We start from the raw sequence: 72089 nt of genomic DNA, 5'->3' as shown, positions 1-72089 counted from the left end.
CGGCACCACAAAGAACCTTGGCGTTGTCCGTCGTGCAGCCTTTCAGACCCTCATCCCTTTGTTCATGCCTAGAGCGTGGCGATCCGGTCCGCATGTAGTGTTGTGCGAGAGGAACAAGAGGAGCTTTTGGCAGTTTTCCTTGCGCATGTTTCTTTTGTTTCCTCAATATGACTAGGGCAACCGGAAGCTTCTTGGATTTCATTGTAATGTGCAAGCTGGACTCCTCTATCATTGGCGTCAATCTTCCAATCAGCAAGGTAAATGGGATACAATATAATATATAATACATGACTCTTTCCTCGATTCCTTTTACATTGTCTAATCTGAAGGTCACCATTATTGACCATCACATATTAGGATTGAATCTTTTGTGCTGCTGCATTTGTTCAGATAAGTTTTGACCTATACTTTCAGAAACAGTCCATGGGTCCATATCTTCATGTAAAAGGATTTGAGGAAAGAGTCATGGATTTGTACGATTGAATGTTCTGTCTCTTTCTTAAAGAAACAATATTACCGGTGCTTTGCATAGTTTTGTCTAGGACAGAATCGCACAGGTCCTGGTTTGTGATCGACAAACTCCTCAAATTGTAGTCAACGTTCTCTGATCAAATATCCTCAAGGTTATGCCAATGTTTTGTGATCGTGTGATCGACATGCTATTCGCTAAAAATATGCTAGCATTACCAAGTTATTTAAAGGTACGCATATAGATTAAAAGTTGTGTATCATTTGAGTTCTATTCTCAATGGCTGCTTTGGTTGATTTTTTCATCAAGAATGCACTTTCTTATGCAACTAACCCCTGATGTTAATCTTTGATTACATATCCTAAATTAATTCGCTCTGTCGTTAATTATCTTCATGCACCTCCGTTTCTATTCATACAGATTATAGTGGTCAGCGAAAGTTGGAGTCCCCATTTCCTGCAGGCTGTCCCCCTCATGGCATCTGTAGCACGTAGCAGGCTATTCCTGGTTGCTCCTTTCCTAATCCTCCTACTTAGCGTGATATAATCCTATAACATGATTTTCTTATTATTTTTTGCCATGCCTTCTGTAGTTTTGTTCATAGGACGGCAGATCATATTATTTGTAACCCCCAAGGATGCATGTTTATTGGTTTGTTTTCTGGACTGTGGGTAAATTTTGCAAAATGGTGTCTGAAGCATAAATGATTAAGTAACTTGGAGGGCTGAAGTCCCACAATTTTTTTTTTTGACTTGAAATAGTACGACATCTTATACAAACAAATTAATCGTTACCAAGGTTAAATTCATGTTTAAAAGTTTTGTTCAAATTGTTCGAGCCCATGCCACCTCACCATCATGACTTCGTTTGATCTTATGAAAAATATGAAGAGTCCGTTCGGATTTCAATATATTTTTTTACCAAAGTGTCTTCTTTATTTCAGTATCGTTCAAGACAGCCAAAGGCAATAATTAAACCTGAAGTGCTAACGACATGTTCCCATAAAAATCATAGATTAACTTGCTGAATGGATAATATAATTTCCTCATCATTTTTGACAATTCTAAAGCATATGTAGCATGCATGAAAAAATGCTACTATTCTTAAATATAAACAGCAATTATATAATAAATCATTTGTATATTTGATTTTAGTTTTCGTATAAAATTCCAAAAATCACGTTTCATACTATCAAATCATTTTAGTATATATTACAATCTATTCCGCAGCAACGCGCGGGGCATTATCTAGTTTCTTTATCTAAACAACCCCTAGTTTTTATTTATGCGCTCTTTATTATCTTGCAAACCTAGCCTACAACACCTACAAAGTACTTCTAGTTTCATACTTGTTCTAGGTAAAACGAACGTTAAGCGTGCGTAGAGTTGTATCGGTGGTCGATAGAACTTGAAGGAGTATTTGTTCTATCTTTAGCTCCTCGTTGGGTTCGACACTCTTACTTATCGAAAGATGCTACAATTGATCCCCTATACTTGTGGGTTATCAGCGCGGTCCAAAGATCATCTTTATGTCTATCGTTGACATAAGGAACTTGAGGGTCTTCGTTCTTAGGCTTATTCCATTGGTGGATGTTGATCGGGATCATGTCCCTAACAAGAACCCCGCACTGAGCAAAAAATGCTTCCTTGGTCCGGCTGGGTTCAATCGGTTGGCCATCGTTCGCGATTGCTGTGATCGTGAACCTTTCATCCTGGTGCAACCTTTTCTTCGGTCCTCGTCTCATTACCGGAGTTTGGCTCGATCCCGAGGGCTAGAAAAGAAGAAAGAAGAGTTAATATGTGTACATACCAAAACAAGTAATGCATCAATTAGCTAGTCAGCACAGGCTTAATTAATATATATACCTCACCGGACTTTGCAACAGCAACCTCCTCCGTTTGGTCACCGGGGCCGTCATCACGGTCTCCTTCTTCCACCGGCATTCGGTCACCGGAGACATCATGATCATGTCCTTCCTCCTCCATTGTTCGATCACCGGAGCCTGCTTCACCCTCTCCTTCCAGACCATCGGTGTCGTTGAGATACGGCATGACATCACCTCCATCGAGGATTATGTCCCCAAACAAGTATTTTGTTTCCAAGTCTCTTTGCTCCATAGTTTCTGCAAATATTACAACATGGCAATTAATATACAAACATGAGAGATGGATATATTAGTGGCAAACATAGACCTAGCTAGCTAATCACAACAAGGAATATTAATTAATGGCCTCGAAGCTTCTACAGTTTGGGGTGGCCTCGACGACAACGCTCTTTTAACTTGGTAAATTTGGATGGCCTCGGCAACGCTTCTAGGGTTTGGGGTAGCCTCGACGCTTCTAGGGTTTTGTAGGGCGTGAGGGGGTTGATCGACGTCCCCCCTCATGTTGAAGAGTTACCGGAGTTCTCTCATGAATGCCTGACGTTCGGATCACCTCTCTCATGAATGTCAAACAAGGGATTTAACAAAATGGCGCCATTCTGGATGTGCAGAAAATGGTCCATATGTTTTCTGATCTCATCTACCCTTCTGTATGTCACGTTGTCTAGTGTCAAAGGATTCAAGAAAACCATGGCTTCATCATTAGTCAGAAATAATAGGCGCATAATGGTACGAAGCTCTCCAAAATTGTTTTGAAACGGAGTCCCGGATAGGATAATTAGCTTTTTGGTACGAAATTCAGCAAGAGCCTTCAGAATATCGCTATCTGGAAGGCCTTTGCTAAAATTCGTACAAAAAAGCGAATTATTCTATCCGGAACTCCGTTCCAAAACAACTTTGAAGAGCTTTGTAGCTTCATACGCATGTTACTTCCTGCTAATGATGTAGCAATGAATTTCTTCAATACTTTGACAGACGACGTTACATACAGAAGAATATATATATATATATATATATATATATATATATATATATATATATATATATATATATATATGACAAATTTTATCTACAAGCAGTGGTAGTTACCACCTACTTGTATGGTCTCCACGTGTCCCCAAATGTAGAAGCTGGGCAACCAGGTGCTGGCCTATCGAACGTGGGCAGAACCCTTTAACCCGTGAGCAGCCGCACGCAAATAGGAGGTGGATAATTTTCCTTTTGTTTGGATAAAGCAACCCTGAGTTTTAGGAGGGACGGTACGTCCAACTTCCCAACTAATCACGGTGAAGCTAGCTATGAAAGGGGCGTACGGGTCTCCTTGTTTTTTTCGTGATGTGCGAGACACCAGTAGAAACATCCTAGTAGTATATACTATTGTAAGAGTGTATGGAGTATTTGAATAAGCGTGTACATAGTATATTGTATTTGAAAATAAAGAGTATGGAGTAACGAGTATACGTCGGCAGTGTGGATGTAGTACACTTCAAAGATGAGTATGTGATTCTTAAGAAAGTATGGAGTATATATATTTTAGAAAGAAAATATGTAGTATTGAGTATGGAGTATGTCATTAAAAAGAATCGTATATATGCGCGGCCGACCGGCCAGCCAGAATGATGTACATGTTAGCGTTCATCCTTTAATTTTTGAAAAGATATGTACATTCTTTATTTTAGCCAGAGTATATTTACATATAGTCCTAACTTGTTTATCTGGTATGAATTAGAAGATCTAACACGTACATAATGCATGAAAACGTGATGTCACTGATGCATCATATGGGCGTCTGCCATACATGCATGCATGCTCTTATCCATGGAGTTGGGCGAGTAAATCTGTTGCAGATGTACGTCGTTATAGTCGCCGTGCACCGTACAATATCATCGTCCTTGCCACTGCACTGGAACAGACATCCATTGGTAGTATGCAGTATGGAGTATGTCTTTTTTTTAAATGAGCATGGATTATGGAGTATATATATCCACCGAATTGTTTTGAGCAAGGGAGTGTATATACAGCAAAGTGTATGGAGTATGGAGTATATATACTTCTAACTTGTATGAAAGGTAGTATGGAGTATCTTTTTTTTCAGCGGGAAGGTAGTATGGAGTATCTAAAAAAGTAGTACGTGATATGAAGTATGAAAGTTCATATATACTACTAAAAAAACTATGGAGTATATGCATTGCCATTTATAGTTATATATACTTCTAACTTGTATGAAAGGTAGTATGGAGTATCTTTTTTTTAGCGGGAAGGTAGTATGGAGTATCTAAAAAAGTAGTATGTGATATGAAGTATGAAAGTTCATATATACTACTAAAAAAACTATGGAGTATATGCATTGCCATTTATAGTTTGTGTACGGGAGGGAGTATATATGCGCTTCAAGAATGGAGAAGTGGGATGTTTAGCATAACAGTATATGAATCTCCTAAATAAAAAAATAATGCCCTGTAAAAAAATACTCCACCAAGTAAATCTGAGGAGTCATATGCATGTCCGCCTCAGCCATGCTTGTCCGTATTCTTAATTAGATAGAAGTTTCCCATCACGTACATACATGTGATGCGGCCAAATCGAAGTTATATCCTTCCCATGACATAAGATCCCTACATACGTATCTTCATTTACAGGGAGTGGTAAGTACAAAAAAGTAGTATTATGTATGAAAATTATGTTACGGACGTCAACACGTCCTACTTCATAGATGAATTCATGGATTCCTGAGTGTTTGATTGATGCAAGACTAATAAATGGAGGAGTATGTTCCAGTCGTCCTTGATGTTGAATCAGACCATGCATGCTCCCTGGCGGCAGGTCGATGCAGACATCATTGTGCATGTGTAGCACTAACAGAGAGTTAAATTAATCGACGTCGTCCCCCGCCGGCGGCCGCGGCTGCAGGTCGGATGATCGCCGGAAAAAGACACCGGTGAAAAGAAACAAGAAGCTCGCTGGTGACCTTTTAAACGGAAAGGAAAGAGTTAGCATGATGTAATGAAAAGCACGGAGCAAGGAAGAATCCCGTATGATGCAAGCATACCTGAATCATGCCGGCGAGACTCACGACGACGACTATCCGCCATCTTCAGCCGGTGAGGGATTTGTTCGCCCAGGCAGAACGGTAGATAGAGAAAATATTTGTTTGTTGTTGGTAACAAGAATATACTGACAAACTATTTTTTACGTGCATGAAACTATTTGGTTCGTTACTAGATGGATAAGGACGTACGAGCTGATAGAATTGCAATCAAATTTTTGGATAAGCTCCCGATCAGAACGTCCTGGATAAGCACCAAATAAACTAATCGAAATAATTAATAACAAGACCAAACGGGTCGGGTGGAACCTCATCTAACCCATTACAATTCTGTAGGCGATCTAGAGTTCTGTAGCACGGTCAATCTAATCACATGAGATCAACGGTGGATTTTTAGGTGGTAACTACCACTAGGTGGTATATATATAGCCGGTCTGTTCCGCTAATATTAGCAGAATAACTATTCTGATAACACTTCCGCACTGCACGCTCAACGCAAGTGCACGTTATTGTTTGAACCAAGTGTGCTGCAATACTCAGGCAAGTGAACTTCTCGTCGCAAAAAACTGCACGCTCTGTTTTTCGATACCTTTTTTGCTCTAGCTTTTTAACCGTTTATCGGAACGAGACATGTAATATACCGTTGAAAAGTTATGAATTAGGCGATACTTTGCCATGTTGAACACTTTTCGAGATTCCTCACGGTTTAAGAGCAGTTTTGAAAATGGTGCGACGTACGACGTGTGGCAGCGAGCGTTTTTCGTGTTTTTCCTAAATCGCTCGTCGGAATGGAGCAAGTGATACACCGTTGAAAAGATATCGTCGAGGCGCATCTTTTTCATATCTATTATTTTCTCTAATTCATTATGTTTTAAGAGCAGATTCAAATTTACTAAACCGCGGAACTCTGTTTTTCAAAAAAAAAATCAAATTTTTGTTACTGTTTTCGCCCTAGTTTTTGAACTGTTTGTCTAAACGAGGCGTGTGATACACTGTTGGGAAGCTATGGATGAGGCGTAACTTTCATATGTTGAAATGTTTTTGAGATTCCTTACGGTTTTAAGTCAATTTTGAAAATCGTGCGGCGAATGACGAGTGACAGCGGCCGTTTTTGCATAAAAAAATTCAAACCGCTCGGCGGAATGATGCAAATGATACATCGTTGGAAAGATATCGACGAGGCGCAACTTTTTCATGTAGAAGAGACTCTTTAATTCCTTACTGTTTAAGAGCAGTTTTAAAATTACTAAAATGTGGATACTTTGTTTTTTGCGACACCAAAACCGACGTGTGTACTGCATCAGATAGAAGAACGCATTGCTTCGGTCAGAAAACCGCACTGCATCAGACAGTCAAGCAAACTTCATGAGTTGTCTTATTGGGCATAAATTTTCTCAGATGAGCTTTTTTGTGAGTTTTTGTTGTCATTTTTTATGAACGATAAAAGAATGCACTACTTCGGACGGAAAGCCGCAATGCATCAGACAGTCAAGCAAACTTCATGTTTTGTTTTGTCGGGCGTAAATTTTCTCGGATGATCTTTTTGTCAGTTTTTTTTGTCAGTTTTTTATGAACGATAGAAGAATGCACTACTTCGGGCAGAAAACCACACTGTATCAGACAGTCAAGCGAACTTCATGATTTGTTTTTTCGGGCGTAAATTTTCTCATATGAACTTTTTGTGAGATTTTGTTATCATTGTTTTATGAACAAGAATGGACCGCAGAGACGAGGGCAAATGAACCGCGACATGTATCAAAGTGAACCTCATTGCTATCTTGTTGTTTCATTTTAAAAAATCGCACTTTCATGTTGGGCACAAGTGAAGACCATCACTCTCAAAAGCGAACCACATCCGAAGACCAAACGCACTACAGTTGTTGATTTTAGTCGACTGAATTTTGAAACACGCGAAACAAATTGCACTTCATTTCATACAGAGGGGTAATGAGTTGCTACACACATTTCTAGTGAACTACTTCTTTTGTCCTCGGAGACAACGGTACTGCAGATGGAATGAAGTGTACCACATGGTCAAATTCATTGGACCGCATGGTGAAGACTAGAGAACTCCATTTTTACAGTTAGTGAAAGTAAACCCCGCGACAGAAACTAGTGAAGTAAATCTAAAAGGAAATTAACTTCTGTGTGATGGTTTTTTATTGTCGTTACAAAGGAAACCACAGGAGCGCACTGCACGCATACACACACCGCATTGCAAGCATACACATAAGTGAAACCACCATGTGTGACAATACAAATTGTTTTCTCAAAAAACATGACCGATGGGATGGACTACACTTTTTAAATAGCAAGCAAACCACAAGCATCGTTACAAATAAACTGCATTTTTTACATAGCGAGCAAACCACAAAAAACTGGGAATTTTGCACAATATCCTGCGCAAACAGAAGCGAACAGCCTGCGATCACCGTCCTATAGAGCAGAGCATGCTGGATGAGCTGAAAAAGATGCAAAGATTTCATCCATAGACTAGCCTCGCCACACACTTCTTATCCTTCCACCACCGTATGTGCCTTTTCCCTTTTATTTCTTCTTTGTGCGCACAAACAAGCTACAGCAGCAATATTCGACGGTAAAATCAGAGGAGAAAAAAGCTAAACAGTAGATACTTCATGGGACAATAGTAGTTGCTTCAAAAGTCTGCAGCGGTGAGGAATCAATTCAGAGAGGAAAAAACTAACACTTGGTCACAGGATGGAGGCAAACCTGCAGTCGGGAGCAGAAGCTATGATGTTTAGAGATAGCAGCTAGCGGCGGAGCAAGCGGAGGCCACGAGCAATGGATCAAACGACCTCCTTGGGACACCGCCACCTGCTGCTATGCTCCCGTAGCTACTGCCGCTCGCGGGACTGAGATGGATTCAGTGTGTGCAGGCGGCCGAATCGTTCAGAGCTGCATGCCCGCTCGCTCTGAGCTGCAAGACACACACACCGCACGACGCCACCCACGAAATCAAACTGCATCGGGAGCCTCGACTGTCTTCAGGCCAGCTCACAGGAGGGAAGGGGATGCAGGAGATCTCGTCGGAGATCTCACCTGAGGAACTCACTGCCCGTGGTCCGGTGGTCGGGGGACGGCCGAATCCGTGGACGGAGAGCCACCGGAGTCGTCGGCCACCACGCAGCTGAGGGGGAGGGGCGAGTGGCCAGGGGTTGGGCGGCGCTGGCTGGGGGAGTTGGTATCTAGGAGGACGGAGATGGCTCACGGTAGCCCTGGTGGCGTGGGGATCCGGCTCCCCCGCTGGCCGGCGGCGAAGCGAAGTGGTAGGAGGTAGTGGTAGGGGCCGTGATTGGAGAAGGTGGAGGGGGGCCCGCGAGCAAGGGCGACAGCAGCACGATGCAGTGGAGGTGGTGGGGCAGTGCCCGGCGGCGGGGTTGGGGGAGGTGTGACCGGAGTAGGTGGTCGGGGTGACGAATAGAAGGTGCGATGATGCCGACCAGGAGGTAGAGGAGTCGGGGCGGCGCCGGCCGGGAGCAGAAGGAGGCGAGGAAGCCGGGATTCGTTTCGGGTAGGACGCAGCGCGCAGAGAAGGTGGGGAGGGTGGGGCGACTGCTCGGGTGGTGCGCATCTCGCCGGAGAAGGTGGGCCGCGCTGGGCCGGCTTGGATCAGGGTAGGTGGCGTGCGGGAGGTGGGGTGGGGATTGGTTGATTTTGTTCGTTTCGGGTATTAGCAGAACAAGAGGAGGTGTTAGCAGAATAAGGTCTAGGTGTTATTAGAATAGACCCACCCTGTATATATATATACACAATCTTCTTCTTGTAGACGTTGTTGGGCCTCCAAGTGCAGAGGTTTGTAGAACAGTAGCAAATTTCCCTTAAGTGGATGACCTAAGGTTTATCAATTCATGGGAGGCGTAGGATGAAGATGGTCTCTCTCAAACAACCCTGCAATCAAATAAAAAGAGTCTCTTGTGTCCCCAACACACCCAATATAATGGTAAATTGTATAGATGCACTAGTTCGGCGAAGAGATGGTGATACAAGTGTAATATGGATGGTAGATAAAGGTTTTTGTAATCTGAAAATATAAAAACAACAAGATAACTAATGATAAAAGTGAGCGAAAACGGTATTGCAATGCTAGGAAACAAGGCCTAGGGTTCATACTTTCACTAGTGCAAGTTCTCTCAACAATAATAACATAATTAGATCATATAATTATCCCTCAACATGCAACAAAGAGTCACTCCAAAGTTACTAATAGCGGAGAACAAACGAAGAGATTATTGTAGGGTACGAAACCACCTTATAGTTATCCTTTCTGATCGATATATTCAAGAATCCGCAGTAAAATAACACGAAGCTATTTTTTCCGTTCAATCTATCATAGAGTTCGTACTAGAATAACACCTTAAGACACAAATCAACCAAAACCCTAATGTCACCTAGATACTCCAATGTCACCTCAAGTATCCGTGGGTATGATTATATGATATGCATCACACAATCTCGGATTCATCTATTCAACCAACACAAAGAACTTCAAAGAGTTCCCCAAAAGTTTCTACCGGAGAGTTAAGACGAAAACATGTGCCAACCCCTATGCATAAGTTCACGAGGTCACATAACTCGCAAGTTGATTACCAAAACATACATCAAGTGGATCACATGATATCCCATTGTCATCACAGATAAGCACGTGCAAGACATACATCAAGTGTTCTCAAATCCTTAAAGACTCAGTCTGATAAGTTAACTTCAAAGGAAAACTCAATCCATTACAAGAGAGTAGAGGGGGGAGAAACATCATAAGATCCAACTATAATAGCAAAGCTCGCGATACATCAAGGTCGTGCCGAATCAAGAACACGAGAGAGAGAGAGAGAGAGAGAGAGAGAGAGAGAGAGATCAAACACATAGCTACTGGTACATACCCTCATCCCTGAGGGTGAACTACTCCCTCCTCGTCATGGAGAGCGCTGGGATGATGAAGATGGCCACCGGAGAGGGATTCCCCCCTCCGGCAGGGTGCTGGAACGGGTCTAGATTGGTTTTCGGTGGCTACGGAGGCTTTTGGCGGTGGAACTCCCGATCTAGGTTTCTTTCTCAAAGTTTTGGGTTATATAAGAGGTGTTGGAATCAGGAACAAGGCAGGGGGGTCTCCGGGCTGTCCACGAGGTAGGGAGGCGCGCCCCCACCCTCGTGAGCAGCCCGGGACTCTTCTGGCCCAACTCTTTTACTCCGTGTCCTTCTTCTGGTCCAAAAATAAGTTCCGTGAAGTTTCAGTTCAACTTGACTCCGTTTGGTTTTCCTTTTCTGTGATACTCAAAAACAAGGAAAAAACAAAAACTGGCACTGGGCTCTAGGTGAATAGGTTAGTCCCAAAAATCATATAAAATAGCATATAAATGCATATAAAACATCCAAGGTTGATAATATAATAGCATGGAAGAATAAAAAATTATAGATATGTTGGAGACGTATCACTTGTGCACATCCATAATGGGGGCATTCTTGATAAATCTCCACCCTCGACCCCTCAGCGACCCTTGACCCTCGACCCCTCAGCGACCCTGGACCCTCTACCCCCTAGTTCCAGACCCTCGACCGCTCGGCGATCCTCGACACCCTCCTTCTTCTTCTACCTCTTCTTATTTCTCATCTCCTCTTCTTCTCCTTCTTCCTCTTCTTATTTTCCCTTTTCCTCTACTTCTTTTTCTTCTTCTTCCTTCTTCCTTCTTCCTCTTTTCTTATTTTTCCTTAATTTCCTTTTTCCTCTCCACTAACCTAAAATGCAGTAACAACAACTAACCTAAATCAACTAACTCAACATATGAATTTATAAAGTGCACTTGATATGTTTTGAGGACTCCTCCCTGCCCCCAACACGAGAACATTTTAACTTAGTAAAATTCTATGAACAAAAAAATCATTGTCGATCAAACTTAATATGAGTTTTAACATAGAACATTCATCGAGCAAGATCATCATGAACAAAAATATCACACTAATTTCTATGAAAAAAAAATCTCTTCCATCTCATATCATCTATCTATCTATCTATTCTTTTAAAAGATAGCACATTTCTGTAACATCCCAAAATTCTAAATTTTGGAATATTATAATAAGTAAATAGATTTGATTGATTGTTTGTTTGTTGTGTGAATTATTGACTGAAAGTGAGTGAAATTAGAAACTTTTTGAAAGTTAAATGAGAGGGAATAAAAGGACTTTCCCAAACTTTCATTTTTGCATTTGTAATCTCCGTGAATTCAAATTCATTTCATCATAAAACCCTAGAGAGAAGATGACATGACTTCTTTCATTTAATTAAATGAAAAAGGGTTTTGAAAAGATTTGAATTTTATTTGGAAATATTTTCCAATTCAGAAACTTTAAGCAACTCTATGATTTTCATGAGAGAAGATAAAATGACTTCGTCAAAACATATGAAATATGAGTTGGAAGTTTTAAAAGAGTTAAATTCAAAATCCCATTGGAATTATTTTCAATTTGAGATTATTTGGGGTTTTATTCAAATTATTTTTCACCAAAAATAAAAATATATGGAAATTAGGGTAAAATGATTCCCTACATCAGAAAATTGGAGAGAAATAATTTTGAAATCATTTTAGTATTTTTAAAATGATTTTTATTGGATTTAATTAGAGCTATAGCACTGTTTGATTTATTTGAATTTTTGGGGATTTTACTTACGCTAGAAAAATGTTCATGTTGTAGGAAATCTTTTTCTGAAAACTTTGATATATTATATGCCTAGGTTCTATTTTATTTTATTTTTATTTTTTTCATTGTTTAAAATAAACTCCTAGACCACCGAACTGGGTCGGCCCAGCAAATCGCCAGGCCACAGCCCAGCCAGCCCGACGCCGTACCCCGGTTGTCCCTGATACGTCTCCAACGTATCTATAATTTTTGATAGCTCCATGCTATATTATCTACTGTTTTGGGCATTATTGGGCTTTATTATCCACTTTTATATTACTTTCGGGACTAACCTATTAACCGGAGGCCCAGCCCAGATTTGTTGTTTTATGCCTATTTCAGTGTTTTGAAGAGAAGGAATATCAGACGGAGTCGAAACGGAACAAAATCAACTAGAGAAGTTATTTTTGGAACGAAAGCCACCCGATGGACTTGGACCCCACGTCAAGGAAGGAAGGAGGAGCTCACGAGGGTAGGGGCACGCCCCCCTACCTCGTGGGGCCCTTGTGGCTCCCCTGACGTGCTTCTTCTGCCTATATAACTCCATATATCCTAAAACTTTCAGAATAGAGAATAGATCGGGAGTTCCGCCGCCAGAAGCCTCCGTGGCCACCGAAAACCAATCTAGACCCATTCCGGCACCCTGCCAAAGGGGGAAATCCCTCTCCGGTGGCCATCTTCATCATCCCGGCGCTCTCCATGACGAGGAGGGAGTAGTTCTCCCTCGGGGCTGAGGGTATGTACCAGTAGCTATGTGTTTGATCTCTCTCTCTCTCTCTCTCTCGTGTTCTTGAGGTGATACAATCTTGATGTATTGCGAGCTTTGCTATTATAGTTGGATCTTATGTTTCTCCTCCCCCTCTTCTCTCTTGTAATGAATTGAGTTTCCCCTTTGAAGTAATCTTATCGGATTGAGTCTTTAAAGACTTGAGAACACTTGATGTATGTCTTGCCGTGAATATCTGTGGTGACAATGGGATATCACGTGCCACTTGATGTATGTTTTGGTGACCAACTTGCGGGTTTCGTGACATTGGGAACCTATGCATAGGGGTTGGCACACGTTTTCGTCGTGATTCTCCGGTAGAACTTTGGGGCACTCTTTGAGGTCCTTTGTGTTGGTTGAATAGATGAATCTGAGATTGTGTGATGCATATCGTATAATCATGCCCACAGATACTTGAGGTGACATTGGAGTATCTAGGTGACATTAGGGTTTTGGTTGATTTGTGTCTTAAGGTATTATTCTAGTACGAACTCTAGGGCTGTTTGTGACACCTATAGGAATAGCCCAACGGATTGATTGGAAAGAATAACTTTGAGGTGGTTTCGTACCCTACCATAATCTCTTCGTTCTTTCTCCGCTATTAGTGACTTTGGAGTGACTCTTTGTTGGATGTTGAGGGATAGTTAAGTGATCCAATTATGTTAGTATTGTTGAGGGAACTTACACTAGCGAGAGTATGAACCCTAGGCCTTATTTCCATGCATTGCAATACCGTTTACGCTCACTTTTACCATTAGTTACCTTGTTGTTTTTATATTTTCAGATTACAAAAACTATTATCTACCATCCATATACCACTTGTATCACCATCCCTTCGTCGAACTAGTGCACCTATACAATTTACCATTGTATTGGGTGTGCTGGGGACACAAGAGACTCTTTGTTATTTGGTTGCAGGGTTGCTTGAGAGAGACCATCTTCATCGTACGCCTCCTACGGATTGATAAACCTTAGGTCATCCACTTGAGGGAAATTTGCTACTGTCCTACAAACCTCTGCACTTGGAGGCCCAACAACGTCTACAAGAAGAAGGTTGTGTAGTAGACATCAGTCCTCGACCTCCAGCGGGGAGTCCGGCTCCCGCCCCACACCGCCGGCGCCGCCGTCTCCGCCCCGGTCCCCTCTACCGCCTCAACCTCACCCCTCCTCCAAGTCTCGCTTCCATCCCCCCATATAAATACCAGACCCCGGTCCCGTTCCCCTGGATCCCGCCGCCGCCCTTTTCTCCCTCAAGCCGCGCCGCCCCGCATCTCGCCGCCTGCGCCGCCGCCGCACTTCGCCCGCGCCACCTGCGCCACCGTCCTGCGCTCCGCCTCGCCGGAGCTCGCCGATCCGCCGCTGCCGCCGGAAACCGCCGCCGCCGGTTTATTTCTCGAACCGATACAAAACCGTTAACTCGTCCGGTTTTTAATTATAGGTTGGTTTTTACTTATTAGATCGGTTTTATTTTCTATGTTAATTTAATTAGTAAACGTTCGTTATGTTAGCTTGTGCAGTGAACGAGTTCGTCCTTTAGTTCTACTTAGCGAACGTTCGTTCGATAGGATTTTTCTTTTTCTTTTTAATTTCGGCCAGGAACCTATCTGTAGTGTTTTTTTACAGATTAGTCCCTAGTCTTAAAACGATCACTACTTTTTGCCCGTTAGTCGGAATTAGATGAAACCAACGCCCACTTCTTCGTTATGATCTCCTCTAACCAGTAAAACAACTTAAACATATTTTTGAAAGTTTTAAAATTTGAATTCAAACAGTTTTGTATTAGAACTTCGTTTGGTCGTAACTTGAGTTTTATAACTCCGATTTAGTTGATTCTTTTTGCAAATTAAAGCTCTTGACCTAAACTTTTTGATAAGGCCAAATACACATAATTTTGGTTTTGTTAGAAATTGTTTTATGTTGCAAGAGTTATTTGCTTGGTTTGAAGTTTTCCGAATTGTTTTCTTCGTTCTTTCTGATTTTTGGAGTGATTGCTATTGCTTGCTCATGATAGATTGACCGAAGTGTGACGAGTAGAATTATTAGAAGTTATGAGTGTGAATCATCTTCATCAATAGTACAAGGCAAGTTCACACTGTGATCATACTTTTCATACCCAGTTTTTATGCATTAGTTTCAACCCTCGAACATTGCATGAGTAGGACTTGTTACCATGTGGGTATTGGGAAGTAGTTGATGAGGTAGGAACCTATTGTCCTTTATATCAAACCCCTGGGAGTTACTTCCACGTTATGCTTATACTGCTATGCTATGCTCGTAGACGTGGTTTGGTTTGAGTGATTCATGACAGATTTGAGAGGTATTATTAATGGTTAACTTAAGGTGGCTACTTTAATACACATCTGGGTGGATTGGTTGGGGCACCCTGGAGCACCCAGTGGTTTGCCCGGGCACCTGGAGAACCCAGTGCTTGCTCAAGGGGATCCCGAAGGACCCGTGTGATCACCCTATGGATTGCCACCCAGGCTCAAAGGGATCATAAGATTATTCATGCTAGAAACTTTCGTGTGCAGCCACAAGCTATTATGGGCTCTAGCATAGTTGAGTATGTTGCATAACCTCTTTCAGTGGTAGGCTAGCAGATGTAGGGGAAAGTAGGTGTAACTGTCTACCCAGAGTAAAGAGTTAATGTTTCAGAAAGACTGTGTCTCGGTCATCCGTTTCTCAAACACCATGTAGTGCGAGAAAACCAACGGAGGAGATTGAGTCTTGTAGGGAAAAGTAGGTGTAACTGTCTACCCAGAGTAAAGAGTTAATGTTTCAGAAAGACTGTGTCTCGGTCATCCGTTTCTCAAACACCATGTAGTGCGAGAAAACCAACGGAGGAGATCGAGTCTTGTAGGGAAAAGTGCGCAAACCTCTGCAGAGTGTACAAACTAATCATGATTAGCCGTGTCCCCGATTATGGACATCTTGAGTATCTGGTTCTTGAATTATTGGTTTGATCTCATCACTCTATTTAATTAATTAATCTGATTGGGTTAATGATTATTCTAATTGGGATTGAGTTGGAGGAACCTTCTCAATAATTTCAACAAACTTTGTAGTTAAATAAAATATATTCCTTTGTTGTAGGGAAAAATTGGCTTTTCGCAAAAACATGATAACCATAGAGCTTTTCCACCAGCCAAATATGCATGTAGTGATAGTTATTGTTCATCAGTATCCTATGGTGTGAATTTGCCAGTACATTCAATGTACTGACCCTTTGTGGCTGCAACGTCTCATGTTGCAGGATTATCTTACGACAAGTAAGTGATACGTTAGGGTTACGATTTCTACACTCAACTTTGCCGTTGGTGTTGATGGGAATCCACAACCTTGTTGTTACTTCCGCTATTTGGATTGAGGTAATAGTATTTACGTTACTTTATATATGTGATTTACCTCTGTTATAAATCCTGAGTACTGTGTGTGTCAACATACCGATCCAGGGATGACACTTAAGCACAGAGACTTAACCGTCTAAGGTCGGGTCGATACAAGATGGTATCAGAGCACATGTTGACTGTAGGACGTGACCCCTAGAAACTGGCAAGCCCATAGGAAAAGATTTTTCTCTACAACTTCATTTTCAAAAAGATCTTTTACCTCTCTTCTCTTTTGAGATTATTCAAATATTCCCTTTTAGTGAGACTATACCCCTTTGCCCTTTTGACCACGCGAAGATTCAGCTGATGAGACCACTCCGAGAAGGACAAGATATCGGACAACTAAGATCATTTCGGAATGAAGAGGATTTCATCGTGCATTATAATGGAAACTACAATGGTTGGAGACTCTGAAGACTAGGAGAATTTGAAGGCTCTGAAGAATTTCTACATTGGTATGACATAGGAAGGCTACCCTTATGTAACTTGTCAGACTATGGAAGCTGTCAAAACCCGCGATCAAGGTGTATCTGAGAAAGATCGGAACATAGAGCATTATAACTCAAATATTTTGCCAAGAAACCCCTAAGGCAGGAGATATCAACTATGGAATGATAGCTCACGGAAATTACAAGAGCAGAAACACGGCTATCGATGATGTTATCGCCCTCTTATGCTATTGTCACCGTGCTGAGTTAAGCATGCATTTCATCGGAAGGATTGGATGACAAAAGGGCTAATGGAGCATCTATCAGCAAAAGATGAAGTTTTAACCTTAGCTGGTGTATCACCGGGATCTGGAGTATTACATCAAGAATTTTAAGATGGAGCTCCAGGAAGCCGTATTAGACAACGAAGCATTTCGTGAAGAACTCATGACCCAGAAGCTGAAAGTAGCCAAGCTGAAGGAGCAAAACATCGAGATACCGGAGATTCGTCAGGAACTGAAGGACAGTAGGACCATGGTTCATGACAAGGAAGTTGAAACCCAGAGCTTTGGAACGCAACTCCAGAAATATTAAAGGACGTCACGAGAAACTTCGCGTCAACAGAGTTGATCTAGCAAAAGAACTTGAGAAGGACAAGCACGATCGGAAGAAGCCATCAGAGACATGAACAAGACTTGAAGAGTTTGGTGACTTTGAAGAATTTTTTACCTTTAGAAGACCAAACCCCTGTTATACACTTCCGTTAGATGCGACGATTGTGAGCTGTCATTTTGTTTGATATTTTTTTCCCGACAGCCACAAAAATAAAATTTGTCTTTTCAAAACTATTGTTTGTATTGTGTGCATCCCTCTCCATCTCTCTCATCTCACCCCAAAACACATGGACCCAGTAGAGGATGAATGGAGATGAACTCATATTTTCTGGACCGATGACTCAATTGGAGACAGACCGATGGATTTAGTGTTGGAAATATGCCCTAGAGGCAATAATAAATTGGTTATTATTATATTTCCTTGTTCATGATAATCGTTTATTATCCATGCTAGAATTGTATTGATAGGAAACTCAGATACATGTGTGGATACATAGACAACACCATGTCCCTAGTAAGCCTCTAGTTGACTAGCTCATTGACCAATAGATGGTTATGGTTTCCTGACCATGGACATTGGATGTCGTTGATAACGGGATCACATCATTAGGAGAATGATGTGATGGACAAGACCCAATCCTAAGCCTAGCACAAAGATCGTGTAGTTCGTATGCTAAAGCTTTTCTAATGTCAAGTATCATTTCCTTAGACCATGAGATTGTGCAACTCCCGGATACCGTAGGAGTGCTTTGGGTGTGCCAAACGTCACAACGTAACTGGGTGGCTATAAAGGTACACTACAGGTATCTCCAAAAGTGTCTGTTGGGTTGGCACGAATCGAGACTGGGATTTGTCACTCCGTGTAAATGGAGAGGTATCTCTGGGCCCACTCGGTAGGACATCATCATAATGTGCACAATGTGATCAAGGAGTTGATCACGGGATGATGTGTTATGGAACGAGTAAAGAGACTTGCCGGTAACAAGATTGAACAAGGTATCGGGATACTGATGATCGAATCTCGGGCAAGTATCGTACCGATAGACAAGGGGAATTGTATACGGGATTGACTGAATCCTTGACATCGTGGTTCATCCAATGAGATCATCGTGGATCATGTGGGAGCCAACATGGGTATCCAGATCCCGCTGTTGGTTATTGACCGGAGAGTTGTCTCGGCCATGTCTGCATGACTCCCGAATGCGTAGGGTCTACACACTTAAGGTTCGATGACACTAGGGTTATAGGGAAAGTATGTACGTGGTTACCGAATGTTGTTCGGAATCCCAGATGAGATCTCAGATGTCACGAGGAGTTCCAAAATGGTCCGGAGGTAAGGATTGATATATAGGAAGTATAGTTTTGGCCACCGGAAGTGTTCCGGGCATCACTGGTAGTGTACCGGGACCACCGGAGGGGTCCGGGGGTCCACCAGGAGGGGCCACAAGCCCCGGAGGCTTGCGTGGGCCATAAGTGGGAAGGAACCAGCCCCTATGTGGGCTAGGGCGCCTCCCACCAAGGGCCCAAGGCGTCCTCAAGAGGAGAGGGCGCAAACCCTAGGCGCAGATGGGCCCTAAGGCCCACCCTAGGTGTGCCCCCCCTCTCTCTCCCCCTTGGCCGCCTCCCAGATGGGATCTGGGGGCTGCCGCCACCCCTAGGGAGGGAACCCTAGGTGGGGGCGCAGCCCCTCCCCTCCCCCTATATATACTTGAGGTATGGGGCTGCCCAACACACGTGATTTGCTCTCCCTGTTGGCGCAGCCCTACCTCTCTCCCTCCTCATCTCTCGTAGTGCTTGGCGAAGCCCTGCTGGAGTCCCGCGCTCCTCCACCACCACCACGCCGTCGTGCTGCTGCTGGATGGAGTCTTCCCCAACCTCTCCTTCTCCCCTTGCTGGATCAAGGCGTAGGAGACGTCACCGGGCTGTACGTGTGTTGAACACGGAGGTGCCGTCCGTTCGGCACTAGGATCATCGGTGATTTGGATCACGACGATTACGACTCCATCAACCCCGTTCACTTGAACGCTTCCGCTTAGCGATCTACAAGGGTATGTAGATGCACTCTCCTTCCCCTCGTTGCTAGATTACTCCATAGATTGATCTTGGTGATGCGTAGAAAATTTTGAATTTCTGCTACGTTCCCCAACAGTGGCATCATGAGCTAGGTCTATGCGTAGTTTCTATGCACGAGTAGAACACAAAGCAGTTGTGGGCGTCGATTTTGTCAATTTACTTGCCGTTACTAGTCTTATCTTGATTCGGCGGCATCGTGGGATGAAGCGGCCCGGACCGACCTTACACGTACTCTTACGTGAGACTGGTTCCACCGACTGACATGCACTAGTTGCATAAGGTGGCTAGCGGGTGTCTGTCTCTCCCACTTTAGTCGGATCGGATTCGATGAAAAGGGTCCTTATGAAGGGTAAATAGAAATTGGCATATCACGTTGTGGTTTTCGCGTAGGTAAGAAACGTTCTTGCTAGAAACCTATAGCAGCCACGTAAAAACTTGCAACAACAATTAGAGGACGTCTAACTTGTTTTTGCAGCATATGCCTTGTGATGTGATATGGCCAAAAGGATGTGATGAATGATATATGTGATGTATGAGATTGATCATGTTCTTGTAATAGGAATCACGACTTGCATGTCGATGAGTATGACAACCGGCAGGAGCCATAGGAGTTGTCTTAATTTATTTATGACCTGCGTGTCAACATAAACGTCATGTAATTACTTTACTTTATTGCTAAAGCGTTAGCCATAGTAGTAGAAGTAATAGATGACGAGACAACTTCAAGAAGACACGATGATGGAGATCATGGTGTCATGCCGGTGACAACGATGATCATGGAGCCCCGAAGATGGAGATCAAAGGAGCAAAATGATATTGGCCATATCATGTCACTATTTGATTGCATGTGATGTTTATCATGTTTTACATCTTATTTGCTTAGAACGACGGTAGCTTAAATAAGATGATCCCTCACTAAAATTTCAAGAAAGGTGTTCCCCCTAACTGTGCACCGTTGCGAAGGTTCGTTGTTTCGAAGCACCACGTGATGATCGGGTGTGATAGATTCTAACGTTCGAATACAACGGGTGTAAGCCAGATTTACACAGCAAAAACACTTAGGTTGACTTGACGAGCCTAGCATGTACAGACATGGCCTCGAAACACAGAAGACCGAAAGGTTGAGCATGAGTCGTATAGAAGATACGATCAACATGAAGATGTTCACCGATGTTGACTAGTCCGTCTCACGTGATGATCGGACACGGCCTAGTTGACTCGGATCATGTTTCACTTAGATGACTAGAGGGATGTCTATCTGAGTGGGAGTTCATTAAATGAACTCAATTATCATGAACATAGTCTAAATTGTCTTTGCAAATATGTTGTAGAGAAATAGCTCACGTTGTAGCTCCCTGTTTCAATACTTTCCTAGAGAAAGATTAAGTTGAAAGATATTGTAAGCAATGATGCGGACTAGGTCCGTAGTCCGAGGAGTGTCCTCACTGCTACACAGAAGGCTTACGTCTTTGATGCACCGCTCGATGTGCAAACCCCTACAACGTCGTCTGTGGATGTTGTGAACACCTGACAGACACATCCTGATGACTACTTGATAGTTTAGTGCACCATACTTTACGGCTTAGAATCGGGATTCCAATGACGTTTTGAACGCCATAGAACATATGAGATGTTCCAAGAGCTGAAATTGGGATTTCAGGCTCATGCCCGTGTTGAGAGGTGTGAGACCTCTGACAAGTTCTTTTGCCAACAAGATGGAGGAGAATAGCTCAGCTAGTGAGCATGTGCTCAGAATGTCTGGGTGCTACAATCACTTAAATCAAGTGGGAGTTAAACTTCCAGATAAGATAGTGATTGATAGAGTTCTCTAGCCACTATCACTAAGCTACTAGATCTTCGTGATGAACTATGACATGCAAGGGATGGAGTTGATCCCGGAGCTGTTCGCGGTGCTTAAGACCGCAAAAGGTAGAAATCAAGAAGGAGCATCAAGTGTTGATGGTTTAACAAGACCACTGGTTTCAAGAAGGGCAAGGGCTAGAAGGGAAACTTCATGGATGGCAAACCAGTTGCCGCTCCAGTGAAGGAACCCAAGGTTGAACCCAAACCCGAGACTGAGTGCTTCTATTGTAAGGGGAACAGTCACTGGTAGCGGAATTACCCCAAATGCATGGTAGATAAGAAGGCTGGTAACTTCAACAAAGTATATACGTGTTATTAATGTGTACCTCACTAGTACTCCTGGTAGCACCTGGGTATTGGATACCGGTTCAGTTGCTATTATTGGTGACTTGAAGCAAAAGCTACGGACTAAACGGAGACTGGCTAAGGGCGAGGTGACGATGTGTGTTGGAAGTGTTTCCAAAGTTGATGAGATCACCATCGCACGCTCCATCTGCCTTCAGGATTAGTATTGAACCTAGATAAATGTTATCAGGTGTCTACGTTGAGCATGAATATGATTAGATCATGTTCATTGCAATACGGTCATTCATTTAAGTTAGAGAATAATGGTTATTCTGTTTACATGAATGATACCTTTCATGGTCATGCACCCTATGTGAATGGTTCATTGAATCTCGGTCGTGGTAATACACATGTTCACACCAAAAGATGTAGAGTTAATAATGATAGTACCACTTTCTCGTGGCACTGCCGCTTAGGTCATATTGGCGTAAGATGCATGAAGAAACTCCATATCGATGGATGTTTGGAGTCACTTGATTTTGAATCACTTGACACATGCGAGCCATGCCTCATGGGCAGGATGACTAAGACCCCGTTTTCAGGTACAATGAAACGGGCAAGTGACTTGTTGGAAATCATGCATGCTGATGCGTGTGATCCAATGAGAATTGAAGCGTGCGGTGGATATCGCTATTTTCTCATCTTCACTGACGATTTGGGTAGATATAGGTATATCTACTTAATGAAGCACAAGTCTGAAACGTTTGAAAAGTTCAAGCGATTTCAGAGTGAAGTTAAGAATCATCATAACAATAAGATCATGTTCCTACGATCTGATCAAAAGGGGATTTTCTGAGTTATGAGTTTGGCAATCACTTAAGACATTGTGGAATTGTTTCACAGTTGAAGCCACCTAGAACACCACAAGGTAATGGTGTGTCCGGACGTCGTAATCGAACCCTATGAGATATGGTGCGATCTATGATGTCTCTTACCAATCTACCGTTTTCATTTTGAGGTTATGCGTTAGAGACAGCTGCATTCACTTTAGATAGGACACCATCTAAGTCCGTTGAGACGACATCATATGAACATTGGTTTGGCAAGAAACCAAAGTTGTCGTTTCTTAATGTTTGGGGCTGCGATGCTTAGGGCTTCAGCCGGAGAAGCTCGAACCCAAAGCGGACAAACACATCTTCATAGGATACCCAAAGGTGACAGTTGGGTATACCTTCTATCTCAGATCCGAGGGCAAATTGTTTGTCGCTAAGAACGGGTCCTTTCTCGAGAAGGAGTTTCTCTCGAAAGAATTGAGTGGGAGGAAGATAGAACTTGATGAGGTTGTCGAACCTTTACTTCAACCAGAGAGTGATGCAACACAGAAAGATGTTTTCTGTGGCGCCTACGTCTGTTGAATAGGAAGTTAATGATAGTGATCATGAAGCTTCGGATCAAGTTGCTATCGAACCTCGTAGGTCGACAAGGATATGTACTACTCCTAAGTGGTACGGTAATCCTGTCTTAGATATCATGTTGTTAGACAACAATGAACCTACGAGCTATGGAGAAGCGATGGTGGGCCCGTATTCCGACAAATGGTTAGAAGCCATGAAATCTGAGATAGGATCCATATATCAGAACAAAGTATGGACTTTGGTGGACTTGCCCGATGATCGGCAAGCCATTGAGATAAATGGATCTTTAAGAAGAAGACGGACGTGGGCGGTAATGTTACCGTCTATGAAGCTCGACTTGTGGGAAAGAGTCTTTTCACAAGTTCAAGGAGTTGACTACGATGAGAATTTCTCACCCGTAGCGATGCTTAAGTCCGTCGGAATCATGATAGCATTAGCTGTATTTTTCGATTATGAAATCTTACAGATGGATGTCAAAACAAGTTTTCTTACCAGTTTTCGTAAGAAAAGTTGTATGTGATACAATAAAAGGTTTTGTCGATCCTAAGGATGCTAAAAGGTATGCTGGCTCCAGCAATCCTTCTATGGACTAGAGCAAGCATCTCGGAATCGGAATATATGTTTTGATGGAGTGATCAAAGCTTTTAGGTTTATACAATGTTTGCTAGAAACTTGTATTTACAAGAAAGTGAGTGGGAGCACTACAACATTTCTGATAAGTATATGTGGATGACATATTGTTGATCTGAAATAATGTAGAATTTCTGGAAAGCATAAACGGTTGTTTGAAGAGTGATTTTCAAAGGAAGACCTGGATAAAGCTGCTTACATATTGGGCATCAAGATCTATAGAAATAGATCAAGACGCCTGATGATACTTTCAAAGAACACACACCTTGACATGTTTTTGAAGGAGTTCAAAATAGATCAGTCAAAGAAGGGGTTCTTACCTGAGTTGTAAGGTGTGAAGTTGAGTAAGACTCAAAGCTTGACCACGGCAGAAGAAAGAGGAAGGACGAAGGTCGTCCCCTATGCTCTTGTCATAGGCTCTATACGGTATGCCATGCTGAGTACCGCACCTGATGTGTGCCTTGCCACATGTCTGGCAAGAGGGTACAAAGGTGATCTAGGAGTAGATCACCAGATAGCGGTCAAAATTATCCTTAGAGGAATAAGGAATGTTTCTCGGTTATGGAGGTGATAAAGAGTTCGACGTAAAGAGTTACGTCGATGCAAGCTTAACACCTATCCGGATAGCTCTGAGTAGAGATACCAGATACATATAATGGAGCAACAATTTGGAATAGCTCCAAGTGGAACGTGGTAGCAGCATCTACGATATAAAGTTTTGCGAAATACATAGGGATCTGAATATGGCAAGACCCGTTGACTACAACCTCTCTCACAGGCATAACATAATCAAACCCAGAACTCATTGAGTGTTAATCACATAGTGATGTGAACTAGATTATTGAGTCTAGTAAACTCTTGGATGTTGGTCACATGGCGATGTGACCTGTGAGTGTTAATCACATGGCGATGTGAACTAGATTATTGACTCTAGTGCAAGTGGGAGACTGTTGGAAATATGCCCTAGAAGCAATAATAAATTGGTTATTATTATATTTCCTTGTTCATGATAATCGTTTATTATCCATGCTAGAATTGTATTGATAGGAAACTCAGATACATGTGTGGATACATAGACAACACCATGTCCCTAATAAGCCTCTAGTTGACTAGTTCGTTGATCAATAGATGGTTACGGTTTCCTGACCATGGACATTGGATGTCGTTGATAACGGGATCACATCAATAGGAGAATGATGTGATGGACAAGACCCAATCCTAAGCCTAGCACAAAGATCGTGTAGTTCGTATGCTAAAGCTTTTCTGATGTCAAGTGTCATTTCCTTAGACCATGAGATTGTGCAACTCCCGGATACCGTAGGAGTGCTTTGGGTGTGCCAAACGTCACAACGTAACTGGGTGGCTATAAAGGTACACTACAGGTATCTCCAAAAGTGTCTGTTGGGTTGGCACGAATTGAGACTGGGATTTGTCACTCCGTGTAAACGGAGAGGTATCTCTGGGCCCACTCAATAGAACATCATCATAATGTGCACAATTTGATCAAGGAGTTGATCATGGGATGATGTGTTACGGAACGAGTAAAGAGACTTGCCGGTAACGAGATTGAACAAGGTATCGGGATACCGATGATCGAATCTCGGGCAAGTATCGTACCGATAGACAAAGGGAATTGTATACGGGATTGACTGAATCCTTGACATCGTGGTTCATCCGATGAGATCATCGTGGATCATGTGGGAGCCAACATGGGTATCCAGATCCCGCTGTTGGTTATTGACCGGAGAGTTGTCTCGGCCATGTCTGCATGACTCCCGAACCCGTAGGGTCTACACACTTAAGGTTCGATGACGCTAGGGTTATAGGGAAAGTATGTACGCAGTTACCGAATGTTGTTCGGAGTCCCATATGAGATCCCGGACGTCACGAGGAGTTCCGGAATGGTCCAGAGGTAAATATTGATATATAGGAAGTATGGTTTTGGCCACCGGAAGTGTTCCGGGCATCACCGGTAGTGTACCGGGACCACCAGAGGGGTCCGGGGGTCCACCAGGAGGGGCCACCAGCCCCGGAGGCTTGCGTGGGCCATAAGTGGGAAGGAACCAGCCCCTATGTGGGCTAGGGCGCCTCCCACCAAGGGCCCAAGGCGTCCTCAAGAGGAGAGGGGGAAACCCTAGGCGCAGATGGGCCCTAAGGCCCACCCTAGGTGCGCCCCCCTCTCTCTCCCCCTTGGCCGCCTCCCAGATGGGATCTGGGGGTTGCCGCCACCCCTAGTGAGGGAACCCTAGGTGGGGGCGCAGCCCCTCCCCTCCCCCTATATATACTTGAGGTATGGGGCTGCCCAACACACATGATTTGCTCTCCCTGTTGGCGCAGCCCTACCTCTCTCCCTCCTCATCTCTCGTAGTGCTTGGCGAAGCCCTGCTGGAGTCCCGCGCTCCTCCACCACCACCACGTCGTCGTGCTGCTGCTGGATGGAGTCTTCCCCAACCTCTCCTTCTCCCCTTGCTGGATCAAGGCGTAGGAGACGTCACCGGGCTGTACGTGTGTTGAACGCGGAGGTGCCGTCCGTTCGGCACTAGGATCATCGGTGATTTGGATCACAACGAGTACGACTCCATCAACCCCGTTCACTTGAACGCTTCCGCTTAGCGATCTACAAGGGTATGTAGATGCACTCTCCTTCCCCTCGTTGCTAGATTACTCCATAGATTGATCTTGGTGATGCGTAGAAAATTTTAAATTTCTGCTACGTTCCCCAACATTTAGAACATGGAAGATCATATGAAGAATAACACTATAGCCGGAAAGGATATGGCCCAGCATGCTCTTTAGTGCTTTGAAAAAGGTGCTGCTACTTGGTGGAGGATGTACCAAACCATCAATGGATGGCAAGGAGTAACCACTTGGAAAGAATTTAAGTTGACTTTGCCAAAGTCTCGGTTTGTGTCCCAGAAATTGAAGCCTGATGTAAGTGATATGTAGAAACCTTGTGCATGCAAGCTCTGTGGAGAAATAGGACACAACCATAGAGAACACAAGGGATGAATGCCCTAATTGTGAAGGAAGTCACCCAGCTGAAGAATGCCCAACTAGGCAGGTAACTTGTTTCTTGTGTGAAGGGATGATGACCCACAAGTATAGGGGATCTATCATAGTCCTTTCGATAAGTAAGAGTGTCGAACCCAATGAGGAGCAGAAGGAAATGATAAGCGGTTTTCAGCAAGGTATTCTCTGCAAGTACTGAAATAAGTGGTACCAGATAGTTTTGCGATAGGATGAATTGTAACGAGCAACGAGTAACAAAAGTAAATAAAGTGCAGCAAGGTGGCCCAATCCTTTTGTAGCAAAGGACAAGCCGGAACAACCTCTTGGAGAAAGCAATAGCAACAAACTAAACGATCATCGTGCTAAGCTAACGGATGGGTCAAGTCAATCACATCATTCTCTAATGATGTGATCCCGTTAATCAAATGAAAACCCATGTCTATGGTTAGGAAACATAACCATCATTGATTCAACGAGCTAGTCAAGTAGAGGCAAACTAGTGACACTCTATTTGTCTATGTATTGACACATGTACTAATTTCCGGTTAATACAATTCTAGCATGAATAATAAACATTTAGCATGATATAAGGAAATATAAATAACAACTTTATTATTGCCTCTAGGGCATATTTCCTTCAGTCTCCCACTTGCACTAGAGTCAATAATCTAGATTACATTGTAATGATTCTAACACCCATGAAGTATTGGTGCTGATCATGTTTTGCTCGTGAGAGAGGCTTAGTCAACGGGTCTGCAACATTCAGATACATAAGTATCTTGCAAATCTCTATGTCTCCCTCCTTGACTTGATCGTGGATGGAATTGAAGCATCTCTTGATGTGCTTGGTTCTCTTGTGAAATCTGGATTCCTTTGCCAAGGCAATTGCACCAGTATTGTCACAAAAGATTTTCATTGGACCCGATGCACTAGGTATGACACCTTGATCAGATATGAACTCCTTCATCCAGACTCCTTCATTTGCTGCTTCCGAAGCAACTATGTATTCCTTTGTCATCATTATGTTACTTACCCGAGATTCGATCGTCGATATCTCAATACCTAGTTCAATGTCGTTACCGGCAAGTCTCATTACTCGTTTTGTAATGCATCATCATGTAACTAACTCATTAGTCACATTGCTTGCAAGGCTTATAGTGATGTCCATTACCGAGAGGGCCCAGAGATACCTCTCCAATACTCGGAGGGAAAAATCCTAATCTTGATCTATGCCAACTCAACAAACATCATCGGAGACACCTGTAGAGCATCTTTATAATCACCCAGTTACGTTGTGACGTTTGATAGCACACAAGGTGTTCCTCCGGTATTCGGGAGTTGCATAATCTCATAGTCTGAGGAACATGTATAAGTCATGAAGAAAGCAGTAGCAATGAAACTGTAACGATCATCGTGCTAAGCTAACGGATGGGTCAAGTCATTCACATCATTCTCTAATGATGTGATCCCGCTTATCAAATGACAACTCTTTGTCCATGGCTAGGAAACTTAACCATCTTTGATTAACGAGCTAGTCAAGTAGAGGCATACTAGTGACACTCTGTTTGTTTATGTATTCACACATATACTAAGTTTCCGGTTAATACAATTCTAGCATGAATAATAAACATTTATCATGATATAAGAAAATATAAATAACAACTTTATTATTGCCTCTAGGGCATATTTCCTTCAGAAATACCATCGGCTTGTCCTTAGCATACATAAGGATTGGGCCACTTGCCGCACTTTATTACTTTTCTTACTATTCATCTTGTCACAAATTATCTTGCTATCAAATTATCGTTACAACATTTACAGTGAAACCTTGCTAAAAGAACTTGTAAATTCCTTCTCCTTCTGGTTGGGTTCGACACTCTTATTTATTGAAAGGACTACGGTCGATTCCCTATACTTGTGGGCCATCACTTCCCGATTGCAAATAGAGGAGGACGGCAAGGTGGTGGACCCGGCGACAACAATAATAGATCTTCCTCTTCGCCAGGTTCATCCAATTTCTGCCAAATCTTCCTTAAGTATGGAAATCACACGGCACGGGACTGCTGGATTTGCTTTGTTGAAGAGTATCAACAAGAAGAAAAGGTTGTTGGTGTGGTGCCACTGATCATGTCATTGGCGAACTAGAAAAGCTCACCTTCAGAGAAAAATACCCTGGATAGGAGCAAGTGCACATAGCCAATGGTACAAGTATGGATATAGGTCATGTTGGTCATTCCAGTATTCGTACCACTCATCGTAATTTAACGTTGAAAAATATTCTTCATGCTCTAGTACATCGAAAAGTCTCCTACCTGTCCATTGATTTACTCGTGACAATCGAGTCTTTATTGAAGTTCACACATGGTTCTTTTTTATCAAGGATCGGGTAACGAAGAGAGTAATTCCTCAAGGTCAATGTAGAGGTGGTCTTTATTCCCATGTTCCAGAGTATTGGATGTCAAATGTCCCCTTGCCCAAATTTCCTAAAAACATTATGTGAATTCAGAAGCATACGCATTCATGATTTACATTGCATATTTGGTTTTGAAGCAATCATGACCAACTCTTGAACTCAAATTTATTTAACAATAATTTGGAGGCCATGAAAGTTTCACAAAAATGTTTTTGAAAGATTGCATAAGGGTAGGAAAGGAATTTTCCTAGGATTAATATTTGCCCTATTTTGTTTGTGTGAACCAGGGTTTGGAAATAGTTTAAACCCTGGATAAAATAAATAAAACAGAAAACGGATTATAAAATAAAATACTTTGCAAATAGGGACATTAGTATTTGACACAAATAGTTTGTCAAAATCCACAAAGAAAAAGTCCAAGCTATCAGAAATATTCCAGAATGAATTTAGGAGAAGTTTTCCTTTTCAGGAAAAAACAAATTCAAATTCAAATTAAGTAAGAGAGAGCAAAGAATAAATAGAATAAAGCAAAAGAAAAAAGTGAAAGGCCCAGCCAGCCAAGCCAACCGAGGCCCCGCTAGCTAGTCAAGCCCAACCCCCCGCACGCGCCTCTCTCTCTCTCTCACTGCCAGGTGGGTCCTGTTGGAAATATGCCTTAGAGGCAATAGTAAAGTTGGCATTATCATATTTTTCTTGTTCTTGATAAATGTTTACTCTCCATGCTATAATTGTATTAACTGGGAACGCAAATACAAGTGTGGATAAATCAACAAATACTGTGTCCCTAGTGAGTCTCTACTAGACTAGCTCGTTGATTAAAGATGGTTAAGGTTTCGTAAACAAAGACTTCTAGTTGTCATTTAATAACGGGATCATATCATTGCGAGAATGATGTGATGGATAGACCCAATCATAACCTTAGCATCTGATCATGTCACTTAGTTTAATTGCTACAATTGTCTTAATGTGAAGTATCTGTTCCTTGGACCATGAGATCGTGTCACTCCCTAATACTGGAATAATGCTTTGTGGGTATCAAACGTCACCTCGTAACTAGGTGATCATAAAGGTGCTCTTCAGGTATTTCGAAAATTATTTGTTGGGTTGCATGGATAGAGACTGGAATTTGTCACTCCATGTGACGGAGAGATATCTCTGGGCCTCTCGGTAATACGACATCCTAAGTAGCTTGGAAGCATGTGACTAATGTGCTTAGTCACGGGGATATTGTATTGCGGAACGAGTAAAGAGAATTTGCCGGTAACGAGACTGAACTATGTATAGCGAGACCGACGATCGAATCTCGGCAAGTAAAATATCATGAGACAAAGGGAATTGTATACGGGATTATCTGAATCCTTGACATCGTGGTTCAGACCAATAAAGATCTGCGTTGAATATGTGGGAGTAATTATGGCATCTAGATCCTGCTATTGATTATTGATCGGAGACGTGTCTCGGTCATTTCTACATGTCCTCGAACCCGTAGGGTCACGCATTTAACGCTCGGTAACGGTAGACTAGTATTGGGATATTCATAATGATGAGTCCAAAGGTAGTACTCTCTTCGTTTTTATTTACTCTGCATATTAGAGTTGACAGAAGTCAAACTTTATAAAGTTTGACCAAATTTATAGAAAAGAATATAAATGTTTAGCATAACAAATCTATATGATGTGGAAGTACATTCAACAACAAATCTAATGGTATTGATTTGTTATTGTATATGTTAATATTTTTGTTTATAAACTTTTTCAAAGTTTGTAAAGCTTGACTTTGATCAAAACTAATATGCAGAATAAATAAAAGCGGAGGAAGTAGTTCGGAGTCTCGGATTTCTTTGCGACTAGTTAGTTTTTATGTTTCCTGGAGCACTGGTACCTTTGCTGTCATTCGCGCCCTGACAAGCCGAATCTCCTGTTTTACCCTGATTTATTATGTAAAGAAATGCTATGCATTTTGCATACTCTTGGAGAACGAATTGCTTTTTTTGGGTCCCAAACTTTATTAAAATTGAACAATATTCAACGGGATACAAAGATGGTCATGAGGGAAAACAAATTGCTGGGTGTGCATGTACGCATGAGGGAAAACAAATCGTAACTGAGATCGTTTTACACTGACTGACACTTACATGTGATTATGTAGATTATCCGCCCACATCATGCATGTACGCATGTAGTTTTATTCAGCTACTCAGCCGTGAAGACTCGATTTTCCATGCATGTCTCAGTCGAGATCCGACCAGGTGACGGGCAACTCGCCTATGCCGACGTCGACGCCGAGGGCCTTCCACACGGCGGCCGACGTGCTGATCTCGTGCTCGCCGCAGCCCTGCTCGATGTCGCACTCCTCCACGACCATGGCCTCCACGGCGACCCCGCGCGTGGTCACGATGCGGATCATCTTGCCGCACCGGATGCCCCCGCCGTACCACGCCGAGGTCAGCGACGCCAGGAGGAGGTCGTTGCTGTGGGACTTGCCGTCGCACGCCGCTGGCCCGCTGTGGAAGTCGGTCAGCGACATCACCGCCGGGGCGTCGTGGACGCGCTCACCGGAGTCCTTGACCTGGACGTGGCGGCCGGCGGCGCACGACACCTGCAGGAGAACAAGGACGCCGAAGATCGCCGCGACCTTGGTGGTGTTCGCCATGGCAATTGAGCTAGCTCCTGCTTAATTGCGTTTGTAAGCTTTGCCCTAGGTGCTTTGTCTCAGTGCTCTTGGTTGGAGGAGCTTATGTAGGATGGTGGCGCAGCCTGCTGACAAAGAGAGGGACGTATTTACTCATGCTGAGTTGCTGACCTCGGGCGTCTCGTCAGAGAACAGCTCGTGGAAGCCTGTCTGCAGACAAAATAAGGAAAGAGATGCTATAATTGCATCGATGAGATCGAGTGTTTTTGGATTTCATGGCGCTACAGCAACATGTGTGCCAGATTTGAACACGGATTGGCGGATTGCTCTGTCTCTGTGTTCGTCCACCGATGGAATGAGAGAGTCACCTTTTTTGTTAAATGGACAGAGAATCAGTCGCCGGTGTTTGCGAGGGGCGAGTCTTTTGTCTCCCCTGCAGCGAGATGAAAGAACCTCTCGCCTCTAGAATATTATACTTCAATTTGAAAAAAAACGATTATGACGCATCTAAAAATTGCTCATGCAGTGTAAAAAAAGTTTGCGTGACTTTTAGAAAATGTTTGGAGCATTCAAAAAATATTGACATTTAAAAAATTGTTCATGCGTACCAAAATATGAATGTGACATTTAAAAAAAATATTAATATGATATAAATAAATGTTTCTGTAATTTAGATAAAATTTAAAAAACAAAACTGTGATATTCAGAAAATATGTTCAAGCGTTTTCAAAGATATATTCCTTGCATTTAAGAAAATATAAATATACAAAAATGTTTGTGTAATTTTAAGAAATGTTCCGTACTATTCAATAAATAATCTTGACAACTTAAAGAAATGGTCGCCCATTTGAAAAATGTGCTCATGACATATTCTTAATTGCTATACGTTGTAAAAAAAATCACTAATTTGATGAAAATGTAGCATTCATAAATATGTTGAACATGTATTTGTAAGTGTTTAACATTTACATTAAAAAATGAAAATATGTATTTGGACAAACGTTCATCACATATTTGAAAAAATGTTCACCGTGCACCAAAAACATGTTACACACGTATACGGAAAATGTACAACGTGTATTGGAAAAATTGGGCATGTATTTTTAGAAAAAATCCAAGGAAACCCCCACATAGAAACAAAGAAGGAAAATCCGCATGGAAGATTTTAAAACCGGTTCGAACCGGCCCCAAGAACCTTGGCAACACTGGTGCGGGTAGCTACAGTGTTTGGCAGGCCGTCAGCGAGTTATGTCTCGCAACAAGCTAGGCAAGGATGCATTTCTTCCGTTGGGCCCCATTGGCGGAGGGCGAAGAATAATGCGCATCTGGTTTTCTCCTGGCCCTGTATTAGTGCAGAGAAGAGATAATTCGCCTGTGATTTAATGATTTGCCGGAGAGATTTGTTCTTTCTCAAAGAGTGATTTCCAATGTATCAATCGAACCCAAGGTGATTTATTACAGCCGAGACTGTTTCCCGTCTGGGCGACGGCCACCCCATGCAAACGCGTCAGGCAACGGGCCCACGGGCGCTCCTGCCCATCCGGGCCCACGTGCCGCCAACGGGCCGATCGCCCGCCCGCACCCACCGGCCCCCTGTCTCAATCTCTCTCTCTCTCTCTACCCTCCTATGGATTCCATCATTTCAGTCCCGATTCTCCAGATTTTTACTGCCCCGCTCCCCCTCTCCCCCCTCCCGGTCTGCCCAAATCGCCTAGGGTTTCGCCCCCTCGATCCCCGCGCGCCACCGCGGCTCCGGCCGACTCCTCCCCGCCGCCGCACCGCGTGCCGATTGCATTCCCCTCCCCGCGGTGCGGCCGCCACCGCGAGGGAGCGAGCGCGGGGATCGGCCGCTCCCTCCCTCCCTCCCCGCCGGCTCCAACTCGATCTCTTACCCGGACCGGACCGCCGGGGGCGCAGCGTCGGCAGTAGGTGAGCAGTCGGTTTCTTCCGTTTTGATGGCAGATTGGGGGTCCCGGTTAGTCTCAGATTCGTTCGCCCCGCGCCGGTGTGCATCGGTCCCGCGATTAGCATCCCCCCCAGTGTGGTCTCTCAGCGGAGGCATCCTTATTGAGTGTAACGAGAGGGAGATTCGAGTGTCTAGTTCCTTTATAGGTAGAGAAAAGGGGCAGGTCTGTGATTTGTGCTTGTAATGTTCAGTTGGGGCCCTGTTACCACACCGGCCCCTGGATAGACTGAACCTGCAGTGGTGAGCATGTGTGTGCCCTGTGATCACGCCGGCTACCCGATGGACTGAAGCTGCAGCGGCGGCCGGTGAGTGTGTGTTTGAGCATGTTTGCGCGTGTCTAGTGTGCGCAGGAGTACTTGCCAGCATGCCTGTGTTAGAGTACGTTGCCGGGGCGAGGGGGTACAAGTTGAAATGTGGAGCATGAATGGCCATTTTTATCCAGTTTATTATCAAGTTTGTAATAAATTAGCACACTGGCAAGTAGCACATTGCCACGTTAGCGAATCGACAGAAGCGCAGTAGCATCGGACAAGGAACGCACCCTAATTAATACCGAATCGCCAATTATATGGTCTGGTCTAACTGGTTTCCTCACCCTGCAAACATTTATGTGTAACAATACCTTTATTTAGACAAAAACAATTGACCCCTCGGGAGAGACAACCCAAATGCATAGCATTTTAAGGTCGAGAAAAAAGCCTGTACCTGCCGCTACATCGCGAGTGTGCACACTAAGTGTGGGGACTTTCTTATCCCTGATTACCAGGGTTCGACCCATGGTCGGTAGCCCCACTCCTGGAGTTCTTACCACCGCGTTAGACAAAAGGTATATGACCAGCTTTATGTAGGAATAATACTTGTCGCTTGCAGGTGTTAATGGATGCACCATTAATTTGTACTCCCTCCGTAAACTAATATAAGAGCGTTTAGATCACTAGTAGTGATCTAAACGCTCTTATATTAGTTTACAGAGGGAGTAGCATTGTTCAATTACTAGTTCAGCACTCGCGTTACATGTGAGTGTGCTCACAGTTTGCACACAATGAGGGCGCATAAATATATTATTTATAGTAGTGAATGTTCCTTCTGTTGTTTAAAGGTCAAAGCGAGTAACAGTGCATAAATTAGTCAGCTGGAATGACTCCTTTAGACTCGCAATAAAGTGTTTTGTTCAAAATACCAAATTTGCAATTCTAACTAAATCGCAATATTGCATTGGATTCATTATTTGTACTGGCTTTCAAAAATACCTTAGCCGCGTGAGTAAAAAAAATTTTAAATGCATTACTCATACATCAGTATGGATTGGTATCACTAAGCTAAGCGGTTATTCACTTATTTCATATTGGACGTCATACTTGTAAGATGTATGTACACCCCTTGCGATGATAATTGTTGTATTAAAGTCATGTACTAATGGTGTATTACAGTTTCTCCATAAATAACATATTACAAGTGTTGATTTCCTATGTTACAGATAAGTCTACTGAGTTGTTATATCATATTGATTCAGTCATATCTAATCTCCTAAATGTTGTTGCCTTATAGGATGATCACACTGTTTGCACAGAGCTGAATCTTTGTGACCATTAGAGTGCTATTTTGGAACAAGAAAACTTCTAAGTGAAGCTGCACAGAGAGAACCTTTAGAGTTGTCTGCTGTTATTGCTTCCATGGTGAGTGGCTGAAAGACTTGATGGAAATGCTTTCTCCTTTTCTGTTTCTAATGGTGTGTATTTTGGAAGGCAACAAATGAGAACCTCCCACCAAATGTCATCAGGCAATTGGCTAAAGAACTGAAGAATCTTGATGAATCACCTCCGGAAGGGATTAAAGTTATTGTTAATGATGATGACTTCAGCACCATTTTTGCTGATATTGAGGGCCCTGGTAAGATCCAGAAATATACTTTGGTTTTCAGCTGCTATTTATTTGTCATCCACATTGCCCGTGCTGCCATGCTGGCCATGCTATTGTACCAGCTTTGCATATAATGGTGTTTTTTTTAGTATTCATGGATTTCTGACATATTGTTTATTTAGAAGTTGAGCATCGATGAATCTTGTTCTTTCTGACAATGCATTTTGTAAAATCTCACGTGTTTGAAGTTTCTTTCTTTTCTCTTTCTTATTGTACTACTTTAACCTCATGTTCTAAAAATCATATCTGGACATGATGCAGCTGGAACTCCATATGAGAATGGAGTATTCCGGATGAAGCTATTGTTGTCTCGTGACTTCCCTCACTCTCCCCCAAAAGGTAGTTATCTTCTGGAACTTCCAGAACTGTCTGTACTTTAGTTATTTCTTTAAATAAAGCCTCTGACTGAAAATCTGCATTCTTCTATACTTCAGCTATTTCTTTAAATGAAACTTCTAACTAAAAGTCTGCATTCTCCTTTTATCTGCAGGGTTCTTCTCGACAAAAATATTCCATCCAAACATAGCAACTAGTGGCGAGATATGTGTGAACACGCTGAAAAAGGATTGGAACCCTAGTCTTGGGTTGAGACATGTTCTGCTGGTAAGCTAAAGCTGCCGCACAATTCGCCATTCTTCTGTTGAGAGCAATGCATGATCTCTTTGTAAGAGATTACTGAATTTAGATTTAGAAGGACTGCATGATAGCTATGGCCTGGGAATAAAGTTCCGTCTGCTCTCTCACAACATGCGGGAGACTAACTATGAGCTCCTTTTGTCATGTGCCACAGGTAGTGAGATGCCTTCTGATCGAACCATTCCCCGAATCTGCCCTTAATGAACAAGCTGGAAAGATGTTGCTTGAAAACTACGAGGAGTATGCACGCCTTGCAAGGTCAACCTTTGACTATGCATTTTTCAACCCTAGTGCGATGCTCGCAGATCTTTTTCTTACGGAGCAATTTTGGCACATGGTCATGAATCTCATGGCTGCCATTTCTGTCAGATCAGATCGCAGGTGATACTGTGGTTTCGCCTAGAGCTCTGACCTAGGCAACTGATGATTTCATATTGCTCCGTATGCAGGCTATACACCGGCATTCATGCACATAAACATAAGAACAAGTCCAAGAGCGGAGCCATTTGCGAGTCAACCACAACTCTAAACGTTGGCCAGAGCAACAACACCGTTCCGAGCAAGAACATACCATCGGCGCCAGCACTAGTATCCACCTCCACCTCGACCAAAGTTCTCGGCATACAGGATCAGAACGCAGCTCCTTCTGATCCTGCTGTAGGGCCATCAACGGCAAACAAGAAGGACGGGCCGCTTGCCACCAAAATCCCAGCCGAGAAGAGGAAGATGGATGCCAGGAAGAAGAGCCTGAAGAGGCTGTAACAGCGCACCCCGCCGGGATAGCGTCGAAGTGTGGCTGTTGTAGTAGTTAGGAGATTCAATCCCCTACCCTTGATAAGCGACGCCAGATTCAGCAGGTGCACAGTGGAACCGAATGAATAAATAAACCCAAGGGACATCTGATGAATCTGGTGGTTGATTGGTAGAAGTATGCCTGTAGTCAGAACTGTAGTGATGTGAGATGAGATGCATGTGAGTTGCACCCCTGTTGGAATAAACTCTAGTGATGTGCAATGACGAACTATTTGGAAGAACAAACTGTCGCCTTTTCCACTGATTCTGCACTAAGTTTTGTCTTGTGATATGTTTAGACTGTTTAGTGACACAGAAGCTCCTTGAAAGCGAGCTTAGTGCTAAAGTGAAAAAGGGGATGATATTCATTCACCCTGAACCAATGGGCAGCCGGCACTAGCGATGGTGTTGTAGGGTGTAGTAGCATCTGATGGAGTGTAACAAACAACAACCTGATAAAGGCGTGCTCTTGAGTGCACACCACCATGATTATCTTTCAGCTACCACGGAATCTTCCCCTTTGTGGATCATGTAGGGCTGCCTTCTAGATTGGAAACCATCATATATATAATCTAAAAAAAATGAAGAAGGAAATTTATCATCAAGTTTCATGGCATGATCCGGTTCCTGTGCCGACCACCTCCCCTCCAATCTTGAGCCAAGCATACATTTTTGTGAAATTCCGCCGTTCACATCAAGCAGGTGAGGGTCAGCCCCCTCTTTTTGTAGCCTCTGCTCAAGCTCCAGCCCCTGTCGGGCTTCTTTTCAAGATATGATGTGGGTTAAAATTGGCGATGGGTAATCATGTGGCAAGCAAGTACGTACGACCGATCATCGACCTTCCGGATGAGACGAGACGGGAGGAGGAGTCGTCACCGCGAATCCCAACTTCCCAGGCTTTACGGGGGTGGAGTTGCGGGTGCCCATCATGACGACGACGGTCCACCCAAACCCAAAGGTGTCGTGCGTGGCCCAAAGAGGATTCGCGGGGGCTTTCGCAGGCAACTGCCTGCGTGCCTGCGGCGAGCACCGGGCTTTTCATCCTCCCGTGTGCCTTTCTTTGGTCCGGCCTCCCCTTTTGGTTTCTCTACGTTTGGTTACTTACTTTGACTGGCCGGTAAAAGAAAGAAGCATCAAGCAGATCCATTTCAAGCGGTGGCGTGGACGGTGGCCGCTGTCGGGCGTGGAGAATTCGTGCTTGGCCGGTGAAGAACAAGTCCGGTGACGCCCTCGCCTTTTGCCCAGGATCGCAAGCCTCGCAGACGCCATCATCGTCGTCGTCGGCGGCGGCGGCACAGTCAGCAGCGGCAGTGATCCCTGCCCTCGACTCGTCTCTGGCTTATCCGAACGTGCAGTGCAGTGCAGATAAGATATGGGATGTCCCGAGCGCTCGTGGAGAGAGTCCAAACGGGCTGTGTGTACCAACCGGGGAAGAAGGAAAAGAGGGGCAAGCGCACACACAATCTCGCACGGACAGCAGATTTTCACCGCTACTGTACATCTACAATAATCTACTACTCCCATGCAGCATGATTGTGCTATTGTATTGCCGTGCAGGACTCGTTCTGCAGTGTTAATACTATAATCGATCTGACGTCGGAGGCAGGGTGGTGAGATTTGGCAAGCTTCGTCATTTCGGCCGATATTAAACAATGGAGCCAAGTAGGGGCCTTGCCGATCGATCAATCTATATTTACCCAAGGGGAGGGGGACAAGTGGCCGAGCACGTACAGTTTTCAGTCACATGGATGAGCTGAGCTCAGACTTGATCCTCCTCTGCCTGTATGGGATCATCTACGCGGCGGCTATGCCCATGCCATGCTCGGATCCAACAACAATGGAGCCGATACATAATAAATCAGCTGTTCCCCCACGAATAAATATACAGGTCCTAAAAGTTCTTTCTATACAATATACAATATATTTGCTGGCTGGCTGTGAGTGGTCGCATTATTTGAAATAGAGCCGCTGCTTTGGCTACCTAGATTGGTGCACAAAGCAACTAGCAAAACACTGCTTTGCTGCTGTGCCACGAGCGAAGCAATACGATCTCTCCATGTTTGAAACCCCAAAATTTTCTTGGATGCCTAGAATTCGTTTGGAAAGTACTGATAAAGTGCCTGCCTTCTAAGTAAGTGCATCCGAGTCAGAGGCGTGGTATGTATGCGCTATGATAGCTTCTAGTGTACCACGTGAGTCAATCTGTGATTGGATGGTTAGAACATCTACAGCCAGCATCTCCACATTGCTTTGTGCCGCTCCCGTCTAGATCAGGGCGGCAGCAGCGGAGGCAGCCCACGGAAGAACGCAAAGCTCCCCGGCTCGCTATCGAGCTGTTGGAGCGCGAGGCATCGGCGAAGGCAATGAGGCACGTCGAGGAGCGGGAACGCTTGCTCAGAAGGCCTGCCGAGGGTCACATGGAGCTCTCCGACGACGGCTCAAAAGCTCCGACATTGACGATGACGACTCTCCGGCGGACGACGCCTACACCAAAGGCCAAAGCAGCACCACCGACCGCAAGGGGAAGGGGGCAGCGAGGAAATGGTGATTTCCTCCGCCCTTCCCTGTTGAATTAAGTATTTTTTATCGTATGTTTAGGGTACTGTCCGATTGAAACTGCATGTTTTGGTTATCCGATGATCGTTTGTGCTACAATTATGCATGTTTTAACTAGATTTCGTGCTAGTTTGTTGATCTACATAGGTTTGTTTTCACGCGTGCATGTGTTGCATGGATATGAGGGGCCGAATTCGAGATACGCAGGTGCGGACGGACCTAAATGAGGAGTGCCCGTTCAGTGCCGGGCGCGTCCGCGGGCGTTTGAGGGGCCGGATATTTCAAGTACGACTGTACTCCCTCCGGTCCTTTTTACTCTGCATATTAGAATTTTCTGAAGTCAAACTTCACAAAGTTTGACCATATTTATATAAAAAAATATCAACATCTGCCATGCTAAAGTTATACAATATGAAACCTTAAGTCATGACACATCTATTGGTATTGATTTCAGATTGTGAATGTTGGTACTTTTTTCTATAAAGTTGGTCATTTACGAGGTTTGACTTCAGTCAAACCTTATATGCGAATTAAAAAGGACCAGATGGAGTAGATGCTCTTAGGAGGACAGTGATATCCTCAGCCCATCAGGATTTAGTTTCTAGACTTGACGCTGGTGCTCGCATTTTTCTTAATCTATTTCAGGCCTTTCGCGCGATGTGCGTTCAGTGAGAGAAGACGCTCCTATCCATTGAGAAAAGACGTTTGTGGCGACTTCGACAATCTCAAAATGGTATGGCGGCTTAAACTCTCAATGCGTGTCCGCGCGTGCTAGTGTGTCACACTTGAACACCTACCACCTAGGGAAATCATGCATCCACAGTACACTCGCACCGGTTTCCTCTTCATTAGTTGTACCTCAGCGGATCCTAACTCCATCCCGCCGGTACCAATCGAAACTAATGACCAAATCTACGATCGCATGGACGGGACAAATGTTGTACGTGCATGCACGTGAGAACTAGTGTTCTTTACGAGCCGCCCGTTCAGACGCACCTAATGCACGCTGGACTAGATCAACCAGCACCCAATCACAGCCTAGAGGGGTTTTTATCAGTCAACACGACTGGAGAGGGAGCGAGAGACAGGGATACGCGTGCTTGGCCGCTTGCTCGCTTGTGGAAAACTTCACTCAAGTTTTCAAGGTTCACACCGTGAGTTGTGATGATGGCGACGGCGTGACATCTCCGTGGGGGCGCCATTGTTTTGATTGCCCAGGATGCTAGCTTTGTTTAAGCCCGGCACTTGGATGGATCATGGATGGAGGCGTGTGATCGATGGGTAGTTTCCATGCTTTGCCCGTGGTTGACCTGAGATCATTCACACTTGGGTGGGAAGGTAAAACTCATGGGCCGTGACGATTGCTACTCCCTCCGATCGGAATTACTTATCGCATAAATGGATATATCTAGATGTATTTTAGTTCTATATACATCCATTTCCGATACAAGTAATTCCGAACGGAGGGAGTAGTTTCTTGTCGAAAATCACCCTCATGCGTCACCCACGGAGAAAACCTCAGCCAAACGTATAATGCCTTTAGCATGCAACCGCGTGACCACCACTTGACATATGAATATGCTAGTGTTGAAGAAACAATGTATGTGTGGCAATGTTAATCAATAGTAACATCGGTTTCACTTGACTAGTTTAAGTTGTTAGTGGTGTAATTCTTTTTTCTTTTTTGCGGGGAGTTAGGGCATCTCCAGCGGCAACCCGCAAATTTCCTCTCGCATCCATCCACAGGCAGAGAAGGGGGGGGGGGACAGTTCGCAGACAAGGATGCGGGAGGCCGTCATCCAAATTGGACGAAATTCGTTCAAGCACGGCCAGATTTCACATCAACATGACGAATTTCATTGCATTTACATCAAATACGTTGTGCTCCTACGGCTCTTGAGGTATAATTAATACACCTAATCTATGATCACCGGTGCTTGTTCCCCGTGTCCGGCCATGAGCCCTGAGGACTGAAGCTTTGCCTTCTTCAGTTCCGCCTAGGCGCTCTCTAGCTCCGCCTCCGGAGCCCCGAAAAGTGAAGTTGTCCGCCTCCACGCCGCCGCGACTAATCAGCCTTCGTTGTTGAGCCCACTAAGCTTGGCGTTGACGGGAGGGGAGAAGCGGTGGCCTTTCTGGGACCCAAGCGCCGGCGACCTACCGTGCACTACTCTTCCTCGCTGCCGGCAGCGCCTGCGAACTTTGTCGGCTTCGTGATCGTGGTGGCGGGGCGCGGTCTCGGCGGAGCCGACCATGTTGTCCTCATCGTCCATCTCGCCAAACACTGCCTCATCCGTCTCGTCACATTCCTTGTAGGCGGACGCCAATTCTGTCGGCTGCTGGCAGTACCGCCAGCGGGCGGAGCGGTAGGAGTCGAGCACCGCCGCTTGCTCTGCCACATCCGCTTCCACCGTGATCGCCCTGCCAGGGGCGAGCTGCTCCTTCGCTTGCTCAGCCACGTCCTCATCCGGCACGATCACCCTGCCGGTCTGCTCCTCCACCTGTAGGTGCTCCTGAAGAAGTTGGTGGTTGTGGGCGGGGTGGGCCTGCGCCTCCCGGAACTGCTCCTCCCGCTCGTCCCGCACCATGTCCATGTAATGGGCACGGTCCTAGCCGATGGTCATGGTGCAATGCACCGGCGAGGGTGGCGCGGAGGAGAAGAGTAGCACCGGCATCGTCGGCCACGTCCTCCATTGGGACGTTGTCGTCCTCCGGCTACAAATGGCAACCATCTCCTTCTTCTGGTCCGGCGTCAGCCCGTCCCAGAGAGCTTTGGCTCAGGAGGAATCCTTGGTGGGAGTGGTGCGGAGAGGGATCGGACACGGACGACTGCGACTATGGCCGGGGCAGTAGTTTACATAGCAATGGTGAGCAGCAGAGGGACGGGCGGGTGGAGCCGGAGTAAACGCCTCGGCAACCGCGTGTTATTACCGTGATCAGAAGTGGGCATGGGTGTTGTCCGGATGCTTGCAAAACCCCCACGTTTGTCTCCGAATTGCAGGAGAAAGTATATCGAGGCCGTGTCCCAGACCGATATAAGACCGTGTTGGATGCGGTCCGAACAAGGCTGTTCGAACATATGCGAGCGGTTTAACGGTCGGAGTTGAAGATGCGAGTAGTATAATTCAATGTTTAAGAAGTCTGTGTTGACACATCCTGACATCCCCTAAGCCATCGTCTGCCATTTCGTGACGGATGCGGTACAATTTGAATATTTGATGCATCCCAAAAGAAAGAAAGGAACAAAGAAAATGAAGTCGGACCGTAGGATCTCGATCCATCCCAAATTCTCAATGGTGAGAATACTTTTAATGTCCCAAAGTCAACTAAACACACATATGCAAGTACTTAAATCTGTCAAATTGCAATTCTAAACGAGAACTAGCTACTGTAGTATACATGCACAAGTCGGTCAACTCGTGCGATTCTAAATTCGAATGACAACTACACATGCAAAACTAAGGTCGGTCAACTTTGCAACTCATAATTCAAGCAACAACTGTGCACACAAATGTGGTACTATGTAGTAGTAGTAGTTACAAATGACCAGGTCAGAGCAACAATACCTACTGCGTACTACTTGGAGCTAACGATCGATGGCACTACAAACCAAGCGGTAGACAACAACGCGAATGGATTCTCACGACGTCGGCGTCGACTTGGACCGTACAACGTAGTTCTAGATACATTCATTTTCGAGATAAGTAATTCCGAACGAAGGGAGTAGCACGTAGGAAGAAATCAAGAAAAAGCAGCGGCCCGTAGGCTGCCAGCACGAACCGGCCACGGGACTACAAGTCTCACTGTACGTAGCCGTCGCGTGCGCATGCATTGACGGGCGCCGACGCCGTCCGTCGCCATTGACGGGACGCATCGTGTCGTGCTCGTGTACGTGCACCCATGAAATGAAAGATTCCACGAGCATGGATTGTCGTGCACACACACATACATTGTTGATTGAGGCACCCAGCTGAAGGGCCGAACCTTTTCACAAAATCACGAGAAGATTGTTACGTGGGCAAACAATGAGTAGAACAATACGCGAGCATGTGGCAATTCCGAGAACATGGGTGCCTGGACACGACACGCACGCTTCTCTCGTGCATGGCTTCCGATCACGATTTTTCTCAAAAGATTATCTGGACAGGGCTGAAAACGCGCCCTGACCAAGCGGTAGACAAGAACGCAAATGGATTCTCACGACGACGTCGCCTTCGCCGTCGCCATTGACGGACGCATCGTGTGGTGGCCGTGTACGTGCACGCCTGAAGATTCCGCGACCACGGGCTGGCGTGCACACCATTTGATTGACAGGAGGCACCCTGCCTGAAGGAACTTGTCAGAAAATCTTGAGAGAGGCCTATGAGCGCAGCAACGGGTGGCGCGGTACGCGAGCAGGCAGCGATCCCCTCTGTGCACGACACTCATTCCTCTCGTGCATGCTCCAGGGATATGGTAAATAAACGAGGCAGAGAAGCGGATGTGTGCCTATCTCGTCAGTGTCACGGCTTTCTCGACAAGAAGAAAAAAATGTGCCCACGGCGGAAGACACGAGTGGAATACAACTTGTGTTCGTGTTACGGTGTTACGGTTTTTTCTTTTTTTTGAGACAAAGTTACGGTGTTACGTGTGGTGACAGATGAAGATTTTTTTTTTTTTTTGAGACAATGGTGACAGATGAAGATGGCGCAGGGAGGGCGGGCAGAAAGGGTCCAAAGTCCAGAGGCCGAAACGGCCCGGCAAAACCAGCTATGCGCCCACAAACCGCCGCAAAAATACAGAGGCACGACAGCTAGGCAGGCAGAGCTCGCACCGCACGCACATGCGCGCATCCTCTGTGCCGCCGCCGCCGCCGTGGACCGCCAGCCCGATCCGCCGGTGGAGTGACCCTGGGCCCGCCCGCCACCTAAAACTCACCCGGCGCCATCCCGTCCGTCCGTCCGGTCCAGTCCAGCGCGCATTTCCTCCTCCTCCTCCTCCTCGCGTCTTCGGTCTTCCACCCGTCACCGCATCATTATTCTGCACGCCCTCCCTCCCTTGTGCTCTCCCTGCTCGCTTGCCACTTGCTGCTGGTCTCGCCTCGCCCGCGTCCACTTCTCCGCCACCCCTCTTCCGGTGTTCCCTACGCGGTCGTGATCTGCGCCGGCCCGGCGGTTCCCATCCGACTCCGATCGTGCTCCAGCCCCGCGCGCGCGTGTGGCGGGGAGCGGGGAAGACGGCGCGCCGGATGGTGTGAATTGTCGGGCGGAGATGACGAGGCGGGCTCCGGCGCGCGCATGCGGCGGGGGCGGCCGAGTACTGCTGGTTCTGCTGCTGGTCGCCGCCGCCGCATTGGCGCCGCGGGGCGCGCGCGCGGTCACCGACGCCTCCGACGGTACGCCCCCTCGCCCTTTCCCTTCTCTCGTTAGCCGTTCCGGTGCGTGCGTGCGTGCCTGCGTGCGGCGAGCGACCGACACGGTTGGGCCGATGCTCCTCGCCGGTGGAAGTGGGAAGCAGGGGATTGATTTTCGGTCCGCCGCCGCCGCTTGCTCCATCTCACGCGAGCCCGTAATCTACGCCGGTTCCGCGGGTTTTTACTCCGCAATTTGACCGTGCGCGGTGAAACTGTGTCGGCTGCGGGCGGCGCTCGCGTACGATGCGAACGTGGTTACTTTTTTTTTCTTTGAGGGAGCACGAACGTGGTGACAGCTAGCGCACCGACGGGGGGCCCCAAAGGACCCTCCGGCTTTCCGGATAGGTCTGTACGTTCGACTGGCTCAACTCCGGTGGTGAATTCCGCAGCGCGGTTCTTCATGAGATTGCCACCAGATTTTTTGTGTCTCGGGTGCGGCAACGCAGAACTGGCGAGCGCGAGGCGATCGACCACGACATGTGTAATTCGGATCGGTTGATGTTTTTACTGGCTTTCCAGCAACCGGGCCGTCCCTGTCGGCAGGGATAACGAGAGCAACTTCTGAGGCCTACAGTAGTAGCGTGGTGTCCTCTGCTCAACTGTGTCCCTCCCATCGTCCTCGACAGCAACGGGATAAAGAGATATGTTGGTCGTGAGCCGGATCGGTCGAAGTTGATAGCATGAACGGCCAGCGAAAGCAATGGTAGATTGGATTTTTCTTTTAAGTGGCACCACAACGCGTGTTTCACTCTTAATCGCGCTAATTGCCGTATCGGTGAATCTGCAAAATAGCAGACAAACGAGGTGCTGGGGTGAGATAACTGTAGGAATCAAAAGTGATCCAAGTAACACGTGTTGATTCTCACAAGCTTTTTTCATTAGTCTGTTTAGTGGTACAAATGTGGGTGGGGAACCCAGTGTGGCTTTTGCAAGTGCATCCCTGTTCTTTTAAAAATCGCTCGCTGCCTTCAGCTCATGTGTGCTGTGATGCAAAAGTTGGCAGCATGGGGATTTGTATGGGTTCCACTTATTAATAATGCTCATGCTCATGGCTTCTTCTTTATATCCTTTTTGTGGTGTGTAGTTATTGCTATGAATGGACTGTACGTTTCGCTCGGATCGCCGAGCCTTCCCGGGTGGATTCCAAACGGCGGAGACCCCTGCGGCGAGGGTTGGCAGGGAGTTACCTGCACCGGCACCGGCATTACCAAAATGTATGTCAGGCTCTTCGTTGGGCTCGCTTTTGTTTCGTACTTTCGTTGATTTGTTTGTTTTGGACTATTTATGAGATTACCATTTTCTAGAAAGATGAATGTCGCAAACCTGGGAGGGCAGCTGAGCAGCTTAGGGAACTTCACTTCAATCACCACCATGTAAGGGCGCTAATGCAGTAAATTTATTCTTTGCTGAAGTTCATCATTATATATATCCTGTTTCGCCATTGTCGCCACAGTAAAAAAAATCACTGATATTTTCTGTATCCAAATAAAGTTTTTTGCTGATTTAATTCTACCTGTTCCCGTAGAGATCTTAGTAACAATAATATTGGTGGAACTATACCAGAAGACCTACCTCTCACACTGCAGAATCTGTACGTGTTTTGATCTCGTCTGCAACTCTTTTAGTCTTTGAGATATAATCCATCTGATGGTACAATCTTTACTCACTGTTGCTGCAGTTTCCTCTCTGCTAATCAGCTCACTGGAAGTATTCCCAGTTCGTTGTCCAAACTTACAGGTTTATCAGCCATGTAAGACTCCTCTTCTTTTTTTTTCTCAACGAGTCTATACTCATGCTAGTTTGTTTTGTCAAGCGCATTTCTTAATATCCTTATTTTTCCCAGGTCACTCAACGTCAACCATCTAGATGGAGAACTGCCAGATGCTTTCGATTCACTTGCTGGACTTATAAATCTGTAAGATGTATCCCTATTTCCTACACTTTTATAGGTGTTGATCAGGATGATGTATTAATTGCTTGCTGATAGCATCCAAGCTTTGTTACAGGGATATTTCTGAGAACAACTTTACTGGTGTGTTACCACCTTCAATGAAAAACCTGTCATCTTTGACTACATTGTGAGTTTACATCTTACCTTTCATGTTCCTATTTTCCCAGGTCATTTCTGTTTCCTTATTTGTTAACTGTTATATGATAGGCGCATACAAGACAATCAACTGTCAGGGACCCTTGACAACTTGCAGGATCTCCCCATCAAAGACCTGTAATCCCTCATTGTCTTCTTCCTTATATCATCCTCTTTCAGTTATCTTAGCAAATTGAATAGAAGGCATTTGATTTAATTCTACCTGTTCCCGTAAAGTTTTTTGCTGATTTAATTCTACCTGTTCCGGTTAAGTTTTTTGCTGATTTAATATTATTATGTGCTTATTAGTCAGTTACTTACCTTTTCTTCGAAAAAGAGGCATGCCCCTGGCCTCTGCATTGATTGACGCTGTTATGACCAGCATATTAGGGGCTTAGCCCAGTGGGTTATGGCCCAAGTATCTTAATCATTATTAGGGGCTTAGCCCAATTATCTTATCGCATTAGGATCGTTTGCTTAGGATAGGAGTCAAGTAAACCTCTTTATATAAGGAGAGGAGATGTATCAATCTAATCAAGCAATAAGAATATTATTATCCCTATTGCCCGGCTCCCGGAGGAGCCGGAACCCTAGCCGCCTCTAACCCTAGCCGCCGCCGCCATCTCCCTCCGACGCGACGGCGCCCAGCCGCCGGCGCGCCCGGTCATCGCCCCGTCCCACTCCATCCTTCCCCTACAAACTCCGGAGCAGGTCCGGTAGGACCCCTGGTTCTACCAGACGCACAGAGCCTTAGATAGTTACTTACAAAACCATCAAGCCATCAGTTGCACAACATTTGTCTTCAGAGGATAAGTCTATAAGATCATGGTGGCTGACACACAAAAACTTATGCCTTTTGAATGTTTTGCACAATATATTAAGGTGTTACTCCCTCTGTACCATAATATATTACGGTACAGAGAGAGTAAAACGCTATTTCATGTCTCTTGATGATACCTTCTGGTAGTAGGAAGCACTTCTGTCATCTGGCTTTCATTTATTTCTGGAGGCAATGGTTTCCCACTGTAGCTGATTTCTTCTTTCGAGAAGCCAATGCATCTTTCCATTTTACTGCAGTTTTTGTTAAATAGGCACCGCACCGGCAATTAATTTCCCAATAGGCAGTTGCTTTGCTTCTAAACTTTCCTTTGGAAACGCTATATATTTTCTTTGTTTTAATTGATAGAAAAGAACAATGCTATTGATGGCACTACCAAAGTATAAAGTTTAACCCATATGCTGTTCTAGTGGTAAAGATGTTACTCCAGATATTAAATGGTTCTCTTTGTTACTTATCAATTTCCTTACTCTGTTCAGGAATGTAGAGAACAACTTGTTTTCTGGACCAGTACCTCCGAAACTAGAGAACATACCGATCTTCAAGTGAGAAAGCCTCTTCATTCTTTTATTCATCTATTTCTTAGTGCCAGCCTAGTTGCAATAGCTATCAGCCTATCACATTGTCTAATGTTGACATTATTTCATCTATTGAAGATCTAGATATTTAATTGCATTGATTTTGTGTGACGTGTTAAGTGACTGACATAATTCCAGTGCAGAAAGGATGGTAATCCATTTAATACGACTATAGCCCCGTCAGCATCACCGCCTTCAGCGTCGCCGCCTTCATCAATAGGACCAGCACCAACTCCAACACCAGCAGGACCAAAACAAGCCCCAACTCCAACAACAACGCCTACAGATCTAAGTCCAACAAAAGCACCCTCACCTCCATCGCCCCCTTCAAAATCCCCTCCTCCCTCAAACTCTTCTGATGGATCAACTACTCGAGATAGCACCTCATCATCTCAGAAACATAATTCGTCAAAAAAGCTCAAGATTGCCGGATTTGTTATTCTTGTAGTAGTGCTATTCATATCTATAGTCCTGCTGGTAATCTTTTGTTTGACCAAGTACCAAGAGAGACGGTCAAGATATGATTATAACAGAAGTCAGCTGGGAAGGGTCCATCATAGGGTTGAGCCCCAAATTATGCCGGCTTCAGTGCAAAAAAGGGATGATACTAAAAAAGGTTAACTTCTGTGCATATACCGGTAGAACAGGGTGTTCTGGATTTATTTTTCTGTATTAATTGAAGATATTTTATTTGATAGGTCCAGGTGAGACCCTTGAAAAGAGGAGCCGTGAGTCAAGTTTGGCAGCAGCAGGTATGAAGCCCTTGAAACAAGGACAGTCTAATTTTGACATGTTGTTCACCAAGTTAAAATGTCTAAGTTCTGTGCAAATGCTTGCAGCTCTCCCAAAGAAACCTGCTGAAAACCGAAAGGAGCACATAATTAATTTGGATCGGACAGACTCGGAACTTTTTGCAGTTGCACCCCCTCCCCCTCCACCACCCCCTACTGAAAAAGTTGTTGTACAGCCTAAGCCCATTGTTGCTCCAGAAAGGAGGCATAGCCCTCCACCAAGGACAAGTACCCCGACATCTGCCACACCCTACTCTGTTGCATCTCTTCAGCAATATACAAGCAATTTCAGAGAGCAGAATGTGATAAGAGAGAGTAGATTAGGAAAAGTATACCTAGCTGAGCTTCCTGAAGGCAAGGTATGAAGTACTACTTGTAACAATGCAACTCACTATTTGTCGTGCAGTTTAAACATTATGCTTGATTTATTTTATTCTTTGTAGTTATTGGAAGTTATGAAGATCGACAATCCCAATGGAAGAGTGTCAGTGGATGACTTTCTAGAACTGGTTGCGCTTATCTCAGAGATCAAGCATCCCAACACCCTTGAGTTAGTTGGATACTGTGCTGAATATGGACAGCGATTACTTGTATACAATCACTTCAGCAGAAAAACACTAGATGATGCACTTCATGATAGAGAGGAAATCGACATTGAACTATCATGGAATGCTCGTCTCCAGGTTGCTCTTAGCTCCGGCAAAGCCTTAGAGTAAGCCAAATTATAGTTTTATCTTTTATGCAGTCCATATCTGCCTCTCTTAACATGTGTGGAGATTTATACTCTGAATTACTCTTTCCCTGCAGGTATCTTCATGAAAGCTTCCAACCCCCGATCGTGCATCAGAATTTTGAACCAGCTAATGTTCTCCTAGATGATAAGTTGTCAGTGTGTGTTGCTGAATGTGGACTAGCAGAGCTGATGCCCTCAAGTTCTGTCACTCAGGTAAGCTGTAATATGTGTTATAGATATTGCATGTTCTAAGTACATAAAAATGGGGCAAGTTCAGGTCCCTCTTACTTTAAGGGCTGATGGTGCTATGTCTCAAAACTGTGATACAGCCCAAAGTTAGTATAGCATGTGAAGCATATCTGTTAATAGTGATGTACCAACATGCACTAGTTCATTCTAAGAAAATCTGTATCAACGTCAGATCTTGATAATCAGCTTTGCTAATGTGGTTGTGTATTGCATGATACGGCATTTCTGTCTTCCCTTAGCTTTCTAATAGACTGTGATAATTTGTTAATAGTCTTTTAGTATCAGTAAATCAGTGCACTGTACTGAAAATGAAAGGTTTCTGGTGTATGCCTTCGCCCTTCGAAGTCTTAAAATTAGTAATCTGGTAATGGGGATAACAGATTGTCTTTCCTGTTAAGGCCCCGCTTGGATTGAGTGTGAAATTAGTGAGCTCCCCGGTATTTAGCTGAAGTTTGAACTGAATACCGGGCATCACACAAAATTTACATCCAATCCAAACAGGGCCTACTGTTTCTTTACCGGGGTATTCCACTAGAGTATCAACATGTTAAATGAGTAGATTTAACTTGTTAGAAAAGCTTTATGGACCGTTCGCTAGAAGGATTTAATTAGTTACTGACTTCAGTAGCTGTTGATGCTTTATATCCTATTTTGACCACAAATGAGTATACTTAGCCTTTGCCTTAGCCTATTTAATTCGCCCATGCATTGACAGACTCATCTTGTTATGTGCTCACGGATGTTTCTTTTTGTTGCAGCTGTCAGGTCGGTTGCGCGCATTACTGAACTATGATGCGCCTGAATTCCAGGAATCTGGGATCATTTCAGAACGAGGCGATGTTTACAGTTTTGGAGTAGTGATGCTAGAACTTCTTACCGGGCGTAAACCATACGATAGGTAAGAGATTTGAACTCTCATGCTTGGCTTCACAACGAACTTACCTTGTTTGTTTCATATTTGAACTCTCATGCTTGGCATAAGAAAACAACTCTCTGACTCACCTGCATGTCTGTTGTGAAAACCGAAAAATTATACAGTTCACGCCCACGCCATGAACAGCATCTTGTTAGATGGGCCGGTTGTCAGCTCCATGACATTGAATCCCTTTCCAAGATGGTGGACCCTTCTATTCGAGGGCAGTGCTCCGAGAAAGTATTGTCGCGGTTTGCTGACATAATCAGCCGCTGTATCCAGGTAATTCATTTTTGTTCTAATACTGCCAGGATGCAATTTCCTAAGCATACTATAGGTGATGCTTGCCACTTTTTGCACAAGAACCTTATGAATCAAAGGCATAAAACATATCTGATAAGAAACTTTCATGATGCAGAGGGAGCCAGAATTCAGGCCACCGGTGTCTGCAGTTGTCCAGGACATAACTAGCATTGTGAATGCTTCTCGTGAGGAATCAGAGTAACAAGCAGTTCGATGATTCACAAATCTCATGGGCAAAGTCGCCGCTCGGAAATTTTTGGGATGGAACTTCTTTTGGCATAATGCAGAGCACATCATATGTCACAGATTTCTGGGAGAAGTATAGCTATTGATCCTTACCAGTGTATCATGTAACTATGTAAATGATGAGTAGGTGGTGGTCACATTCATTCAAGGAAAACATCATGCTTTCCAAATGGAATGTCTTAGACAGAATACCGGGTATTTAGTGAACAGAAATTTGACGCAGAAAGCAGGGGAAATGCAGAGATGGGGAATGTGCAGGAAATGGATGTAAAACTGCTATTGCAATACCATGATCATCTCTGGTGATGGATTTTGGGGGAATGCCGGAAGGACTAGAACCCTACAGGAAAATTTCCTATGTAGCCCTCTTTGAACAAATGAACGAGCTTCTTGAATTCCTATGGAATGCCTCAATTGCGTAGTGATTCTGGATGCACTCTTAGCATGAGGTTGGACCGTGTTGGAAGTAAAATCTGTATGTTCTGGTCTTCTGGATACCAAAACAAAGAGGGACGCGTCCTATATGTAACTGAATGCTTTTTTGCAAGCATTTTGTGGCCTAAACTCTGGCTTGCAAATTTATAATTTTTACAACCAATGCAACTCGCAAGGAATATTCAAAGTTGAATCAACTCATAGTTAACTCGAAAAAAAAGGAATAAACTCACACTTGCAGGTTTTGACAATTTCTTTTGTAGACCCGTACTTGAAAAATATACATTATTTCAAGAAATATAATTATTTTCCTCCTTGGTTTATTTCTATTTTGTAACCCACAACCTTCTGCCCTGCGCTCCATTCCTCATACAGGAAACTGGTCACCTACAAATTGCGTCTGGCCGAATGGTTGGTGTCCTTTTGCAAAACCCAAACCATCGAATTCGGCCCAAACCGTATCATAATTCATAATTCAGAACAAAGGTTGCATAACAAGCCAAATCAAGATGGACTCAGGAACAGGATCATAGCAAGAACTACTCAAGAAAAGGGATATCACGGTGAGAACTGAACATGATAGACAGAATAAATAACCATCGTTACTATTTCACGAGATACTGAAACAGTGTGATGCCACAACACCAGCACAAGTTACACAGGGACATAGCCCGAACAGCTAACCATTACAGAGAGAAGCATCGACCGACCAAGAAGACAGGGAACGGCGTATCTAAGAGGAGGTGAACTTGGTGACGGCCTTGGTGCCCTCGGAGACGGCGTGCTTGGCGAGCTCCCCGGGGAGGACGAGGCGGACGGAGGTCTGGATCTCCCGGGACGTGATGGTGGGCTTCTTGTTGTAGCGGGCGAGCTTGGCCGACTCGCCGGCCAGCTTCTCGAAGATGTCGTTGATGAAGGAGTTCATGATGGACATGGCCTTGGAGGAGATGCCGATGTCCGGGTGCACCTGCTTCAGCACCTTGAAGATGTAGATCTTGTACGTCTCCACGCTCTTCTTGGCCTTCTTCTTCTTTTTGTCGGCGCCGCCCTCCTTGGACTTGGGCGGCCGCTTCTCGGCCTTGGGCTTCTTCCCCGCCGTGGTCTTCTCCGCCGCCGGGGTCTTCTCAGCGGCAGCCGGCTTCTTCTCCGCCTTGGGAGCCATCGGACGCTGTTGCTTCGCCGGGGAGAGGTGCGGTGGTTCGCCGGAGGGTGCGAGGGGACTGGTGGTGGGGAATTGGATTGCTGGTTGGTGATGGGATGGGGAGGGCGCGGCGGCTTTATTTATGGAGAGGAGGAGGTGGACTCTGATTGGAGGAGGGGTTGGTGCCCCGGATCGGTGACGTCGGGTGGTCTATCGACGGATATCAGCCGCTCGCTGCTGCTTCTGATGGACGGCCCTGATGAGCTTCGGCGCGGATCGATGACGTGGCCAAAACTTGGGCGGGGAGATCAAACTCTCTTCGTGGCGGGAATTTTGGGTTTGATGGTTTTCCATCCTCTGCATCTCAGCTGAGGAAGAGCGACGCATGTTCCAGCTTCACATGACTAGAGCATCTCCATCTGTTGGCCCTCTCAGAAAGCACAAAAATCGCCGCCTGGGAGCGAGCCGACAGCTAAATCAGCGTTGGGGGCGGTTGGGCATCCAGCCGTCGTTCCCAGGTCGGCCCCAGGCGCCGATATCGGGCCATTCGTGGCCGCTTTTCGGCCCAGATAAATAGAAAAATGGTCCAATATCGGTGAGAAACGGTTCATATTCGGCGTGGTTCGGCATTGAATTCTCAACATAAATAATATTTTTATCACATAGTTCATCACAGAAAAACAAATAGTTCAACAAAATAGTGCAACAACAAATAGTTTAATACAAATTATATAGTTCAACAAATAAAAACTCATATTTCATCACACGTCGAGCCCGGCGTCGCCCTTGATTCTCCATAGGTGCTTCACCAGATCCAGGTCTCGGATCCTCCATAGGCCGTTGATGATGCACCTGTGGGTCTCGGATCTCCTGACGCATAGTGAGGTAGGCTGTCCAGATTTCCGGTAGCTGGTGATCAACTTCGGCTAGAGGACCCTGCTTGTAGTATGGTTCAGTATCAAGCATTGGCTCTTCCTGCTCGCTCTCGATGATCATGTTATGCAAGATGATACAACAAGTTATGATTTCCCACATTTGATCTTCCGAGCAGGCCTGAGCAGGGTACCGGACAACAGCAAATCAAGATTGGAGCACACCAAACTACTCACACATCATCAGAGAGGCTATGGTGTTGATGTAGAAGCCCTCCGTGATTGAACCCCCCTCCGGCAGATCGCCGGAAAAGGCCCAGATGGGATCTCACGGGTACAGAAGGTTGCGGCGGTGAAAAACTGGTTTCATGGCTCCCCCTGATGTTTTTTGGGTATAAGAGTATATATAGGCGAAAGAAGTACGTCGGTGGAGTCTGTGGGGCCCACGAGGGTGGGGGCACGCCTACCCCCTGGGCGCGTCCTCCTATCTCGTGGACGCCTCACGGAGTTCCGGACTTCCACTCCAAGTCTCCTGGTTTGCGTTTGTTCCAAGAAAGATCCGCGCGAAGGTTTCGTTTCGTTTGGATTCTGTTTGATATTCCTTGGAACAATCATATAAAAAAGCATATTAAAGCCCATTAAACATCCAAAACATATAATATAATAGCATGGAACAATCAAAAATTATAGATACGTTGGAGACGTATCAGTCGCCGTCGAAGATCACGTCGGGCGAAGCCTGTGCTATGGCCTATGACGGCGGCGGCGGGGCACTCTCCCTCGCGCGGCAGTAACACACATCACGACGGTGATCCGGCGGCAAGTAGCAGCAGGTTCCTGGCGGTGTGAGTAGCGGTAGCAATAATGGTGGCCGGCCGGCGGCTTGGTTCTGCAGCGACGGGCTAGCGTGGTGGGCCTGACCATGGCGTCTGCTTAGGCACCATGGTGGTGCCGTGGCCGGTCAGGCGGTGGCGTATGGTCCCTTTTCGTCTAGTCCCCGTCAGATAAGGCGGCGATCCGTGCACAAGATGCTTGATGGAGGTTCTTCGAATAGATATGGGTGAAAACCTGCTCTTGGCTAGCTGCCAAGGCTGACGATGGCGGCACTCTTCGATGTCGTTTCCTTCTTGAAGGCATCGCTGTTGAGAAGTTCCAAACAACTGTCTGCTACCTCCGGGGAAACCCTAAATTAGTAGATCAGATGACGATGTCACTCTTGTGTCGTCTCCCCCTTAGGGGCATCATTCTTGGAGGTGTATAGGGACTTGAGGGGCCGGTGGACAACATCTTTGGTGGAGCAGTGCTTCATCCTACACACTGATGGCGGTGGATCTCGGCGGCGACGCGCAGTGGAGACTCGGCGTCCGATGTGCGGTGATGGACTCGCGCAGGAGGACAACTTTGTCTGGCATTGATACGTCCATTTTGCATCATGCTTTTATATCGATATTTATCGCATTATGGACTGTTATTTCACTTTATGTCATAATACTTATGGCTATTCTCTCTTATTTTACAAGGTTTACATAAGGAAGGAGAATGCCGGCAGCTGGAATTCTGGTCTGGAAAAGGAGCAAATATTAGAGACCTATTCTGCGCAACTCCAAAAGTCCTGAAACTCCACGGAACGTCTTAAAAGAAATAAAGAAAAATCCACGCCAAAGATGAAGGCCAGGGGTAAACTTTCTTGAAATTATTATGAGGGATCATCTTATTTACTACCGTCGTTCTAAGTAAACAAGATGCAAAAACATGATAAACATCACATGCAATCAAATAATAATAGTGACATGATATGGCCAATATCATATAGCTCCTTTGATCTCCATCTTGGGGCTCCATGATCATCTTGTCACCGGCATGACACCATGATCTCCATCATCGTGTCTCCATGAAGTTGCTCGCCAACTATTACTTCTACTACTATGGCTAACACGTTTAGCAATAAAGTAAAGTAATTTACATGGCGTTTCTCAATGACACGCAGGTCATACAAAAAATAAAGACAACTCCTATGGCTCCTGCCGGTTGTCATACTCATCGACATGCAAGTCGTGATTCCTATTACAATAGCATGAACATCTCATACATCACATATATATCATTCATCATTCATCACAACTTTGGCCATATCACATCACAAAATACTTGCTGCAAAAACAAGTTAGACGTCCTCTAATTGTTGTTGCAAGTTTTACGTGGCTGCAATAGGGTTCTAGCAAGAACGTTTTCTTACCTACGTGAAAGCCACAACGTGATTTATCAACTTCTATTTACCCTTCATAAGGACCCTTTTCATCGAATTCGCTCCAACTAAAGTGGGAGAGACAGACACTCGCCAGCCACCTTATGCAACTAGTGCATGTTAGTCGGTGGAACCGGTCTCACGTAAGCATACGTGTAAGGTTGGTCCTGGCCGCTTCATCCCACGATACTGCTGAAGCAAAATAAGACTAGTAGCGGCAAGAAAGTTGACAACATCTACGCCCACAACAAATTGTGTTCTACTCGTGCAAAGAGAACTACACATAGACCTAGCTCATGATGCCACTATTGGGGAACGTTGCAGAAAACAAAAAATTTCCTACGGTTTCACCAAGATCCATCTATGAGTTCATCTAGCAACGAGTGATCGGATTGCATCTACATACCTTTGTAGATCACGCGCGGAAGCGTTCAAAGAACGGGGATGAGGAAGTCATACTCGACGTGATCCAAATCACCGGAGATCCTAGCGCCGAACGGACGGCACCTCCGCGTTCAACACACGTACGGTCAGCGTGATGTCTCCTCCTTCTTGATCCAGCAAGGGGAAGGAGAGGTTGATGAAGATCCAGCAGCACGACGGCGTGGTGGTGGATGCAGGGGTCACCGCAGCAGGGCTTCGCCGTTCTACTGCAAGAGGGAGAGGTGTAGCAGAGGAGAGGGAGGCGCCAAGACTCAAGGGGTGCGGCTGCCCCTCCCTCCCCTCCCTATATATAGGCCCCCTAGAGGGTGCGCCGGCCCTAGGAGATGGGATCTCCTAGGGGGGCGGCGGCCAAGGGGTGGAGTGCCCCCCAAGCCAGGTGGGGCGCCCCCCCACCCTAGGGTTCCCACCCTAGGCGCATGGGATGGGCCAAGGGGGGGCGCACCAGCACACTATGGGCTGGTTCCCCTCCCCACTTAGCCCATGGGGCCCTCCGGGATGGGTGGCCCCACCCGGTGGACCCCTGGGACCCTTCCGGTGGTCCCGGTACAATATCGGTGACCCCCGAAACTCTCCCGATGGCCGAAACTGCACTTCCTATATATAATTCTTCACCTCCGGACCATTCCGGAACTCCTCCTGACGTCTGGGATCTCATCTGGGACTCCGAACAACTTTTGGGTTACTACATATTATATCTCTACAACCCTAGCGTCACCGAACCTTAAGTGTGTAGACCCTACGGGTTCGGGAGACATGTAGACATGACCGAGATGGCTCTCCGGTCAATAACCAACAATGGGATCTGGATACCCATGTTGGCTCCCACATGCTCCTCGATGATCTCATCGGATGAACCACGATGTCGAGGATTCAAGCAACCCCGTATATAATTCCCTTTGTCAATCGGTACGTTACTTGCCCGAGATTCGATCGTCGGTATCCCAATACCTCGTTCAATCTCGTTACCGGAAAGTCACTTTACTCGTACCGTAATGCATGATCCCGTGACCAGACACTTGGTCACTTTGAGCTCATTATGATGATGCATTACCGAGTGGGCCCAGAGATACCTCTCCGTCATACGGAGTGACAAATCCCAGTCTTGATCCGTGTCAACCCAACAGACACTTTCGGAGATACCCGTAGTATACCTTTATAGTCACCCAGTTACGTTGTGACGTTTGGTACACCCAAAGCACTCCTACGGTATCCGGGAGTTACACGATCTCATGGTCTAAGGAAAAGATACTTGACATTGGAAAAACTCTAGCAAACGAACTATACGATCTTGTGCTATGTTTAGGATTGGGTCTTGTCCATCACATCATTCTCCTAATGATGTGATCTCATTATCAATGACATCCAATGTCCATAGTCAGGAAACCATGACTATCTGTTGATCAACGAGCTAGTCAACTAGAGGCTTACTAGGGACATGTTGGTGTCTATGTATTCACACATGTATTACGATTTCCGGATAACACAATTATAGCATGAATAAAAGACAATTATCATGAACAAGGAAATATAATAATAATCCTTTTATTATTGCCTCTAGGGCATATTTCCAACAGTCTCCCACTTGCACTAGAGTCAATAATCTAGTTACATTGTGATGAATCGAACACCCATGGAATTCTGGTGTTGATCATGTTTTGCTCTAGGGAGAGGTTTAGTCAACGGATCTGCTACATTCAGGTCCGTATGTACTTTACAAATATCTATGTCTCCATCTTGAACATTTTCACGAATGGAGTTGAAGCGACGCTTGATGTGCCTGGTCTTCTTGTGAAACCTGGGCTCCTTGGCAAGTGCAATAGCTCCAGTGTTGTCACAGAAGAGTTTGATCGGCCCCGATGCATTGGGTATGACTCCTAGGTCGGTGATGAACTCCTTCACCCAAATTGCTTCATGCGCTGCCTCCGAGGCTGCCATGTACTCCGCTTCACATGTAGATCCCGCCACGACGCTCTGCTTGCAACTGCACCAGCTTACTGCCCCACCATTCAAAATATACACGTATCCGGTTTGTGACTTAGAGTCATCCAGATCTGTGTCGAAGCTAGCGTCGACGTAACCCTTTACGATGAGCTCTTCGTCACCTCCATAAACAAGAAACATTTCCTTAGTCCTTTTCAGGTACTTCAGGATATTCTTGACTGTTGTCCAGTGTTCCTTGCCGGGATTACTTTGGTACCTACCTATCAAACTTACGGCAAGGTTTACATCAGGTCTGGTACACAGCATGGCATACATAATAGAACCTATGGCTGAGGCATAGGGGATGACACTCATCTCTTCTATATCTTCTGCCGTGGTCGGACATTGAGCTGAGCTCAATTTCACACCTTGCAACACAGGCAAGAACCCCTCCTTAGACTGATCCATATTGAACTTCTTCAATATCTTATCAAGGTATGTGCTTTGTGAAAGACCTATGAGGCGTCTTGATCTATCTCTATAGATCTTGATGCCTAATATATAAGCAGCTTCTCCAAGGTCCTTCATTGAAAAACTCTTATTCAAGTAGGCCTTAATGCTGTCCAAAAGCTCTATATCATTTCCCATCAAAAGTATGTCATCTACATATAATATGAGAAATGCTACAGAGCTCCCACTCACTTTCTTGTAAACGCAGGCTTCTCCATAAGTCTGCATAAACCCAAACGCTTTGATCATCTCATCAAAGCGAATGTTCCAACTCCGAGATGCTTGCACCAGCCCATAAATCGAGCGTTGGAGCTTGCACACCTTGTCAGCATTCTTAGGATCGACAAAACCTTCCGGCTGCATCATATACAATTCTTCCTTAAGGAAACCATTAAGGAATGCCGTTTTGACGTCCATTTGCCATATCTCATAATCATAGAATGCGGCAATTGCTAACATGATTCGGACGGACTTCAGCTTCGCTACCGGTGAGAAAGTCTCATCGTAGTCAACCCCTTGAACTTGTCGATAACCCTTAGCGACAAGCCGAGCTTTATAGATGGTCACATTACCATCCGCGTCTGTCTTCTTCTTAAAGATCCATTTATTTTCTATGGCTCGCCGCTCAACGGGCAAGTCAGTCAAAGTCCATACTTCGTTTTCATACATGGATCCTATCTCGGATTTCATGGCTTCCAGCCATTTGTCGGAATCCGGGCCCGCCATCGCTTCTTCATAGTTCGAAGGTTCACCGTTGTCTAACAACATGATTTCCAAGACAGGGTTGCCGTACCATTCTGGTGCGGAACGTGTCCTTGTGGACCTTCGAATTTCAGTAGGAGCTTGATCAGAAGTATCTGATCATCATCATTAACTTCCTCTCTAATTGGTGCAGGCACCACAGGAACATTTTCCTGAGTTGCGCCACTTTCCGGTTCAAGAGGTAATACTTCATCAAGTTCTACTTTCCTCCCACTTACTTCTTTCGAGAGAAACTCCTTCTCTAGAAAGGATCCATTCTTGGCAACAAAGATCTTGCCTTCGGATCTGAGGTAGAAGGTATACCCAATAGTTTCTTTAGGGTATCCTATGAAGACGCATTTTTCCGACTTGGGTTCGAGCTTTTCAGGTTGAAGTTTCTTGACATAAGCATCGCATCCCCAAACTTTTAGAAACGACAGCTTAGGTTTCTTCCCAAACCATAATTCATACGGTGTCGTCTCAACGGATTTCGACGGAGCCCTATTTAAAGTGAATGCGGCAGTCTCTAAAGCATAGCCCCAAAATGATAGCGGTAAATCGGTAAGAGACATCATAGATCGCACCATATCTAATAGAGTGCGATTACGACGTTCGGACACACCATTACGCTGAGGTGTTCCAGGCAGCGTGAGTTGTGAAACTATTCCACATTTTCTTAAGTGTGTGCCAAATTCGTGACTCAAGTATTCTCCTCCATGATCTGATCGCAGGAACTTGATTTTCCTGTCACGTTGATTCTCAACCTCACTCTGAAATTCCTTGAACCTTTCAAAGGTCTCAGACTTGTGTTTCATTAAGTAGACATACCCATATCTACTCAAGTCATCAGTGAGGGTGAGAACATAATGATAGCCACCGCGAGCCTCAACACTCACTGGACCGCAGACATCAGTATGTATGATTTCCAATAAGTTGGTTGCTCGCTCCATTGTTCCTGAGAACGGAGTCTTGGTCATTTTACCCATGAGGCATGGTTCGCATGTGTCAAATGATTCGTAATCAAGAGACTCTAAAAGTCCATCTGCATGGAGCTTCTTCATGCGTTTGACACCTATGTGACCAAGGCGGCAGTGCCACAAGTATGTGGGACTATCATTATCAACCTTACATCTTTTGGTATTCACACTATGAATATGTGTAGCATTACGCTCGAGATTCATTAAGAATAAACCATTCACCATCGGAGCATGACCATAAAACATATCTCTCATATAAATAGAACAACCATTATTCTCGGATTTAAATGAGTAGCCATCTCGTATTAAACGAGATCCTGATACAATGTTCATGCTCAAACTTGGCACTAAATAACAATTATTGAGGTTCAAAACTAATCCCGTAGGTAAATGTAGAGGTAGCGTGCCGACGGCGATCACATCGACCTTGGAACCATTCCCGACGCGCATCGTCACCTCGTCCTTCGCCAGTCTCCGCTTATTCCGCAGCTCCTGCTTTGAGTTACAAATGTGAGCAACTGCACCGGTATCAAATACCCAGGAGCTACTACGAGTACTGGTAAGGTACACATCAATTACATGTATATCACATATACCTTTCGTTTTGCCGGCCTTCTTGTCCGCTAAGTATTTGGGGCAGTTCCGCTTCCAGTGACCACTTTCCTTGCAATAAAAGCACTCAGTCTCGGGCTTGGGTCCATTCTTTGGCTTCTTCCCGGCAGCTTGCTTGCCGGGCGCGGCAACTCCCTTGCCGTCCTTCTTGAAGTTCTTCTTACCCTTGCCTTTCTTGAACTTAGTGGTTTTATTCACCATCAACACTTGATGTTCCTTTTTGACTTCTACCTCTGCTGATTTCAGCATTGCAAATACTTCAGGAATGGTCTTTTCCATCCCCTGCATATTGAAGTTCATCACAAAGCTCTTGTAGCTCGGTGGAAGCGACTGAAGGATTCTGTCAATGACCGCGTCATCCGGCAGATTAACTCCCAGCTGAGTCAAGCGGTTATGTAACCCAGACATAGTGAGTATGTGCTCACTGACAGAACTGTTTTCCTCCATCTTACAATTGAAGAACTTGTTGGAGACTTCATATCTCTCGACCCGGGCATGAGCTTGAAAAACCATTTTCAGCTCTTCGAACATCTCATATGCTCCGTGTCTCTCAAAACGCTTTTGGAGCCCCGGTTCTAAGCTGTAAAGCATGCCGCACTGAACGAGGGAGTAATCATCGGTACATGTCTGTCAAGCGTTCATAACGTCTTGTTCTGCAGGGAGAACATGTGCGTCACCTAGCGGTGCTTGTAGGACATAATCCTTCTTGGCAGCTATGAGGATGATCCTCAGGTTCCGGACCCAGTCCGTGTAGTTGCTGCCATCGTCTTTCAGCTTGGTTTTCTCTAGGAACGCGTTGAAGTTGAGGACAACGTTGGCCATTTGATCTACAATACATGTTGTAAAGATTTTAGACTAAGTTCATGATAATTAAGTTCATCTAAATCAAATTATTTAATGAACTCCCACTCAGATAGACATCCCCCCAGTCATCTAAGTATAACATGATTCGAGTTAATTAGGCCGTGTCTGATCATCACGTGAGACGGACTAGTCAACATCGGTGAACATCTTCATGTTGATTGTATCTTCTATACGACCCATGCTTGACCTTTTGGTCTTCTGTGTTCCGAGGCCATGTCTGTACATGCTAGGCTCGTCAAGTCAACCTAAGTGTTTGCATGTGTAAATCTGTCTTACACCCGTTGTATGTGAATGTTGGAATCTATCACACCCGATCATCACGTGGTGCTTCGAAACAACGAACTGTCGCAACAGTGCACAGTTAGGGGGAACACTTTCTTGAAATTATTATGAGGGATCATCTTATTTACTACCGTCGTTCTAAGTAAACAAGATGCAAAAACATGATAAACATCACATGCAATCTAATAATAGTGACATGATATGGCCAATATCACATAGCTCCTTTGATCTCCATCTTGGGGCTCCATGATCATCTTGTCACCGGCATGACACCATGATCTCCATCATCGTGTCTCCATGAAGTTGCTCGCCAACTATTACTTCTACTACTATGGCTAACACATTTAGCAATAAAGTAAAGTAATTTACATGGCGTTTCTCAATGACACGCAGGTCATACAAAAAATAAAGACAACTTCTATGGCTCCTGCCGGTTGTCATACTCATCGACATGCAAGTCGTGATTCCTATTACAATAGCATGAACATCTCATACATCACATATATATCATTCATCATTCATCACAACTTTGGCCATATCACATCACAAAACACTTGCTGCAAAAACAAGTTAGACGTCCTCTAATTGTTGTTGCAAGTTTTACGTGGCTACAATAGGGTTCTAGCAAGAACGTTTTCTTACCTACGTGAAAGCCACAACATGATTTATCAACTTCTATTTACCCTTCATAAGGACCCTTTTCATCGAATCCGCTCCAACTAAAGTACGTGTAAGGTTGGTCCGGGCCGCTTCATCCCACGATACTGCTGAAGCAAAATAAGACTAGTAGCGGCAAGAAAGTTGACAAGATCTACGCCCACAACAAATTGTGTTCTACTCGTGCAAAGAGAACTACACATAGACCTAGCTCATGATGCCACTATTGGGGAACGTTGCAGAACACAAAAAATTTCCTACGGTTTCACCAAGATCCATCTATGAGTTCATCTAGCAATGAGTGATCGGATTGCATCTACATACCTTTGTAGATCACGCGCGGAAGCGTTCAAAGAACGGGGATGAGGAAGTCGTACTCGACGTGATCCAAATCACCGGAGATCCTAGCACCGAATGGACGGCACCTCCACGTTCAACACACGTACGGTCAGCGTGACGTCTCCTCCTTCTTGATCCAGCAAGGGGAAGGAGAGGTTGATGAAGATCCAGCAGCACGACGGCGTGGTGGTGGATGCAGGGGTCACCACAGTAGGGCTTCGCCGTTCTACTGCGAGAGGGAGAGGTGTAGCAGAGGCGAGGGAGGCGCCAAGACTCAAGGGGTGCGGCTGCCCCTCCCTCCCCCCTATATATAGGCCCCCTAGGGGGTGCGCCGGCCCTAGGAGATAGGATCTCCTAGGGGGGGGCGGCCAAGGGGTGGAGAGCCCCCAAAGCCAGGTGGGGCGCCCCCCACCCTAGGGTTCCCAACCCTAGGCGCATGGGGTTGGCCAAGGGGGGCGCACCAGCCCACTATGGGCTGGTTCCCCTCCCCACTTAGCCCATGGGGCCCTCCGGGATGGGTGGCCCCACCCGGTGGACCCCCGGGACCCTTCCGGTGGTCCCGGTACAATACCGATGACCCCCGAAACTCTCCCGATGGCCGAAACTGCACTTCCTATATATAATTCTTCACCTCCGGACCATTCCGGAACTCCTCGTGACGTCCGGGATCTCATCCGGGACTCTGAACAACTTTCGGGTTACTGCATATTATATCTCTACAACCCTAGCATCACCGAACCTTAAGTGTGTAGACCCTACGGGTTCGGGAGACATGTAGACATGACCGAGATGGCTCTCCGGTCAATAACCAACAACGGGATCTGGATACCCATGTTGGCTCCCACATGCTCCTCGATGATCTCATCGGATGAACCACGATGTCGAGGATTCAAGCAACCCCGTATACAATTCCCTTTGTCAATCGGTACGTTACTTGCCCGAGATTCGATCGTCGGTATCCCAATACCTCGTTCAATCTCATTACCGGCAAGTCACTTTACTCGTATGGTAATGCATGATCCCGTGACCAGACACTTGGTCACTTTGAGCTCATTGTGATGATGCATTACCAAGTGGGCCCAGAGATACCTCTCCGTCATACGGAGTGACAAATCCCAGTCTTGATCCGTGTCAACCCAACAGACACTTTCGGAGATACCCGTAGTATACCTTTATAGTCACCCAGTTACGTTGTGACGTTTGGTACACCCAAAGCACTCCTACGGTATCCGGGAGTTACACGATCTCATGGTCTAAGGAAAAGATACTTGACATTGGAAAAACTCTAGCAAACGAACTATACGATCTTGTGTTATGTTTAGGATTGGGTCTTGTCCATCACATCATTCTCCTAATGATGTGATCTCGTTATCAATGACATCCAATGTCCATAGTCAGGAAACCATGACTATCTGTTGATCAACGAGCTAGTCAACTAGAGGCTTACTAGGGACATGTTGGTGTCTATGTATTCACACATGTATTACGATTTCCGGATAACACAATTATATCATGAATAAAAGACAATTATCATGAACAAGGAAATATAATAATAATCCTTTTATTATTGCCTCTGGGGCATATTTCCAACGCACACCCTGCTCACGAGGGTGGGGGACGCCCCCCCCCTAGGGCGTGCCCCCCTACCTCGTGGCCCCCCTGGTGGCTCTCCGACGTCCATCTTCTCCTATATGAGGTCTTTCGATGAGAAAAAACACGAGGGGACTTTTCGGGACAAGACTCCGCCGCCACGAGGCGGAACCTTGGCGGATCCAATCTAGAGCTCCGACAGAGTTGTTCTGCCGGGGAAACTTCCCTCCGGGAGGGGGAAATCATCACCATCGTCATCACCAACGCTCCTCTCATCGGGAGAGGGCAATCTCCATCAACATCTTCACCAGCACCATCTCATCTCCAAACCCGAGTTCATCTTTTGTATCCAATTCTTGTCTCAAAGTCCGGGATTGGTGCTAGTAGGTTGCTAGTAGTGTTGATTACTCCTTGTAGTTGATGCTAGTTGGTTTAATTGGTGGAAGATCATATGTTCAGATCCTATATGCATATTATTACCCCTCTGATTATGAACATGAATATGCTTTGTGAGTAATTATGTTCATTCCTGAGGACAAGGGAGAAGTCTTGCTATGACTAGTCATGTGAATTTGGTATTCCTTTGATATTTTGATAAGATGTATGTTGTCTACCCTCTAGTGGTGTTATGTGAACGTCGACTACATAACACTTCACCATTATTTGGGCCTAGAGGAAGGCATTGGGAAGTAATAAGTAGATGATGGGTTGCTAGAGTGACAGAAGCTTAAACCCTAGTTTATGCGATGCTTCGTAAGGGGCTGATTTGGATCCATATGTTTCATGCTATGGTTAGGTTTACCTTAATACTTTTGTTGTAGTTGCGGATGCTTGCAATAGAGGTTAATCATAAGTGGGATGTTTGTTCAAGTAAGAACATCACCCAAGCACCGGTCCACCCACATATCAAATTATCAAAGTATCTAACGCGAATCATATGAACGCAATGAAAACTAGCTTGACGATATTCCCATGTGTCCTCGGGAGCGCTTTTCCTATTATAAGAGTTTGTTCCGGCTTGTCCTTTGCTACAAAAGGATTGGGCCACCTTGCTGCACTTTATTTACTTTTGTTACTTGTTGCTCGTTACAACCTATCTTATCACAAAACTATCTGTTACCACTTATTTCAGTACCTGCAGAGAATACCTTGCTGAAAACCGCTTATCATTTCCTTCTGCTCCTCATTGGGTTCGACAGTCTTACTTATCGAAAGGACTACGATAGATCCCCTATACTTGTGGGTCATCAAGACTCTTTTCTAGCGCCGTTGCCGGGGAGTGTAGCGCCTTTGGTAGGTGGAATTTGGTAAGGAAAAATTTATATAGTGTGCTGAAATTTACTGTCACTTGTTACTATGGAAAGTAATTCTCTAAGGGGCTTGTTCGGGGTATCTTCACCCCGTCCAGTAGAGCAAAGAGTTGCTCCTCAACCTACTGAACCGATTGAAAATGAAACTCCTTTTAAATTTCCTTCGGGTATGATGGAAAAACTGCTAGATAACCCTTTTACAGGAGATGGAACAAAGCATTCTGATGAGCACTTGATATATGTGGATGAAGTTTGTGGATTATTTAAGCTTGCAGGTATACCCGATGATGTTTCTAAGAAGAAGGTCTTCCCTTTATCTTTGAAGGGAGATGCATTGATATGGTATAGGCTATGTGATGATATGAGATCATGGGACTATAAAAGATTGAAGTTGGAATTTCATCAAAAGTATTACCCTATGCATCTTGTTCATCGTGATCGCAATTATATATATAATTTCCAGCCTCGCGAAGGAGAAAGCATCGCTCAAGCTTGGGGGAGGCTTAAATCAATGTTATATTCATGCCCCAATCACGAGCTTCCGAGAAAATAATTATGCAAAGTTTTTATGCTCGGCTTTCTGATAACAATCGCACCATGCTCGATACTTCTTGTGCTGGCTCTTTTATGATGAAGACTATTGAATTCAGATGGAATTTATTGGATAGAATTAAATGCAACTCTGAAGATTGGGACCTCAACGAAGGTAAGGAGTCAGGTATGACACCTAAGTTTGATTGTGTTAAATCTTTTATGGATACCGATATTTTCCGTAAGTTTAGCACTAAATATGGACTTGACTCTGAGATAGTAGCTTCTTTCTGTGAATCTTTTGCTACTTATGTTGATCTCCCTAAGGAGAAGTGGTTTAAATATCATCCTCCCATAGAAGTAAAAGTAGCTGCACCTATTAAAGTTGAAGAAAAGACTGTCACTTATAATGATCATATTGTTACTACTTCTTATGTTGAGAAACCACCTTTCCCTGTTAGAATAAAGGATCATGCCAAAGCTTCAACTATTGTTCGTAAAAGCAATATTAGAACTTATACACCTCTTGAGCAAGTTAAAGTAGAACCTAATATTGCTATTGTTAAAGATTTCTTGTCTGATAATATTGATGGGCATGTTATTCAGTTCGAAGGTGAAACTGCTAGAATTGCTAAACCTTGTGCTAAAGATAAACATAGACATGTGGTAGGCGTGCCTGTTATTTCTGTTAAAATAGGAGATCATTGTTATCATGGCTTATGTGATACGGGTGCAAGTGCTAGTGTTATACCACATACTTTATACGAAGAAATTAAGAATGAAATTGCACCTGTTGAGTTAGAAGATATTGATGTTACTATTAAACTTGCTAATAGAGATACTATTGCACCAATTGGAATTGTTGGAGATGTTGAAGTCTTGTGTGGGAAAACTAAATATCTTGCTGATTTTCTTGTTCTTACTTCTCCACAAGATAGCTTTTGTCCCATTATATTTGGTAGACCCTTCTTAAATACTGTCAATGCTACCATAGATTGCACAAAGAATGTTGTTACTACTGGCTTGGATGATATGGCTCATGAGTTTAATTTCTCTAAATTTAGTAAACAACATCATGAGGAAGAATTACCTAGTAAGGATGAAATTATTGGTCTTGCTTCTATTGCCGTACCTCCTAGTGATCCTTTAGAACACTATTTGCTAGACCATGAAAATGATATGTTCGTGAATGAAAGAAGGGAAATAGATGAAGTATTCTTTAAACAGGAACCTATTCTGCATCACAATTTGCCTGTTGAAATTTTAGGGGATCCTCCTCCACCCAAGGGTGATCCCGTGTTCGAGCTTAAACCTTTGCTTGATAATCTTAAATATGCTTATCTTGATGAAAAGAAGATATATCCTATTATTATTAGTGCTAACCTTTTAGAGCATGAAGAAGAAAGATTATTGAAAACTCCGAAGAAGCATCGTGCTGCTATTGGATATACTCTTGATGATCTTAAGGGCATTAGTCCCACTCTATGTCAACATAAAATAAATTTGGAAGCAGATGCCAAACCAGTTCGTGATCCTCAACGACGTCTGAATCCTAAAATGAAAGAAGTGGTAAGAAAAGAAATACTCAAGCTTATGGAGGCAGGTATAATTTATCCCGTTGCTGATAGTGAGTGGGTAAGTCCTATCCATTGTGTCCCTAAGAAGGGAGGTATTACTGTTGTTCCTAATGATAAAGATGAATTGATTCCACAAAGAATTATCACAGGTTATAGGATGGTAATTGATTTCCGCAAATTAAATAAAGCTACTAAGAAAGATCATTACCCCTTACCTTTTATTGATCAAATTCTAGAAAGATTATGCAAACATACACACTATTGCTTCCTAGATGGTTATTCTGGTTTCTCTCAAATACCCGTGTCGGCTAGAGATCAATCAAAGACCACTTTTACATGCCCTTTTGGTACTTTTGCTTATAGACGTATGCCTTTTGGTTTATGTAATGCACCTGCTACCTTTCAAAGATGCATGATGGCTATATTCTCTGACTTTTGTGAAAAGATTTGTGAGGTTTTCATGGACGACTTTTCCGTCTATGGTTCCTCTTTTGATGATTGCTTGAGCAATCTTGATCGCGTTTTGCAGAGATGTGAAGAAACTAATCTTGTCTTGAATTGGGAAAAGTGCCACTTTATGGTTAATGAAGGTATTGTCTTGGGGCACAAAGTTTCTGAAAGAGGTATTGAAGTTGATAAAGCCAAGGTTGATGCTATTGAAAAGATGCCATGTCCCAAGGACATCAAAGGTATAAGAAGTTTCCTTGGTCACGCCGGATTTTACAGGAGGTTCATTAAGGACTTCTCAAAAATTTCTCGGCCTCTGACTAATTTATTGCAAAAAGATATACCATTTGTCTTTGATGATGATTGTGTAGAAGCATTTGAAATACTTAAGAAAGCTTTAGTCACTGCACCTGTTGTTCAGCCACCTGATTGGAATTTACCCTTTGAAATTATGTGTGATGCTAGTGATTATGCTGTAGGTGTTGTTCTAGGTCAAAGAGTGTTGGAAATATGCCCTAGAGGCAATAATAAAAGTATTATTATTATATTTCCTTGTTCATGATAATTGTCTTTTATTCATGCTATAACTGTATTATCCGGAATTCGTAATACACGTGTGAATACATAGACCACAATATGTCCCTAGTGAGCCTCTAGTTGACTAGCTCGTTGTGATCAACAGATAGTCATGGTTTCCTGGCTATGGACATTGGATGTCGTTGATAACGGGATCACATCATTAGGAGAATGATGTGATGGACAAGACCCAATCCTAAGACTAGCACAAAAGATCGTGTAGTTCATTTGCTAGAGCTTTGCCAATGTCAAGTATCTCTTCCTTCGACCATGAGAGCATGTAACTCCTGGATACCGTAGGAGTGCTTTGGGTGTATCAAACGTCACAACGTAACTGGGTGACTATAAAGGTGCACTACAGGTATCTCCGAAAGTATCTATTGTTTTATGCGGATCGAGACTAGGATTTGTCACTCCGTGTAAACAGAGAGGTATCTCTGGGCCCACTCGGTAGGACATCATCATATGCGCAATGTGACCAAGGAGTTGATCACGGGATGATGTGTTACGGAACGAGTAAAGTGACTTGCCGGTAACGAGATTGAACAAGGTATTGGATACCGACGATCGAATCTCGGGCAAGTAACATACCGATAGATAAAGGGAATTGAATACGGGATTGATTAAGTCCTTGACATCGTGGTTCATCCGATGAGATCATCGTGGAACATGTGGGAGCCATCATGGATATCCAGATCCCGCTGTTGGTTATTGACCGGAGAACGTCTCGGTCATGTCTACATGTCTCCCGAACCCGTAGGGTCTACACACTTAAGGTTCGATGACGCTAGGGTTATAAAGGAAGTTTGTATGTGGTTACCGAATGTTGTTCGGAGTCCCGGATGAGATCCCGGACGTCACGAGGAGTTCCGGAATGGTCCGGAGGTAAAGATTTATATATGGGAAGTCCTATTTTGGCCACCGGAAAATGTTCGGGATTTTTCGGTATTGTACCGGGAAGGTTCTAGAAGGTTCCGGAGTGGGGCCCACCTGCATGGGGGGACCCACATGAACGTGGGTAGTGGGGGCAAGGCCCCACACCCCTGGTCAAGGCGCACCAAGATCCCCCCTTAGAAGGAACAAGATCATATCCCGAAGGGATAAGATCAAGATCCCTAAAAAGGGGGGATAACAATCGGTGGGGAAGGAAATAATGAGATTTCTTTCCTCCCACCTTGGCCAACGCCCCAATGGACTTGGAGGGCAAGAAACCAGCCCCTCCACCCCTATATATAGTGGGGAGGCGCATGGGAGCTATACACGAAGTTCTGGCACAGCCCTACCTCTCTTCCTACTCCTCCTCTCCCATGGTGCTTGGCGAAGCCCTGCTGGATTGCCACGCTCCTCCACCACCACCACGCCGTTGTGCTGCTGTTGGATGGAGTCTTCCTCAACCTCTCCCTCTCTCCTTGCTGGATCAAGGCGTGGGAGACGTCACCGGGCTGTACGTGTGTTGAACGCGGAGGTGCCGTCCGTTCGGCACTAGGATCATCGGTGATTTGAATCACGACGAGTACGACTCCATCAACCCCGTTCACTTGAACGCTTCCGCTTAGCGATCTAAGGGTATGTAGATGCACTCTCTTTCTACTCGTTGCTGGTCTCTCCATAGATAGATCTTGGTGACACGTAGGAAAATTTTGAATTTCTGCTACGTTCCCCAACAGTGGCATCATGAGCTAGGTCTATTGCGTAGATTCTTTGCACGAGTAGAACACAAAGTAGTTGTGGGCGTTGATGTTGTTCAATATGCTTACCGTTACTAGTCCAATCTTGTTTCGACGGTATTGTGGGATGAAGCGGCCCGGACCGACCTTACACGTACTCTTACGTGAGACAGGTTCCACCGATTGACATGCACTTGGTGCATAAGGTGGCTAGCGGGTGCCAGTCTCTCCCACTTTAGTCGGAACGGATTCGATGAAAATGGTCCTTATGAAGGGTAAATAGCAATTGGCATATCACGTTGTCGTTTTGCGTAGGTAAGAAACGTTCTTGCTAGAAACCCATAGCAGCCACGTAAAACATGCAAACAACAATTAGAGGACGTCTAACTTGTTTTTGCAGGGTATGCTATGTGATGTGATATGGCCAAAAGGATGTGATGAATGATATATGTGATGTATGAGATTGATCATGTTCTTGTAATAGGATTCACGACTTGTATGTCGATGAGTATGACAACCGGCAGGAGCCATAGGAGTTGTCTTTATTTATTGTATGACCTGCGTGTCATTGAAGAACGCCATGTAAACTACTTTACTTTATTGCTAAACGCGTTAGTCATAGAAGTAGAAGTAGTCGTTGGCGTGACAACTTCATGAAGACACGATGATGGAGATCATGATGATGGAGATCATGGTGTCATGCCGGTGACAAGATGATCATGGAGCCCCGAAGATGAAGATCAAAGGAGCTAT

The 72089-nt window shown here is 44.8% G+C and overlaps 3 protein-coding genes and 1 long non-coding RNA gene across 4 annotated transcripts; 2 read left to right on the top strand and 2 right to left on the bottom strand.

Annotated features, from left to right (window-relative positions):
* Positions 1 to 7524: 7524 nt before the first annotated feature.
* Positions 7525 to 9027, bottom strand: LOC123149327 (uncharacterized). Its single transcript, XR_006474601.1, has 2 exons — positions 8128 to 9027; positions 7525 to 7972 (listed from the first exon to the last, which is right to left on the bottom strand). It is a non-coding gene; the product is annotated as an uncharacterized lncRNA (long non-coding RNA).
* A 24217-nt stretch (positions 9028 to 33244) lies between these two features.
* Positions 33245 to 37163, top strand: LOC123149326 (ubiquitin-conjugating enzyme E2 22). Its single transcript, XM_044568966.1, has 7 exons — positions 33245 to 33532; positions 35118 to 35245; positions 35315 to 35459; positions 35751 to 35828; positions 35980 to 36092; positions 36280 to 36383; positions 36575 to 37163. The coding sequence occupies exons 2-7, from the start codon at positions 35243 to 35245 to the stop codon at positions 36885 to 36887; spliced, it is 756 nt and encodes a 251-aa protein (XP_044424901.1). The 5' UTR covers positions 33245 to 33532; positions 35118 to 35242; the 3' UTR covers positions 36888 to 37163.
* Positions 37164 to 44271: 7108 nt separating this feature from the next.
* Positions 44272 to 52024, top strand: LOC123149321 (protein STRUBBELIG-RECEPTOR FAMILY 3). Its single transcript, XM_044568962.1, has 17 exons — positions 44272 to 44844; positions 45947 to 46076; positions 46167 to 46235; positions 46388 to 46453; positions 46541 to 46612; positions 46706 to 46777; positions 46869 to 46940; positions 47021 to 47086; positions 48266 to 48331; positions 48508 to 48980; positions 49063 to 49116; positions 49204 to 49514; positions 49599 to 49867; positions 49963 to 50101; positions 50896 to 51035; positions 51176 to 51332; positions 51469 to 52024. Exons 1-17 carry the CDS (start codon positions 44721 to 44723, stop codon positions 51553 to 51555), a joined length of 2367 nt encoding a protein of 788 aa, XP_044424897.1. The 5' UTR covers positions 44272 to 44720; the 3' UTR covers positions 51556 to 52024.
* A 592-nt stretch (positions 52025 to 52616) lies between these two features.
* LOC123149322 (histone H2B.3-like) lies at positions 52617 to 53301 on the bottom strand. Its single transcript, XM_044568963.1, has one exon. It carries the CDS (start codon positions 53194 to 53196, stop codon positions 52768 to 52770), a length of 429 nt encoding a protein of 142 aa, XP_044424898.1. The 5' UTR covers positions 53197 to 53301; the 3' UTR covers positions 52617 to 52767.
* Positions 53302 to 72089: the final 18788 nt, after the last annotated feature.

Source organism: Triticum aestivum, chromosome 7A, assembly GCF_018294505.1.
Source record: "Triticum aestivum cultivar Chinese Spring chromosome 7A, IWGSC CS RefSeq v2.1, whole genome shotgun sequence".
NCBI lineage: Eukaryota > Viridiplantae > Streptophyta > Magnoliopsida > Poales > Poaceae > Triticum > Triticum aestivum.
The sequence above is the reverse complement of the archived record's forward strand: the minus strand, read 5'-3'. Positions and strand labels throughout refer to the sequence as shown.

Excerpts from the sequence above, each read along its gene's own strand:
- LOC123149326 (XM_044568966.1), top strand. Across the intron at positions 35,829-35,979 it reads CCCTCACTCTCCCCCAAAAG|GGTTCTTCTCGACAAAAATA; the intron begins GTAGTTATCTTC and ends TTTTATCTGCAG. Across the intron at positions 36,093-36,279 it reads GGTTGAGACATGTTCTGCTG|GTAGTGAGATGCCTTCTGAT; the intron begins GTAAGCTAAAGC and ends CATGTGCCACAG.
- LOC123149321 (XM_044568962.1), top strand. The coding sequence starts at position 44,721 with ATGACGAGGCGGGCTCCGGCGCGCGCATGCGGCGGGGGCGGCCGAGTA. Across the intron at positions 44,845-45,946 it reads GGTCACCGACGCCTCCGACG|TTATTGCTATGAATGGACTG; the intron begins GTACGCCCCCTC and ends TGTGGTGTGTAG. Across the intron at positions 51,036-51,175 it reads GGGCGTAAACCATACGATAG|TTCACGCCCACGCCATGAAC; the intron begins GTAAGAGATTTG and ends AAAATTATACAG.
- LOC123149322 (XM_044568963.1), bottom strand. The coding sequence starts at position 53,196 with ATGGCTCCCAAGGCGGAGAAGAAGCCGGCTGCCGCTGAGAAGACCCCG.